The 72,089-nt window shown below is 37.1% G+C and overlaps 1 long non-coding RNA gene across 8 annotated transcripts; it reads right to left on the bottom strand.

The window, feature by feature from the left end:
• Positions 1 to 23,101: 23,101 nt before the first annotated feature.
• Positions 23,102 to 64,845, bottom strand: LOC309797510. 8 transcript variants are annotated; one of them, XR_014292680.1, is made up of 5 exons: positions 41,099 to 41,113; positions 31,347 to 31,391; positions 27,370 to 27,443; positions 24,710 to 24,918; positions 23,102 to 23,192 (listed from the first exon to the last, which is right to left on the bottom strand). It is a non-coding gene; the product is annotated as an uncharacterized lncRNA (long non-coding RNA). The 8 variants fall into 8 exon arrangements; XR_014292681.1 differs by lacking the exon at positions 27,370 to 27,443 and having other exon boundaries at positions 24,710 to 24,931; XR_014292682.1 differs by lacking the exon at positions 31,347 to 31,391.
• Between the last annotated feature and the right edge of the window lie 7,244 nt (positions 64,846 to 72,089).

The following is a 72,089-nucleotide window of genomic DNA, read 5'->3' as shown; positions in this document are numbered from 1 at the left end:
TGTTTTGTCTTTTATCTTAGTTTCTCAATCTTGTGTTTCTTTTATTTTGCCTTCTTGTGGGTTACTTAAACATTTTTTAATAAGCCCATTTTAATTTAATTTATTTATAATCATTTGTGTATACTGTTTGTATAGTTTTCTTAGTGGTTGCTTTTGGCATTACAGTATACATATGTAACTTATCATAGTCTACTGGAATCAGTGTTTTATTACTTCAAGTGAAGTTTCAAAATTTTACTTCCATTTAGGTCTCTTGATATTCCCCAGTTTTAAAGTATGACTTTCTGTAGTATTTCCTTTCTCTACATTGAGAACCACATCACATGATGTCATAATTTTTGCTTTGACCATCATATAGTATTTAAGAAACTCACGAGGCTAATGATAGTCTCTTATATTTACCCCATTTGTTTTCACCCATTCCATTGTTCCCCTTTTCTTTCTGAAGTTCCCAGTGTTCTGTTTTTGTTTTCTTATGTTTTCATAACTGTAGGTGATATCTGGGCTTTCCAGTGCCATTGGATATGAGTTTCGGGAAACCCTGAGCCTGGCTCACTTAATACTGCTGAGTTGGACGGTTTGTATATGTGGGGCCTGTTGGCTCAGCAGATGCTAGCAGACTAGACTAATGTTGATGGGACTAGTGCCACAGGAGGATGGGTTCCCATTCAGGCTATGCTGCTGCTACAGTAGATCAAGTCCCCCTCTACTCCAAGTGTGGGGCAGTGACCTGCTGCTGTCACTGCTTTGCATTAGGCTGCTTTTCCTCAGGTGTGTGGTGGGATCCCATGGAAGCTGCTGCTGTTGCTCTCAATCACAATGTTAAATTCATTTCAGAAATACTGAAGTATAAATATATAGCCTGGCTCTTGTAGAACCTCTGTATTTGTTTTTTATTGCTTTCACACAAATTACCCAAAATTTAGTGACTCAAAACAAGGTAAATATATTACCTTACAAGTCTGACATTGGTCTCAATTGAGTAAAGTAAAAGTGTTGGCAGGATCGACAGACGAATGGATAAAGATGTGGCACAGGGATTCCCTGGTGGCGCAGTGGTTGGGAGTCTGCCTGCTAATGCAGGGGACACGGGTCCTGCCCCGCTCCAGGAAGATCCCACATGCTGCGGAGTGGCTGGACCCATAATCCATGGCTGCTGAGCCGGCACGTCCAGAGCCTGTGCTTCACAACGGGAGAGGCCGAAACAGTGAGAAGCCCATGTACTGAAGAAAAAAAAAAGTGTGGCCCACATATACAATGGAATATTACTCAGCCATAAAAAGAAATGAAATTGAGTTATTTGTAGTGAGGTGGGTTGACCTAGAGAGTGTCACACAGAGTGAAGTAAGTCAGAAAGGGAAAAACAAATACCATATGCTAACACATATATATGGAATATAAAAAAAATGGTTATGAAGAACCTAGGGGCAGGGCAGGAATAAAGATGCAGCCATAGAGAGTGGACTTGAGGACACAGGGAAGGGGAAGGGGAATCTGTGATGAAGTGAGAGAGTGGCATGGACATATATACACTACCAAATGTAAAATAGATAGCTAGTGGGAAGTAGCCACAAAGCACAGGGAGATTAGCTCTGTGCTTTGTGTCCACCTAGAGGGGTGGGATAGGGAAGGGAGGGTCATAGGGAGACGCAAGAGGGAGAGGATGTGGGGATATATGTATATGTATAGCTGATTCATTTTGTTATGAAGCAGAAACTAACACACCATTGTAAACCTATTATACTCCAATATAGATGGTTAAAAAAGAAAAAAAAAAGTGTTGGCAGAGCTACATTCTTTTCTGGAGGCTCTTAGGGGTGTTTCTGTTCCCTGGACTTTATCTGCTTCCAGTGGTCACTTGTAGTCCTTGACTCAGAGTCCCCTTTCTCCACCTACAAAACCCAAAATGTTGCATCACTCTGATTCTGGTTCTATTAGGACATCTCTCTCTTTCGCTTTCTAAAGTTGGGAATGGTTTTCTGCTTTTAAGGACTCATGGAATTAGATTTGTTCCATGAGTTAATTCAGGATAATCTTTCTATCTCAAGGTCTATAACTTCAGTCATATCTGCAAAGTCCTCTTCACCATGTAAGGTAACATATTAATAGGTTCCAGGGATTAGGGTGAGGGTATTTTTAGGAGCCATTATGCTGCCTACCACACACTTAACAAGTGACCTTGAGAAAATGACTGAGATTTTTAAAGCCTTACTTTCCTCAAACATAAAATGGAAAGAAAGATAACTAGTTAATATCATGAAAGTGAAACAGTATATATGAAATCAACTAACTCAGAAAATAAGATTTCTTCTTTTTCTTTATGATTTACATGATTCTCAGAGTTCAGTTACTTGAAGAGTTACATTTTTTTAAACAGAACTAAGGAATTTCAGGGTTCAGGTGCTGTAAGATTGTCTGAATTACCTGAGTAACAATTAGCTAAGCACAGGTGTAAAGCATTTGATTTACTCCCTAGTGCTTTTTATCTTCTCATCCCACTAAATGCATATCCCTTGTCTAGCTCCAGCCAGTAGAGTCAGAGCTTGTTTTACTGTTTAACTAAAGTTCAATTTAAATTCTCTCTACATCTCCAGATTCTCAGCCCTGGTTGCATATTATAATCACCTGGGGAGATTTCAAGAACTACTGATGTCAAATTTCTACCTATCATGGATATTTGAGGAGGGACCTGGAATGAAATGCTCTAGCTTATGGTTTTTGGAGCCAAATCATGTTTCTACAGATACTGTAGAAAGTATCTTCTAGGTATGAAAATAGTTCAGATAAGTCAAATTTCTCAGTAAAAGATGACAAAACTATGGCTTAGGTGGTAAATTTTCCATGTCAATTTGTCTGGACCACCATGCCCAGTTATTTGGTCAAATATTATTCTGGATATTTCTGTGATGACGTTTTTGTCTTTTTTAAATTTTTTTATTATTTATTTATTTATTTATTTATTTATATTTTTGGCTGTGTTGGGTCTTCATTGCTGCACGTGGGCTTTCTGTATTTGTAGCAAGCAAGGGCCACTCTTCGTTGTGGTGCACGGGCTTCTCATTGCAATGCCTTCTCTTGTTGCAGAGCATAGTCTCTAGGTGCATGGGCTCAGTAGTTGTGGTGCATGGGCTTATTTGCTCCACGGCATGTGGGATCTTCCCAGACCAGGGCTCAAACCCGTGTCCCCTGCTTTGGCAGGTGGATCCTTAACCACTGTTCCACCAGGGTAGTCCCTGTGATGGTGTTTTTGGATGAAATTCATATTTAAATTGGTGGTGGACTTTGAGTAAAGCAGATTATCCTCCATAATATGGGTGGGCCTCATCCAATCAGTTAAAGCTCTTAATAAAACAGAGACTGACTTCCCTGTTGCAAAAAGGAATTCTGCCAGAAGGCTTACAGAATTTGAACTGCAACTCTTCCTAGAGTCTCTAGACAGCCTAACCTGCAGATTTTGAATTTACCAAGGCTCTATTATTGTGTGAACCAGTTGTTTAAAATCTCTCTCTCTTTCTCTATCTATATATAGATATGGATATAGATATAGGTATCAATATCGATATCTCGATCTATATCTATCAATATATATGGGCACATTGTATACACCTGCTGTTGGTTCTGTTTTTCTGGAGAAGCTTGACGAATATAATGTCCCATATAAATAAAAGGATGAACCCAAGTTCACCCAGGTAGAAAGTAGTACAATGAGAACTGGAACTTAAGGCCTCATGACTCATTCAGCTGTGAACACTGACCCAGAACTGGGGTCCACAAACTCTGGCCCACTGATCAGATCTCGCTTGACTCCTGGTTTTGTACATAATGTTTTGCTTGAACACAGCCGCACCCATTCATTAACGTATTGTGCATGGCTGTTTCTGTGCTACAGCAGCAGATGGGCAGTTGCAACGGAGATGTATGGTACACAAAATCCAAAATATTTCCTATCTGACCCTTTACAGAAAAGATCTGCTGACCCTTGCTCTAGGATGCCATCTGTTTTCTGATAGCACTGAGGAGAATAATTCATGCACATTGTGATAGATTGTTAATCTCATGTCCTCCTTAGGTCAAAGATCTCTCAAGTGCTCACCCTTGCAATAGCCAGCTTGGGGAGCACTGTCTGAGGATGCAGAAATATTTCTTGCCAGGTCTTTCCAATCCACACTGCTCCCTGACTATGGTTCTTAAAACCTATTTTTTAGAAAATTTTTATTGGAGTATAGTTGATTTACAGTGTTGTTAGTTTCAGGTGTACAGCAAAGTGAATCAGTTATACATGTACATATACCCACTTTTTTTTTTTTTTGGCATCACGTGGGCCTCTCACTGTTGTGGCCTCTCCCGTTGTGGAGCACACTCTTCGGACGCGCAGGCTCAGCGGCCTTGGCTCACGGGCCCATCCGCCTCGAGGCATGTGGAATCTTCCCGGACTGTGGCACAAACCCGTGTCCCCTGCCTCGGCAGGTGGACTCTCAACCACTGCGTCACCAGGGAAGCCCCACTTTTATTTTTTTTAGAGTCGTTTCCAAATAGCCCATTACAGAGTATTGAGTGGAGTTTCCTGTGCTAATAAGAAGAGCAGGTTCTTATTAGTTATCCATTTTATGTAGAGTAGTGTGTATATTTCAGTCCCAATCTTCCAGTTTAGCCTCCCCTCCACAATCCCCTGGTAACCCTAAGTTTGTTTTCTACATCCATGCCTCTACTTCTAAAACCTGCCTATTTTAACCAACTACCACTCATTGCTTACTGTCTCTGTCTTCATGTACTTGATAATAAATCTACTTCTTATTCTATCCTGGATGACATGTTCCAAGGACTGAGATAATACCTTATTCTACATAACTTGTCCTTGATATTGTCTATCTTGGGGTCTTCATCTATGTCCCAAATAAGACAGTCACACTCTGTCTTCTAGTACTATTAATACTACCACATTTTAGGGCATGAATTTGACCCAATGCACTGAACTATCCTTTTAGAAGCTGTATGCAACCTGTCACTGGGTTTTAGCACAGGGGTAGAACTCAGATTAGTGTTCATATTTAAACAAATCTACTTGACCAGAAACTTTTTGTCTCACCATTTATTTTATTACACAAATAACTTCTGTCTTTGCATCTATGATGTAAATATTTTTAATTTCCTAAATTATCTGAAAAATTATTTAGAGCTTCTGTTTCAATAGGCATTGGAATTGCTGTGTTATGACTATTTCATTATTTTATTTCCAAATGTTAAGGTAGGCTTCAAGCTTTGGCCAAGAGAAGACAGGAAAGGGTTTAAAAAGAAATGAAGAGTGGGAAAGATTTCTGATGCAAGGGAGACTTAATAAAGGTTTGATTTTGAATCAATAATTTATAATAAAAGTTTGATTTTGAATCAATGATTTATGTCATTGCAAAATAGCTCCCTGTAAAATTCCACGCTTTGGTAATCATTAAGTACAGAAATTAACAATCAAAATATGCAGTGCTCCTCTTCATTTTCTAAAAACAAACCTGTGTCTAGATGAGAGGAGAATTCATTTCATCACTCAGGCTCTGGACTTACGACTCCAAGTCCTGTCTTCTTTCAACCATACCTGCTAAGTTTCTGTCTAACTACTTGAGCATGAGGTGATGGCTTCAGCATTCATCCCCTTCCTCAGTATACAGCTTGGTGACTATGAGTAAGCAATCTAAAACTTGAGAACTTGGGTTCAAATCTTGACTCTAAAATTTACTTGTTGAGTTCTCTTGAACATGTTATCTGTTTTTGCCTCAGTTTTCTCATCTATAAAATAGAGATAACATTACTTCTCTCAGCGAGTTGCTATGAGGGTTAAAAGAGAAAATTCATACAATGCAAGAATTTATCAGTTCTTGGAACACAATAAATACCAAAAAGAAATGTTAGCCACTATCAAGGGCCCCTCATTTTATGGATAATATAGATTAGTTTATATAGGTCTAATATTTACATATACATAAACATTTTGTACCTATGCGTGTGTGTACGTTCTTCTTAGAAATTGAGCAGTCAACATTCACATCTAAAAGTATGTGCTCTGTGAAATGTAGATCTCCTGTGTACACAGTGCTCTAATTGTCTATTGCTACATAATAAAGAAGTCCAAACTTAGTGGTGAAACAAACAAAAATTTTAACATGTGCTCAGATTCTGTGGGTCAGCAGTTCAAAGAGTACACAGAGGAGATGGCTTGTCTCTACTCCATGACTGATATCTGAAACGTCAGCTCATGAGGATTCAAATGGCTGGGGCTGGAATCATCTAGAAAATTTTATTTCCCATGTCTGGCTCTTGAGATGGGATGACTTGAAGACTGGGCCCAACAAGGACTGTTGCCTGGAGTGCCTATAGATGGCTGCCCATGTGGCTTGGACTTCTCATAACGTGGTAGTTAGGATTCACGATAGAGTATCCCAAGAATGAGTGTCCAGAGTCAAAGCATTCCACGAGAATCATGCAAAAGCTGCATGACCTTTTATGATCTAGTTCTAGATGTTACAAAGCATCACTTTCATTATATACTATTGCAGGCATTGGGGACATTTTTCCATAAAGTGCCAGACACTCAGTATTTTAGGCTTTACAAGCCATACCGTCTCTTTTGCAACTACTTAGCTCTGCTGCTGTGATGTGAAAACAGACAGAAACAATACATAAACTAAGGAACATGGCTGTGTTCCAATAAAGCTTCATTTATAAAAGCTGGTAGATGGCTAGATTTGGCCCCCCAGCCATAATTTACTGACCCCTGCTCTATTGTTTGAAGCCATGGAAAGCCTGCCTAAATTCAAGGGAAAATGGCCACATCTGGATGCGAAGAATGGCAACGAATCTGAGACCCTGTATTAAAACCACTACATAAGAGGATCTGTCTGCATACCTTGTTTCTCCCATGTATGGTGGATATGAGGTATTGGGACATGTTACATCTCTGTAAGCCTGGGTCAAGGTCAAACTTGGAATCTGAACTCAATGACCTTGATTTCTGGAATAATTGGTAACTCTAATTATGATTTCGTTACACTCCTTACCCCAATAAATTATACCACAAAAGATAGATTTCAAGTAAACAGTTGCTTTATGGCAGATTTTTATTAAGTCTCCATTGACTGAATTATTCCATTTTGGTTGGAAAGTGTGAGTTTTGTTTCTTTCCTAAAGAGATCTGCAACTTTTCAGATGTGGCATTTCACTCTACTGAGAGGGTGATGTAGGCTTTTATAAAAGGAAAAAGCAGGGCAGGCTGAGTTCACTCAGATCCTACTAATGCTTACAGGAGTAACGGAAACTGGAATACAGGCTTCCAGGTTTTCCTGTCCTGTGCTCTTTCCGGTAGGTGCCATGGTCTGCTGGGCCTGGCAGTAATAGGTTTTGACCTTTACCTCTCTACGCTATTGTGAAGTGGTTTTGGGTTTTGTTAGCTCTCTTATGAGTTTGTACGAAATTGTGTCCATAAAGTCGGCTGAATTCCTCAGGGAAGGATGATAGCTGTTAGTGTATTATTACTGCAGATGTTGTGTTGGTTACCCTTTTTTTCTTTTCTTTTGTCCAGTTGTATCCTGAGCTTAAAAGTTATATTATCCGAAATGAAAGATGTGCATCTGGTGGAAAACACTAATTTAAGGGATGAAAATTCCTGATGATTGCTTCAGTCAACCCTTAATACACACTGAGCTTCATCAGTAAATAGACAACTCTCAGACCTTTCCCTTGGAAGAGGTCGCATAATCAGGCTTTGCGTTGATTTTGCATTCTGTTCGTTAGAGATAGAAGAAATTAGAGTAATTGGCTGGTACAGGGAAAGCACAAAGAACTTTCTTCTATTTTTGTGATGCATCCCGTAATAAGGGTTGAAAATGAGACTGGAGGTAAGAACGTGAAACTCAGAAGAGTAAAGCAGAGAGGATATTGTTTCTTTGAAAATATTCTTTCAGTGTTGGCCCAGAAGATATATGAAGCTGAGGAAATTTTTTTTTAATGATTTTAAAACGATGTGAGTGTGGAATTGGTAAGAATCAGGAAGAAAGCATCCTTTCCCACCAAGGACTTGGGAGCAAATGAAACCATAAATACTCCCCGCTCTTGGAAACCCTTTTGGAGCAGTAATCAGAGGAGGGTAAAGGCAAAGCCTCAGGGCAGAGGTGTTCAGAGCAAAGGGATAGGAGGAGAAGAAAAGGAGAGTGGATATTTTTAGAGCTGTCATTTTGAAATTTATCTGCTTCTGATTCAGTGCTGCTTTGCTACTGTGTTGGTCCAGTGGAAATCCTCAAAGCAGGAGCAGCCCTATTTTAAAATAATAAGGTTAGAGCAAGTGACTTGAATCCGGGTCTCTTTAGCTCAAGAGCACAGAGGGGAGTGTGAGGAAAGAGTGAGGCCGCAAGGAATTGTTCACTGGGTACATTTTCCCCAAACCTCACTAACTGGGAGAAACTGACCACTGGATTCTGTGCCTTGAAGGAAAGCAAAAATGTTGAAAGCAAAGAGTGTGGAGCTGGTTTAGAAAGCAAGCTCTATCATCTGGTCACCTGCTGATGATAATAGCATTGGCTGAGACCTGACCATTTACAATGAAGGCACTTCTGTAGGTCATAAGTTCCAGGAGGGCCAGAACTGAGTATGTCCGTTTCAGCATTTAGCACGGTTTAGCATCTTCGAGCCCGGTACATTATTGGCATATAGTAGACTTAAAAATGAATATTTGTGGATTGTCTGAATGAGTGGATGGATGTGTGTGATTCATATCCTCTTTGCAGGTCCTATGCCCTACAGTGGATTTTCAGTGTCAGATTGTGAAAGTATTTATGACGGGGATTGGCATTGTTCCCTATCTAACGGATAAAGATTACACATCAAAGGACTTTACACTGACATCCCAAAAGCCTCATAGGAACTACTTAACAAAAAAATAAAATTGGATTCTGTATAATTTCTAATTTATAAGCCGGCCAGAACACTGGTATTTCAGCCAGTCCTCTGGTAGTTCCAGTGATGTCCCCATGATCATCCAGGCATAATCAGAATGGCTTTAGGATTTGGGAGCCAAAATGTTCCTCAGTATTTACTGCTTTGTTAGTTCATTTAAGAAAATGGACTGTTGAAAAAATAGCTTCAGACACAATATGGCACATTTTATGGTTTAGCATGAAATCTGAGAAATATAGAGGTTACCTGAAGCCTGCAATGGTAAAGTTCCCTCTGCTATTGAAGTTATTGTCTTTAAACAAAGATTCTACATCAGTAATGATATATATAGATAGATAGATAGATAGATAGATACATATCCGGTATTTTATCTTGATGTAACTTAAGTATTTCTATATATTATTCCCACATTTGGGAACAGAAATGTTGAAGTTATATCAAGATAAGAAGTTATTTATTAACAGCAATGCTTTTTCAAGAATCTATCAGGCAGCATTTGGAGGAAGAATAACTTTACACTGTTACAGTCTCCACAAATATTGCACACAATGATTTAAATGTTAAAGCTCTCATATAAGAAGAGTGGTATTCATATTTCTATTTACAGCTTGCAAAGAATCTAAAAGTTGCTTTTTCTGAAAAAATGTGTGGGCCATCAAAATTCTATTTTCCCAGAAGTACTCAGGGATGATCATAGTGAAAATAAAAGCACATGGAAAGAATATTAATAAACAGTGGTTAGCAAGATTTCAATGAGAGGTAGAAAAAGGTTAAGTTAATAAAAGAACCTAGGGGGCTTCCCTGGTGGCGCAGTGGTTGAGAGTCCGCCTGCCGGTGCAGGGGACGCGGGTTCGTGTCCGGGTACAAGAAGATCCCACATGCGGCGGAGCGGCTGCGCCCGTGAGCCATGGCCGCTGAGCCTGGGCGTCCGGAGCCTGTGCTCCGCAACGGGAGAGGCCACAGCAGTGAGAGGCCCGCATACCGCAAAAAACAAACAAACAAAAACTAGGTCAATGGGGAGATATTAGTAGACACTGTGAAGTTATTGAAGAAAATACCAACACTCTAGAAATCAGTTTATGGGAACTCTCATTTATGATGTTAACTTTTTTTTAACATATAAAGTAGACACATTTCTCTTTTCCATTGAAACAAACAATAAACCTAACAAAGGATCTGGGAAGGGAATAAAGAAGAGAAAATTCAAGAGTTGACTATTAGAGGGCTTCCCTGGTGGCGCAGTGGTTGAGAGTCCACCTGCCGATGCAGGGGACACGGGTTCGTGCCCCGGTCCTGGAAGATCCCACATGCCGCGGAGCGGCTGGGCCCGTGAGCCATGGCCGCTGAGCCTGTGCGACCGGAGCCTGTGCTCCGCAACGGGAGAGGCCACAGCAGTGAGAGGCCCGTGTACCGCAAAAAAAATAGTTGACGATTAGAGAGATGATGAATATGGCAAGGATGCAGCTCTAGTTCTTCTACATGAATTATTAGTAATTATTATCAAATGCTACATATATTGTATATACCTGTCACACAGAAAAAGCTGTTATGATAATATAGAATATAGTGTTACTTTTTATATTAAGTTATTCTTCATGGATATTTTTATATTTTCCATCAAGTCCTGTGTTTTAAAAATTCCTGTCAAATATGAGGATTTCCAACTGACAATTCTAGTCAAGATTCCGGTTTTCATAATGAGCAAGACTGAGTAAGAAGCATATACAAAATATTTTCCTTCTTTACAGTTACTATTCAAATGCAACTATACGAAGGTGTATAAGCCGCTCTACTGGAAGAATCATTGTAATTATTGATTCCTAAAAATTATTAATAAAATTTTTTACATTTTTACATTTCTTTTTTATACCAAATCTTTGAAATAAAGAGAAAACAAAGTCTAACCACAGTAAACTGAGATTCACTTACTTATGGGATAATATCAAGAGGTAAATCATGCAGGTATTTGAAAAAACAAGTCAAACTTTTAAAATAATAAACTTTATTTTTTTAGAGAAGTTTTATATTCATGGCAAAATTGAGTGAAAAGAATGAGAGTTCCCATATACTCCCAGTTTCCACAACCTCCTCCACTATTAATATCCCAAACTAGATGGTACATTTGTTACAATCCATGAACCTACACTCATACATCATCATCCCCCAAAGTTCATAGTTTCCATTCATGCTTGCTGTTGTACATTCTATGGATTTTGACACATGTATAATGATATGTGTCCTCCATTGTAGTGTCTTACAGAGCAGTTTTACGGTCCTCAAATCCTCTGTGCTCTGCCTGCTCCTCCATTTCTTTCTCCTCCTTGGCAACCACTAATCTTTTTACTATCTCCACAGTTCTGCTTTTTCCAGAATGTCATTTAGTTGGAATCATACAGTTGGTAGCCTTTTAGATTGCTTTCTTTCTCTTAGTAAGATGCACTTAAAGTTCGTCCATGTGTCTTCATGGCTTGATAGTTCATTTCTTATTAGCATTGAATAATATTCCACAGTCTGGATGTACCACAGTTTATTTACTCACTCACCTACCAAAGGGCACCTTGATTGTTTCCAAGTTTTGCTAATTATCAAAAAAGCTGTTGTAAACAGTGTGCAGGTTTTTGTGTGGACATATGTTCTCAATTCATTTGGGTAAACACCAAAGACATGATCGCTGGATCATTTGGAAATAGCATGTTTAGTTTTGTAAGAAAATGTCAAACTGTCTTCCAAAGTGACCGTACCTTTCGGTATTGCCACTAGCAAGGAATAAGAATTCCCTTATATGTGGAATCTAAAAAATACAACACATTAGAGAATATAACAAAAAGAAGCAGACTCACAGATATAGAGAATAAACTAGTGATTGTCAGTGGGGAGAGGGAAAAGTGGAGGCAGTATAATAGGGGATTAAGAGATACAAAGTATTATGTATAAAATAAGCTACAGTGATATATTGTACTGCACAGGGAATAGAGACAATATTTTATAACTATAAATGGAGTATAACCTTTAAAAATTGTGAATCACTATATTGTACATCAATTATACTTCAGTAAAAAAAAAGAGTTCCTGTTGCTTCACATTCTCATCAGCATCTGGTGTTGTAAGTGTTCTAGATTCTGGTCATTCTGATAGATGTGTAGTGGTATCTCATTGTTATTTTAAGTTGCAGTTCCTTAATGACATATAATGTTGAATATCTTTTCATATGCTAACTTGTCACCTGTAGATCTTCTATGGTGAGAAAAAAGGTCAAATTTGATGAAAACTATTTAACAATAGATAAATGCCAATGAATCTCATGAAACCACTACTATCATAATTAAATTGTTGAAAACAGCCATAAAGAGTATATCTTAGGAGCAACCAGAGAAAAAATGACACGTTATGTATGTGAAAATACAGGTATGAGTCATGCAGACTTGTCAGAAGATTTGTAAGCCAAAATAATATAAAATGGCATTTTTAAAGTACCAGAAAGAAACTCCCAACCTTGGATGCCACAATCCGATCCTGTCCATTAAGGATAAGAGACTTCTGCCCTTCTTTAGCAACTAGAAAACTGCAAAATACATTAATCATATGTTTGTAGAAATTTACAACAGGCATCTAAGGACTGTGATCCCTAAGAGAAGGGAAGCAGAATTTGCACACATCTTTGCAACGTATCAAGCCCGACAGCAAAGACATCATTCTAGGTGCTGTGTAATCCTGTGTTGCCACCTCCCTTGTTCTGGTCGATATGCTCTTATTCATAAAGTTTATCACTGTATTTTATACTATTTTCTTTTTCTTTTTCTAAAATCATTGTTATCCTCCAGTGGTTTAGATCCCACATCTCATACGTAACTTTGCCTTTTTGCTTCTCTCTTAGTTGCTCACTCTCAGATTTAACAGACAATTTACACTTTTACTTTGTGGTATACCTTTTATAGCCACTGTAGTTTGTATTTCATTGAACTTTATTCTTCATTTCACTAATATTTTTATATTGATTATGTATTGAAATAATACTATTTTGTATATATGAGGTAATATAAATTATATGGTAAAATTATTTTTATGTCTTTATTCTTACAGTTTCAATGTGGCTACTATGAGATAAAAAAATTATATGTGCTTCATATTATATTTCTGTTGGATAGTACTGCTTTTGAGGAATAACAGAACAATTGGATATCTATACAGACAAAAGTAACCATGACCTTTATATGAAATAATCATAAAAATAACTCTAATTAACTCATAGATCTAAGCATAATACCCCAATTGTAACACGTCTAGAAGAAAACAAAGGGAAACACATGGTCTAAAGACAAGAAAACAATTTTTAGATAATACAAAAATTATGAAATATAAAATAAAATATTGACAATTTAGTATGTATCAAAATTTTAAAAAATTTCTATTGTATAAAAATCAAAATTAAGAAAATCAACAGGAAAGATCAAACTTGGAAAATGTTTGCAATATCGATATCTGGCAAAGAACTTATATACAGATTAAAGAACTTTTACACTTCAAAAATAAAAAGACAATCCAATGGGAGAAAATGGAAAAAATATATTTATGGATATGTTATATATATAAATGTAAAGTATATGTATCTATGAATATATGCCTATTGGCTATTTGCATATCTTCATTTTATTTTTAAGTGCCTAATTATATTTTTTATATAAATACACACTGTTACATATAAAATAGATAACTAATAAGAACCTACTGTATAGCACAGGGAACTCTATTCAGTACACTGTAATGACCTATATGGGAATAGAATGTAAAAAGAGTGGATGTATGTATATGTATAACAGACTCACTTTGCTGTACAGCAGAAATTAACACATTGTAAATCAACTATACTCCAATAAAAAATTAATTAAAATATTGACATATATTGTATATAACATATATATTAAGTATATATAATTTGTATAGATTTAGAGATTGCTCCATCAAAGACGTACAGATTACAATTATAATGAGATACCACTACATAACACTATAATGTCTAAAATTTAGAAAACTGTAAATATCAACTTTTGGTGTGGACCTAGTGAAACATGAATACATTGTTAATGGGCTTGTAGCAAGAAAGCTTTAAAGTTAAATATATATTTACATATGACCAAGCAATTACCTAATAGTTCATACTTATCCAAGAGATATGAAGTCTCATGTCACACAAATTTGTTCAAAAACTGTGTAACACCATTATTCATAATAGGTAAAACTGGATATGACCAAAATATCCAACAAGATTTTTTTTAACGTCTTTTTTGGAGTATAGTTGCTTTACAGTGGTGTGTTAGTTTCTGCTTTTTTTTTTTTTTTTTTTTTTTTTTGCGGTATGCGGGCCTCTCACTGTTGTCGCCTCCCCCGTTGCGGAGCACAGGCTCCGGACGCGCAGGCCCAGCGGCCATGGCTCACGGGCCCAGCCGCTCCGCGGCATATGGGATCCTCCCAGACCGGGGCACGAACCCGTATCCCCTGCATCGGCAGGCGGACTCTCAACCACTGCGCCACCAGGGAGGCCCTAGTTTCTGCTTTATAACAAAGTGAATCAGTTATACATATACATATGTTCCTGTATCTCTTCCTTCTTGCATCTCCCTCCCTCCCACCCTCCCTATCCCACCCCTCTAGGTGGTCACAAAGCACGGAGCTGATTTCCCTGTGCTATGCGGCTGCTTCCCACTAGCTATCTATTTTACGTTTGCTAGTGTATATATGTCCATGCCACTCTCTCACTTTGTCACAGCTTACCCTTCCCCCTCCCCATATCCTCTAGTCCATTCTCTAGTAGGTCTGTGTCTTTATTCCCATCTTACCCCTAGGTTCCTCATGACCTTTTTTTTTCTTAGATTCCATATATATGTATTAGCATACGGTATTTGTCTTTCTCTTTCAGACTTACTTCATTCTGTATGACAGACTCTTAGTCGATCCACCTCACTACAAATATCTCAGTTTCGTTTCTTTTTATGGCTGAGTAATATTCCATTGTATATATGTGCCACATCTTTATCCATTCATCCGATGATGGACACTTAGGTTGCTTCCATGTCCTGGCTATTGTAAATAGAGCTGCAATGAACATTTTGGTACATGACTCTTTTTGAATTATGGTTTTCTCAGGCTATAGGCCCAGTAGTGGGATTGCTGGGTCACATGGTAGTTCTAATTTTAGTTTTTCAGGGAACCTCCATACTGTTCTCCACAGTGGCTGTATCAATTTACATTCCCACCAACAGTGCAATAGGGTTCCCTTTTCTCCACACCCTCTCCAGCATTTATTGTATGGTACTGGCACAGAAACAGAAATATAGATCAATGGAACAGGAGACAAAGCCCAGAGATAAACCCACGCACATATGGTCAACTTATCTTTGATAAAGGAGGGAAGAATATACAGTGGAGAAAAGACAGCCTCTTCAATAAGTGGTGCAGGGAAAACTGGACAGGTACATGTAAAAGTATGAAATTAGAACACTCCCTAACACCATACACAAAAATAAACTCCCCTAACACCATACACAAAAATAAACTCAAAATGGATTAAAGTCCTAAATGTAAAGCCAGACACTATCAAACTCCTAGAGGAAAACATAGGCAGAACACTCTATGACATAAATCACAGCAAGATCCTTTTTGACCCACTTCCTAGAGAAATGGAAATAAAACCAAAAATAAACAAATGGGACCTAATGAAACTTCAAAGGAAACCATAAACAAGACCAAAAGACAACCCTCAGAATGGGAGAAAATCTTTGCAAATGAAGCAACTGACAAAGGATTCATCTCCCAAATTTAGAAGCAGCTCATGCAGTTCAATATCAAAGAAACAAACAACCCAATCCAAAAATGGGCAGAAGACCTAAATAGACATTTCTCCAAAGAAGATATACAGACTGCCAACAAACACATGAAAGGATGCTCAACATCACCAATCATTAGAGAAATGCAAATCAAAACTACACTGAGGTATCACCTCACACCCGTCAGAATGGCCATCATCAGAAAATCTCCAAAAAGATTTATACGGGTGAACCAGTTGTGGTGTATCCATACAATGTCATATCATACAGCAGAAGGATAGAATTATGAGGAATGCAACAAGGATGAATGTCAGAAACATTATGGTGAGAAAAAAGCGAGACACACAAGAGTATGTACTTTATGTTTCTGTTTATATGACTTTCTAGAAAAGGAAAAATGAACCTCTGGCGACAGAAAACATATCAGCAGTTGCCTGTATCATATATGGAGTAGAGAGTGACTGCAAAGAGGAAAGGGAAAACTGCAAAGGGGGTAATAGGAAAATTGTCTACCTTGATGGAAACAGAAGTTACAAAATATTTACATTTGTCAAAATTCATTAAAGTGTACATTCAAGTTAGTATATTTTTAGATTATACCACAATATATTTCTTTTAATAAAAAAAATTATGAAGAGTAGGTAAGGGGGCAAAGGACCTGAAAGCCAGCTTTAGCTATGTTAGAGCTGTAAAATCAAAAAAAGATCAAGTTGCCCCTAATTTAAAAACCAAGAAAATGCATACAAGTTGAGGAATAGAGATTTTAACTTATTTTAAGAGTGAGTTTTATAACAATTAGAGCTTCCTAAAAATGAAATAAACTTATTTTGAGTTGGCAATTTCTTTCTCAGTGAGGACATTCAAGTACAAGATGACAATCATTTTTCAGGTGTGTTGTAGAAGTGCCTTAGAGATTGAAATTTGCATTAACCAATATTTAAGATGATTCAATAACATCAGAAAATATGCTATATTTATATATGCTCTTTTATGGTAGAGTTCTGTCTATAATGTTTTCTAAAATATCCTTTGAATTAATATTTCAATAGTAGTCTCCAGTGCTGCAAATGTAGGCCAGAAAGTTAGATCTGTGCACAGTCTATTTTTTAAGAAGCTTGTAATCTGGAAGAGAAGATAGACAAAAATGTTGTAGCAAAATGCAGTAAGTTTCATAATACAGATATCCTCATGCTCTTATATGACATGGAAGCAGTGTCACATTCTTAATATGTCATCTTTTTCTGAAATACTTCAGTATTAATTCCTCACAATTATAATAATTAATTGAGGCATGAATTATTTACAGAGAGATTCTAGTTATTCCTAAAATATTTGGAAATTGTTTTAACATGAAGGTATTTCTTAGAATACCTCCAGTAAAGTTCCAAATCATGTCTTTCAAAGCCTAAATGTGTTTGTACAATCCTGGCAAACCTCAAGGAAAAATGTGAATGTTGCTGATTATCCACCATTTAAAGTTTTCTAGGCTTTGGCATTTTTCTGTAAGTAGAAATAATTGACTATGAACTATGCAAAGAGTTGTTTTACCTGAATTTCTTTGAGATCCATCAGATGTGGCCATTAAAATGAGCCAATCTCCTCCATTACAACTACTCACTGTGCAGGCTTCTAGTCAAGCATTGGTGGAGATAGCGCAGCTCAATTTAAATTAAAATTCAAGGTAATGTAACTAAACAAGTGAGTCCTATCCTTTTCCCCTTACTTTCCCTTAGAGAGTTTTTGAAGTTAGGGATTTGTAAAATGAAAATATTAAACCAAATTTAATAGCAAAATGTCATTTTTGTCATTAGTGAAACCAAGCCCAGTTTCCACTTACCCCAAAGTATAAATTGCCTATCTGAGAAGCAGTTCAAATTTAAGTCATGTCAGATTGGTGGTCTTTCTGAGTTTCAGTTTGGAACTCTTATTTGAAGTCATTGTTTCACTCAAGAGCATCTCAATATCAATAGCAGGTTTTCTACTTCAGCAAAAGCCTTGATGTACAGCAGTGCCATTGGGTCCAGAGGATAACCTCTTTGTACGTGTTTTCTCCCAGTCTCACAGCAATGTTAAAGTCACTGATATCACAGAGCACATTTCTAATCCTAACTGTATGCCCTAATTTTGGCAGAAATCCACTCCTCCACTTTTATGCAATGTATTAACAGCCAGCAATTTAATTGTATTTGTTGAGACAGTAATATCAACGTGAAGCATTCCTTTTTTGAGGCTCAAATTCTTAATATTTGCTTTCCCCTTTGCAAGAAATACTTACTCCTTTACTCCCTTGTCCCCTTAGGCTACCTACCTCATATATCAATTAAGAAGACGTTTCACAAGGGATGCCTTTCCTCATCCTTCCAGGTGAGAAAGGCTGCCTGTTCCATGGCTCATAGTATCTTGTCTATATTTACTACAATTAGTAATTCTTCTTTAGACTGCAGGCTCTAAGATGTATGGACAATGCTTGCTTTCCCCCACCTTGTATTACCAGCACCTAATGCAGTGCCTGGGACATAGTAGAAATTCTATAAATATGTAATGATTGATGAATGAATGAATGAATGAATGTGTTAATAACAAGATAAATGCATAAATCGTACTTGTAAAGCACAATACAAAGTAATTTCATTAATATCCACCCACTTACTTGTACCTTTATACCCTTCTCTTCATTTATATATCTTAGAATTACTTTTAATTTTATCAGCAGGGATACAGGATTTAATGACTAAATTTTGATGAAATGTATTAGAAATATTCGTGAGTGAGTAAGCACTATGCCATGGTGAGAGAGAGAAAAAACTAAAAGCTATTGTTATATTCTTGACTCAAGTCATACTCAATATTATTTGTTACATATTATATTACTCACGCAAATGCATTCTCACTGGCATGGTATCACCTGCATTATTATAATTTCCATTTCCTTCCCAATCCCTTTAAAGCCCATATCTGACCCTTAGACTTATTAAATTGCATTGTTTTAAACCACTTCTCCAATTTGTCAAGGTCATATTATGGCCATGTTGAATTTTGATCTTGACAAAGTATTAATCAGTCTTATCAACTAAAGAGAACTGTAAATTACTAAATCCACATGCTTTTCTATCATCCTAATCTTGATGAAAATATTAAATAGCCTCTGGCCCAGGATTGACCTCTACATATAAAACTTCTGTCCACTTTGTTGAGGAGGAACTATAAATGAGTTTGATTGTTCTACCTACTTTGTTTCCAATAAATAGGTCTCTGGTGTGATCTATTTTTATAAATTTGTGAATGAATTCAATTTGTAATATTTTTATAATATTAATATTTAATGTCTGATTTCAAGTCATGGATGAAAAAATGCTAACATCAATGAAAACTACTACTTGCTCAAATAGATTAATAATAGTAAGAACAATTAAAGTAGATTTTAAATCTACTGTCATGTTTATTTACTTTCCTGAATTGTTCCCACTGTGCCACTTCCTTACTTTCTGAATGTGACAGGTTCGTGCATGACGTCCTCCTCTAGATGCTGTGCCAGTAAGAAATCTCTCTGATTATAATAGGTGATCATCTATGATGGATAATAAGAGAAATATGCTTGTGCATTTTCAATCACAAATCCATGTCTTGCACAATGAAATGATTTTACTTGTTGCTTGATCACGGGGACTTCTTCCTCTGAATAAATAAGACTTGACTTTGCCTCTTTATGCAGTCATCTGTTCACAGTTCTGCCTCTCTCCGGTAGACTGTGTCTCCTTAAAGACAAATGAATATTCATTCATCTTTGATCCCCATTGCTTAGCATGCATAGTAATTGTTCAACAAATATTTGTTTAATAAGCTAAACACCAATATGCCATGAAGTAGGAAAATCTGGAGATGTGAGTGGTCAAGATGGGGGGTGTGACTAAAGGACCCCTCTGAATTCTAAGAACAACATACTTAGGATGGAATGCATGAGTAATCAAACGGGCTGACTACTTGACAACTAGTATGTATTCAATTTTCAAATTGTATATTATAAGCATCCCTGAGTGTAATTTGAAATGGATAGACAGGAATTTTTATTTTATTTTTTCTAATGAGGAAGCAGTGTAGTTTTCTATTCTCATGGCCTCTGTTGCTTCCTATGAATATTTCTCCAATATCTTGACATAATCGTTTTCAGGAAGCCAAGAGAGTCCAAAAGAAAATGACAAACAACAGAAATTGCTTTCATTTTCTAGTGTTTGGAAAAACATAAAAATAGGTTTAAGTTTTTCAAACATACTTAGATTTCATGAGATTTTACTTGGTTTATAATCAATATGATAAGATGCATATATATGTATATAGAATCATCATTCATTTTAAATTGGAAATAATGTGTATTCCCATGGCTGATTTGCAAACTGTCAATAATAAGAACCAAGCTTATGTCCTCCTAAGTCTTTTGTAGCCCCATTTTAACACATTTTCTGGAAGTTATTTCACTTCAACCACTCTACTTTCTAAAAAAACAATAGATGACTTTTTAAAATTTTTCATTTCAAAATGAAAATATTAAAATATGCTAAAAATTGGTGCAATAATGGAAGCTACAACTTACCATGTAAGTTTGTTTGTAATTGAGCAAAATATGTTCCAATAATTTTTGCATTGCATTTGCCTTTCTCTATATAATTACTAACCCTTTTTCTTTCACTATGGAATGTGAATTTTGATTTCTCATCTTCAAATTTGCCTTTAAATACATTTCTACCCTTATTTTTCTTCCGTCTGGAAGCTAAGTTTTCAAGAGAAAATTTGTTTCCACAAATATTGAATGTCTTCATATTAGGAATAATTCTAATGCAACTACTTTGTATTTGGAAATGTGCCACTGTGTTTAGGAAGGCTAAACACATACTTTTGGGTAAGTTCAAAAAAGATTACTCCAATGATTCAACCAAATATATTTCAAGCATATTGATAAGAATTTTCAAACTAATTGTGTGTGATAGCCATCAATTAAAGACGTAAAATGAATGCCTGCTATTTTAAAACATAATTAAGCCAAGGAAAGGCTGTGAATAACTAGCATGTTCTGTAAAGATAATTGGCTCATTAACTAAATTCTAACAGCCCATTCACATTTCTAGATTTTAATTGAAGAATGGATGGAAATAGTAAGGTGAGCTCATTGCCCAATACATATAAGCAGGTGACAATTTTAATTTCTGCGGAGATGCCCATATTGTATGAAATCTTATTAATATTGTGATGGAATACAGTGAATCATGCTGTGAAAGAAGCACATATTTGACTGTTGTACATGTGTTCACACACACACACACACAAACACACAGATACACACACATTTCTTTTTTCTCCTCTATTCTCATTTCAGTCCCATTTTTCCTTTTCTTAGATAACTGGTATCATGAATTGAATATAAATACTTTGAATCCATGCTTGAATTTTTTACTATATGCAAATGAATCCATGAAAAATACATGATTGCTTTGAGTTTTAACAATTTGTATACATGTCATCATGCCAAATGTGTAATCTTGAAAATCATTTATCATGTATATAATTAATTATTTTGAGTGAAGTATGGCACTGCATCTTAAAAATAGTTTATATATGTCTTTTGTAAGCAGCATAAACTGGAATTTTTAAATTTATTTTTATTGTCTCTGTGATCAAATGTATTGTGATTATTGATCTATTTCTCCTTTATTTTTCCATGTTTTATCCCTCCTGGTACTAACTTCATTTAAACACATTTTTCATTCTCTTTTTATGGTCTACCTTTTTATGAATCATATATGAAGTATTCATTTTTAGTGTTTTCTGAAAAATTCGACATATATTTCTAACTTTAAAAAGTCGAAAACTAATTATCTCATCTTCCTCCTAAGCAGTTCATGGACCCCTCAAATTTTAAATCTGATCTCCAGTATTTCAGTATATTATCTAGTGTTTTAGTTTTACTTTGTACATACCCCCATTGGCTATTATTTTTTACACTCAACCGTTATTCAGATTCATTCCAACATTACAAATTTCTTTGCTGGTCACTGTTCGGTGCACCCTCCTACTTCTTTTTATGCTTATTTTCTTTCTTACTGAAGAACATTCTTTGTACAATGGTCTCCAATCTTGCCTAAAACACACGAGAATTATGTGAGAAGTTTTTAAAGCTCCCATTATTGAAACACCACCTAGATCACTTTGGTTAAAAAAAAAAATCTCCAAGCATTGGCTTCAGGCATCAGAATATTTTTTAATGCCTTCAGACAATTCCAATAGCTGCTGCTGCTGCTTTAGTCATTTTTTGTTGTTGTTACAGTTTGTGGGTGGTAATTCCTCTTTGTCTATGAATGAAAATTTCTTTACTTCTTGTTCTTGAGTAGTTTTTTAAAATGAGGTATAGAATTTTAATTTGGATAGCTATACGTCCTCAGTACTTTGAAGATATTATTCTATTGTTTTCCAGCATCTACCTGTTTTCTGATAAGACAACAGCATCTACCTGTTTTCTGATAAGACAACGGATATTTAAAGCCAGCCCTCGAAAACAAGGCTTATTATTTCCAGGCCCTCCTTGAATTTCTTGGTTTCAACTCCTCCTCACTACTCTAATGTCGAATTTGATTTTTCCCCTTAAATCCTGAGACTGGGGATCCCCCCCTTTTTTGTAAGCTTGTTCATTTGCTTTTTATGTGTTGCTACATGTAAAAGCAACATATAAAAGAAAACACAAGTATAACAAACTGTGTGTTCAGATTGGAAGAAAGGATTCTCAGTATCAGTTCAGCCTATCCTATTGACTGAAAGCATTTACCTTGTTTCTTTTACAACTAACTTGAATATTATGAGTCTTACATCTAATATACAGTACTCTTCACCCTTCTTGGAATGTCTATGCTCAATAAGGACATTAGTTGACTTGTCATTAATATTGCTTTTCTACATGTGAGTGCATTCAGAGTTCTATCCTGTCCCATATACATAGCATAATCTTATATTTTGTTTCTAACTGGCATCAGTTTTCTGGTTTTTTTTTTTCGATTTACTTTTAAGCTTTACTTTTAGCAGGACTGTACTGAAATACTCTTACACCTTAATAGATCTAATTGTCTGGACTTAAAATAATAGATTTTTGTATCACAGGGGCATTTGTCTTTACAGATACTGATTTCTATTCTCTGCACATGTTTTCATGTTATATGCCCAGTATAATATGAAGCGAGTTAATTTATTGTGTTACATATAGTAAAGAATCCAGCAGAATAATGTGATTTAGGGTCTTTTTTTCATTATTTCTATGAATAACAACAACATCAACAATAATAGTAATAGAAAAGATAATTTCTACCTGTAGCAAGTCTCAGTTTTTTCTTAAATGCAGTAGAAGGCCCTTCACACTCTATTTGTCAGCTTGGCTTCAGGTTTTCATTTTGTTGGCTAGAAGACAGATAAAGGGGATTATGGACAGAACTGAGCCTGGTTTCTGCTAATCTCAAACTTGAATTCTTTCAAGGGTTGCAAAATATGATTCAAGTATTTCACAGGCCTGTATAACCTTTGTCATCTCTCTGGTATATGTGCCATCATGGGTGGATTTGGAACTGACATTGTATATCTCTGATCTCAACTGTATAAATATTTGTTTAGACTGACTATCAACATAGAACACAGACATTCTCTTCTGATGTATGGATGATAGAATAGTTCTTAACGGGGCCCCTATGGATGGGGCAGGCACAAACTAACAGAGGGCAATGAGGCAAATTTTCAATGAACTCAGATTTTATATTTTTCTTTAGGTAAAAGAGTGGTTGTTTGTATACAAAAAAATATTTCTTATAATTTGGGTTACATTAAAAATATCTCATATTTACAGCCATTTATCTGAATCTATAAGAGTGACTTGGTTTTCTCAAATACATTATATATGGAGTCCTTTAGACTGGAATTAAATTAATCATGGTTGTATTTTTTTTTTCTATTGACTTCCCAGCTATTTCCCCCTAGGAAAACTCTCTTAAATAATCAAGAGAAATATTTTAGGCAACATTATGTAAATCATCACCCTTATTAGATGAATTAATATTCTTGAAGTTATAGCTCATTTCATGGAAATCAGATTAACCTGATGTTATGGGCATAGTCATTTATCAGTAAGTTATTTGTTAATATGCTCAGTATGTGACATAAAATATGTAACTTTAATAAGAGAGTGGATCACCTCAAATAATTTAGCAAATCTTGAAAATGATAAGGATTAAAATTGTGGATGTATAAAGGACACAGAAGCTTGGAGAACTTTAAAACCATCTATTTCTCTCCTGTTTCCCTCAGACAAGGAAATGAAGGCTGACACTTTAGCATGGTTTGGAAATCCTTCTAAAAATTATCTGACTTTCTCTTAGAATTAACAAGTAATTTAAAGTTTTAAGAACTGCAGAACTGATCACATGAATTACCATAATTTAGTCAAGAATTTTTTTGAATATCCACCTTTTGACAAACATTGTACATATATGTACCAGGCTGTAGAGATGAATAAAATCATCCTTAGTCTCAAATAACTGAAAGAAAAATCCCCCAATATTAGTGATTACTCAGGAATTAAGGATGATGCTATGATAACATTTTTATAATGTGAAATTTATTAAGTTAAATAAAATATTTTGCTTTTGAGATTAGAATGCCTTGTTTTTGTTCTAAGGATACTGATGATAGATAGTGCTTGTATTTTGCAGAAGATTTTTGGGAGCAAAATGAAAACTTGGTAATGTGATATAAATTTGGTCCCCCAAGGCGATTTTTATTGTTATTTCTATTGGTGTTGTTAATGAGAGAAATTTCTGTGAGCTATTAGAAAAGAAAATGTGGATATCAATATCTAATCAAAAAGAAGGACAAAATAATGGATAATTAGAGAATATATATAACCAATAAATTAAAAATATACTCACATGCTAAGGAAGCACAGTGGTGGAAGTTTTGCTCATCATAAAGCTTTAACAGTGAGTAGAAGTTATCTTGGTGTCTTGGGTGTGGGAAGATATGCTAACAACCAGTGATAGATCCGTTGTAAAATTTGCAACTGTTTCTTTGGTATTAAATTTCACTTAAGACCTGTGCTTCTGGACAGGATGGAGTAATAGGAACTGGATTTACTCTCCTGGCTTAAACTGCTAAAAGTAAAAAAATATATATATTAAACAATAATTTTAGACATTGAAAAACAAACAGCATAAGACAACGGTTGTATAAAGCTGTTAATTATAATGATAACACATAAAAACCAGTGACATATGTTTTGTGTAATACAGTTAAATGTTGGTGTTTGAACAAGTCCCTGGTCACCTGTAAAAAATAAAGGTGGATTCTCTTTTCATATTTATTAACAAAATGAATTTCATAGGGATGCAGTATTTAAACATGTTAAAATACTACAATTACTAGAAGAAAACATTTTTGTTTTATTTAATAAAAGTTAATTTTTTTATATTTTTATGTGTTGCATTTATTGCTTTAAGATTATACAAATATGTTTTGATATAATTTAATATATGCAGCATCAACTAGAGTATTCAATACACAGACTATTCAATGGGTATAGCCTTAGTAGTGGGACAAAATTAGCCCTAGACTAACTTGTTTCAGTTGCGGCCTAATAAGGCTTACAAGGAATCCTCAAAATGATCAAACTATTTCTTAACTACCTCTTTGAGCAAAGTTACAAATATTTTTAAAAAATAATACAAAAACGCCCTGCAACCAGTAAAGTAAAATTCACAATATCTGACATGCAATCTAGAATTACCAGGGATGAAAAAACAAAGGAAAATATAACCCATAACAAGGAGAAAAATTAATTAATGAAAACAGACTGAAAATGGTACAATCAGTAGACAAAGACATTCAAACAGTTATTATAACTAATTTTCATAGGTTCAAAAAGGTTAAAGGAAAGCATCAACATCTTAAATAGACATATAGAGGATATAAAAATAACCCAAATTGAGTTCCTAGAGATGAAAAATATAGTTTCTGAGATGAAAAATAAACTGGATGGGATTAAAAGAGATGAGGCAATGCAGAAGCAAAGATTGACCCCCTTGCAAAAGCAAAATTTTGTTATTATAATATAATCTGTCCCACTGAGTAGTCCAAATATAAAGTCTGAAATGAAAAATGCCAGCTTGGTCACCTTTTTTCATTTCAAATTTGCTTTAACCTTTCTGGTGTGTGCTTCCAAAAATAATTAAAGTATAAAATTATGAAAATTGTATTCAATGGTATTAAAATTAAGCATCTATCCATCTTATGGATTGCCCTGCATAATGCAAATATCTAAAATCTAAATATTATGTGTATATATACATATATGTATATATACATATATGTAAATATATCTCACTAGCAGAATGAAAAGAAGATATGAAAGTACAACACAAGTTGTGGAGGAATATAGTAAAGGAAACTAAAATTATAGTATTTTTGTTTTTAGATATAGTTGCTCTACGCAGTGGAAAAATGATATGCGGATTAGCATATTTTATTTTCTGAGAAGCATGAATCAATTTAAAAGGTGAAAGGGCAGATGAATTTGAAGAATGATTAATTTAAATACATTATCAGTCTTCAATTTTTTTGTTACTGACAACATCCCCTTTAGGATTTTCAAAACGCTGAAAGGTGGGATTCCAAGATTTTTAGTTGCTATTGAAGCAATTATTAGCAAATCCTTTCTTCTAATCTCATTACAGAAAATAAAGCCCTTTGTGCCCAGAGAACTCCCATTAGAACAGATAGTTAGTGGGAAGCAGCCACATAGCACAGGGAGATCAGCTGGGTGCTTTGTGACCACCTAGAGGGGTGGGATAGGGAGGGTGGGAGGGAGGGAGACGCAAGAGGGAAGTGATATGGGAACATGTGTATATGTATAACCGATTCACTTTGTTATAAAGAAGAAACTAACACACCATTGTAAAGCAATTATACTCCAATAAAGATGTTAAGAAAAAAAGAAAAAGGAACTGCATTTCGAAGCAGCTCAGAACATAGGTTGTACCACTCTGGAGCTATCCCACATTTCCTGTGTCTTATTAAATATTGTGTATATATGCTATATATTTATATCTCCATTTAAATATACATCTATATCTCCTAAAATACTGTCTCACATATAATGAAGTAACAGTTTCCAGATAGTTGTTCTGGAAGTCATTAGACAAAATATAGTCTCATTTATTTAAAAAATGTGAAATGAGAGAAATGTACGAAAAACTTGATCCATCTTCTGACTGAATTTGTAGTATTAGTACCTTCAGAAGAGGAAATAATTAATTTATCGTGAATTATTTTATTCCCATTTATTAGAGAGGAAATTTGTAAACTGAACCTGTTAGGGCTTAAAGGGTTTTTTTCCAGAAGATAGTATCTGTGGTTCTCACCTTACACTGAGCAGTATATCACTAGTGAACAATCTGACAAATATGTACATTATTAAGTTATTTTATTTTCACCTGGCTTTTTAATACTATCATCTGATATACATCATATTAACTGACACTGCAATTTCTTCCTTGATTTGTATTTTTTTTCTACAAACACTTTGCATTCCAACTTCCACGTATCTGATTTACTCACCCATGTGATGGTCTTCATCTTCAGACATCTTGCTGTCTGGGCTGTTCAACCCTGTGACAGTAAAAGCACACTCACTAGGGACTAGGAGTTTGAGAAGGACTTAGAAAATTGTTTGACACTTGAAAAAAACGGCTCCAGAATATGAAGAAAAAATCTGCAAAATTGAGAGAAAAACTTGTGTAATTAATATTTTCAACTAATATCACTACAACAGAAATGTTACTCAGCTTTCATATAGTTACCTAGAAATTATATTGGATATGTGACTTGGGCACATTTTAATGCATCTGATAACATTTAGGGTAGAGCTTCTAAAAGGGCAATTGCCTAGGACTGACGAAGGTTTAAAAATGGCACAGAATGAACTAGAAGTGACTTCAGTGGGAGGCTGAGGCAGAGATGCTGGACCCGGAGAGCGACAGAGCGGGCGTACACTGGAGAGAGCTTTCCTCTACAGGAGAGCCAAGAACTTGTTACTTATTGAGGGGGCAGCATGAAGGTAGGGGATCCTACAATGAGAACCCTAGGATTGCTCCTAGATTTCTAACTTGGATAAATGACAGGACGGTACTCTTTGTGAATACTGAAGGAACAGCAACAGCAGCAGAAGTCTAAGAATGGAACTTTAACGTATCACAATGCCACCTTTAAACTAAATTTGGCGTTCTTCTCCTTTTTGAATGAATGAAAATGCATTAATTAAAGACACACACATTCACACACCTGCTAATACCTGCTCTTCTGCAATCGTGTTTTCTGTATAGTGTCTAACCTATTCCAGTCGAAGTAGTGCTTAAACACTTCAATATGCCTCTTTTCAGCCAAGAAGAAAAACTGTCTATGACTGTTCCAACATATTTTAAATATATGTATAATCATTGCCAACTTATCTGCTTTGCAGATACTAGTTTCCTATACAATATTTAATATCTCCCTTTAGTGAAAATGTCATTGCTCAGTATTATGATTGTTTTTCATTTTTAATATATGTCTGAATGTTAGAATTATTGATTAATCTCTTTATTAATGGAATGATCTCAGCACAATGTTAAATACTCTTCTTCTCTACCATTATTATACGTTATTTTAAAGACTTTCCATACAGTTACTTTAAATGCGATTTTCAGATTTCTCAGGCTTTTTAGTCAGTAGGATAGGCTCCCGTGAGTAACAGAAATGCTGAAGAACAACAATATGAATTAAAAAAATTTAAGTGGTTAAGAAAGCACTAATCTAGTCATTGAGAAATATATACTAATATTTACATAGTATGTATATATAAATCAATAGTTTCAAAATGAGATAATCTACTGAACAAAATATCTTAAAATGTGAATGAAAAGATGTTGTAAAATCTCTATATGATTAAAGTACAAAAATTTTTATAAGCTTGGAATATAAATAATAAGTGCATTTTTGTCTGGGAGACAAGTTGTTATCTGGGAAACCTCAAGACATTTTGTAAATTATCGAAATCACTTTACTATCACTCTTGAGCATTTCTCCTATCAACTCTAAAATTAGTATTGGAAATTAGCATTATGACTATTTCACTATCAGGAACATTGAAGAAACTATTTCAAGTGCTAAACATTGGTTTTAACAAATAAAAAACAATTCATCTGAAGAAGATGTTACAGTGAACTGAGGAATTAAAAGATCTCAAAGTAGAGAAATTTCACTGACTGCAGTATAAACAACTTGAGGGTAGAGAGTGTCTGTTTTTCCTGTTTGCCCTCCAAATTTGGGAACAGTGTTATATGCACGGTGCAGGGTAATAAGCAAATATTTAACAAATGAAAAGTACTGAATTCATTACCTTGTGGTACAAATTAGGATTTCTTTTGTACTGCGACTAGAAGATTTTAATTTCAGCATTATGAATTATTAATGTCTTTATCTGATTCCCAGTTCTGTGTCAACCTAACTTATTTGAGTGATAATTAGAGGACTTCGTGTTTATCCTATCTTCTAGGATTTCACTTTTGCATATCTGTTAATTCATAATTTTGATTTTTATAACACAACCAAAGACTATAAAAACACATAGAGCAAGCACTTGCCAAAGAACTCTAAATAAAACAGGTCTCAGATATGAAATTAGAGCCATACATGGTTATATTTCTAAGTGCTTCATCTAAAGAGAGACGTGCAACACTGCTGCATGAATTAATCACCTACGGTGACTTTTAAACCTACCAACAGCTGGCCCCTCTAACATATCTGATTTTATTCAATAGTCTAAGTGATAATAATTTTTTGATCAAGAACTTTATTTTACTGGTTGTAAAGGTGCGCGCATGCACGCACACACAATTCCCAGTGCTTTTAAAAATTGTGGGACAGAATTAATCATAACTATTCAGTTTAAATGTCATTTATCAACTTACTAAAGTGCAAGCATGCAGGGAAAATAAGCTAAAGACAAGACTTTCGTTTTTCAATTTAGTTTTAAAAAGTCTTGTAGAAATCTTTATGAAATTAACACAAAATGGTGTTACCAAAAATCTTTTTAGTTTGTTTATTCCCTAGTCTGTGGCAATGTAAACAGTGGAAGTTAACCCGGAATTTAAGTTAAGGAAAGCTATATTGTATTAAGTTTAGCCAAAATTCTCTAACTTGCCATATTTTTTCAAATAAATACAATTTCTATTCTCTTCCCTCTCTCCTCATCTCCCTTAAGGTATGTCAACTCTAACCCCGCCCCCCCATACACACACCTTGTTGCCTCTGACATTATCTCCTCTACTAGACGTGCTTTTGTCCTTATTGCTGCACAACAGTTCAACAGTAAAATGTGATAAACGCAGGCAAAGGTGTTTCAAGAAAGAAGGTAAATGTCCTTACACATTTTCAACATAGAAACAGAATTTTTCAAAAATGAGTTACAAAATAGCAAAATTTAAAAATAGTTATAGATGAAGTTTGCAGATAATGTTGTCATCCCTCTTAAAAGAAGAGGGATGAGGCACAGAAGAAATGTAGTGTTGAGGACAGTGAAAATCAGCAGTTATTGCAAGTCTATTTATGCTGCGTTCAATGGATTCAGAAGACAGAGGCTCGGGTGCTGTCGTTATTACTTGTTTGCCATGTGATGGTGGGCAAAATATCTAATTTCATTGGGTTTCTCTTTCTATGCCTCTAAAATGTGGATTCCCAGGCTAAGAAAATATTTCAAATCTTTTCTAGGTCTAAAAGTCACAGACCTTAGTGTACCCTTTATAAAGGCCACATTTTCACAAAAGATAGCATTCTTGTAAAGCACCTTTATAGAAAGAAAAAGCTATATTTAGAAAGTCCACTGAGTGTCCAGGGTTTTCTGAAGTCGTACTGCTGTTTATAACCAGGTGTAGGCCAGTAGGACAACACATTTGCTTTAATAACTGTCCAGATTTCTTGGAGTTAAAGATAAGTTTTTCATTATTCTAAGTGTTGACCTAAGAAATTATTGAAAATAAGAATTGCTCTAATTTACTTCTTGAATTGCCCAGTTCTTACATGGCCTGACATGAAAGGTGATTTAAAAGATTGCATTTAAGTTTGGACATATAACCTTCATCCTGCTGTTTCATCACAGACCTCTTACAGGAGAAACACGTGCAACCATTTTGAGTTTCTGAATGGGAGTGCTCCTTATAGTATTTTCCCCTTATAAATTTCTTGCCAACTTACTCCAATTTGAATGCAGGTAGAAATTTATAAATTTCTCCAAGAACTTATTTTTATTTTTATGAATCTTACTGATTTTGTTTTAATACCGAGGACTTTATCAAATTCATAGACATTTGATAGAATAAAAAGCAAAAGCATAATTAGGAAAAAGCCAAAAACCTCAAATAGAAAATAAGATGCTATGTTGTTAGTAACAGAAATTAGCACAAATAGACTGAAAAACTGACCACCATTGTAAACTGAGCTTTTAACTATGGCAGTCGCCAGGAAAAGGAGGGTTACCTGACTCAGGGGTCTTCTCCTCTTTCTTTGCCTTCTTTTAACAATCTCAAAAATTAAAAAAAGATTGAAAGGACAATACAAATAATTTATTTCCCAAACCGTTTGAGAGTAGTTGCCAACACAATGCAATGTCTCCCCCAAATCCTCTAGTATTTCCTACAAACATATATCCAAATATAATCATGAAAATCAGGAAATTAACACTGACACATGACCACAGAGCTCCTAATCCTCAGACCCCTTTCAAGTTTTGTCAATTATCCCCATCATGTCCTTCATAATAAAAGGATCAGCCCAGTGTCACATGTTGCATTTAGCTGTCCTGTCTCTTTAGTTTTTTAATCTGGAAAATTTTCTCAGGCTTCCCTTGAATTTCATGAACTAGAAAATTTTAAAGAATATGGATCAGTTATTTTGTAGGATTTAGCCGTTTGTATTTGTCTCATGATTATTCAGGATATGTGTAGTTGGCAGGAATAACTCAGTGGTGAAGCTCTGTTCTTCTCACTGCTTCCTATCAAACAATTTCGGCAAACTTTTAACTTGTAACCTTACTGGAATATCACGTTACTCATTTGATTAAGGTGTATCACCCAGTCTTCTCCATTGTAACGTTATTTTTTTCTCCTTCATTATTAATAATTTTTGTGGTAAGGCACTTTGTAATTATGTAAATATCCTGTTCCTCATCAAACATAATTTACTCAATTTAATTCTTAAAATCAGTATGAACTCATAGACTCCTATTTTATTCAATTGACTATAATACGTTTCTACCATTATTTATTTTGAGGCTTAGGTTGTTCAAGATTTGTCCAGTGGAAACCCCTTCAGTTTGGCTTCTATATCCTTTGATGTTTCCCAATTATTCTTTGATATCTCCCTTCTTCTTCTTTTTTTAACATCTTTATTGGAGTATAATTGCTTTACAATGGTGTGTTAGTTTCTGCTTTATAACAAAGTGAATCAGTTATACGTGTATCCTCATATCTCTTCCCTCTTGCATCGCTCTCCTTCCCACCCTCCCAATCCGACCTCTCTAGGTCACAAAGCACCGGACTGATCTCCGTGTGCTATGCGGCTGCTTCCCACTAGCTATCTATTTTACGTTTGCTAGTGTATATATGTCCATGCCACTCTCTCACTTTGTCACAGCTTATCCTTCCCCCTCCCCATATCGTCAAGTCCATTCTCTAGTAGGTCTGTGTCTTTATTCCTGTCTTACCCCTAGTTTCTTCATGACATTTTTTTTTAGATTCCATATATATGTGTTAGCATACGGTATTTGTCTTTCTCTTTCTGACTTACTTCACTCTGTATGACAGACTCTAGGTCCATCCACCTCACTACAAATAACTCAATTTCATTTCTTTTTATGGCTGATCCCTTACTTCTTGAAACAATAATATGTTCTAGGGTCATCTTATATTTTCCCTGTAGTGGTTCTAGAATCAGCCATTTCTCCAAAGAGCTTTAGTTTCTTCAGTTGGAGAGCTGTATTTAGAAACCAAGATCTGGACACTAGGTGTATTCATTGCTCTTGGGAAGTAGTGGTCCCAGGTACTCTCAATGGGCAGAGCTAGGGGATTTAGGTACATATATACATACACACATATGAAAACACACATTCATAACCATTTACACATATTCATAAACACATTCATATACATATGCATACATATTGTCTATGTTTATTTCTATAATGTCTCTATATTGAAAATCATCTGTTCACATTAACATCCTCCATTCCCTTTCAACACCCTTTCCTTCTAGTTTTTGCCCTTTTCATATTTTAACTCCCTCCACAGATATTAAAATAACACTGATTACCATATCCTTAATATCCTTACTTATTTGATCAGTCTTCCTGTATTTAAGTAATTTCATGTAGCTGCCACTTTCCCATCCCACCCATTTTCTCCACCTGGCATGGGTTATGACTATCTGTACAGAGTGGTTGCCAAGGCCACTTCCTCATGTGGATGCCCTTTCACACGAATCAGACTTCAGCAGTCAACACCAGGCTCCCTTATGCAGACATCCTCTCCCCTTTCTCAGACTCTGAGACCCAATGCCAAGTCATGTGGTTCCTTGAATGCCCACCTCCCCCATGCTGACAAAGGGTTATTTTACCTCACTTAATGGACTAATTTGTTCAAGAAGGGAAGGGATCACAGCACTATAAAGCAGTTATACTCCAGTAAAGATATAAAAAAAAAGAAGCGAAGGGACAAGGAAGGGGATGAAGACAGGGAGGTGGACAGAGGTAAACAGATTCTTTTCTTTCTAAACAATGTTTGAAGAGGTCCTTCATTTAGAAGTTACAAAGACATTATGAAGTATCAGCTGAAGAACTGAAACAATGACATATATTTACACATCTATATCCCCACATCTATGACACACAATGTAAAACTAATTTTATAGCAACCAAAATAGAATTTAACAAAACTTATGATGCTTAGCCATACACTTTAATACTCAGCAACTTACAAAAATATGCAGTGCCATTTGGCTGTTAACTATCAGTCCATGTATATGAATGGATTTGTAAAACTCCTAGCCAAGAGTGCTTGGGATAGTGTCTCTACTGGTCCTTACTGGATCCTCTTCTTCTTTTGTCACTCTTTTCAGTCATTTGTTGATTCTCGACTGTATCTCATTGGTGACTTGCATGACCACTGGCAATCATATCTGGGCAAATACCCCAGCTTGGTGTCTCTCAAAGGGCTGACTGAAAACCATTTGCAACAGAATCAACTGAGGTACTGGATAAAATTCAGGTCCACAGGCCCTGTCCTGATTTCCTGCTCAGAAGCTCTTTAGAGAGTAATGAGTATTTGGAAAATACCTTAGCTAACTCTCACACATTAACACTGAAACCATGGTGTAGTTTGCATGTCTACAGTTCCTCATAGTTCACGGTTTAAAACACATAGGTCTCAACAACTACAGTTCTTTTATTTTAGCTTCATCAATTCACATTTGTTATTTAACCAACTTGGAAATTGCCAGATGTGTGAATAGCCGCCAAAGTAAAATGTATCTATCTTTTGCAAAAATGTCTTCTACCAAATGTCTCTACAAAATGAAATGTAAGTACCTCCTAAGATCTTCTTGGAGAAATCTTACAGATTTTTAAAATCTTCCAGGTTTTAGGGAATAGCAAGTGCACAGGCCCTGATGTTGGGAAAGCCACTGCAGAAAGAAAATCTGGATGTGTGTGAGAGAATAGTAGTAGTAAATGAGCTTGGAGAGTAGGGCAGAAGAAATACTGAATAAAGCATGTAGGACAGGTAAAAAGTTTAATTTTTATTCTAAAGTGATGGGAACAGGTTTTGGGAAATTATGTGATATGATTCATGTTTTTTTTGTGATTATTCTGGTTATTGTATTGGTTATAGACTATAAGGATTGGGGCAAGAGGGGAGGAAGCAAGGAGGTTGTGGAAGAGGCTGCCTATTGCATTAGATGAGGCAAGCAATGATGGCTTGGAGTAAGTAAAGACGGCAAGAGTAAGGTGAGAGGTAGGTGGATTCAGGATGTATTTTCAAGTTAGAGCTGGCAAGAATTTCTGATGGACTGGACATAGGAATTGTGGGAAAGTGAGAGTTTAAGGATGAATCTAACATTTTTGGCCTGAGCAACTGGATGAGTTATGGAGCCAGGAAAAACTGGAGTGCAGTGGATGGATCAAAGCAAAATATTTAGTTTTATTTGCTAAGCTTGAAATGTCTATTATGCATAGATTGGAGATATTTAGTGGGAAATTGGAATTAGGAGTCTGGAGGTTAGGTGAGTGCTTAGGGCTAGAAGTATGAATTGGGGAGTCATAAGTCATCTTCCCATTAAAGTAATGGGACTAGATTAAAACTCATGAGTAGTTAAGGTAGATGGAGAGAGAAGGGGGCCAGGAATGAGACTTAGGGCATTCTAACAGACATTGAGGGATGGGAGGCATCACCAAGGGATACTTCCAAGGAATGGTGAGTGAGGAGGGGAGAAATCTAGGAAAAGATGGTGTCCTGGTAGCCAGTGAAACAAAATATTCATTCTGGAAATTATGAAGTTCATTTCCCAAAGTTTCTTGAATTGATGATAATTTGAAACTTGGTATTTTAAAAAGAGCTTTAGCAAACAGAAAAGAGAATAATTTTCTATCATGAGTGATTGATTGCAGTAGCATGGGGAATGGAGAAGTTGTGAAAAGGGAATCAAGAATCTATGTAAAAGACAATTTTAAACAAAAGTATTCATTTAAAAAACAAGCACACAATATTTAGACATTATATTTTGTTTTTGTGTCAACAGCAGCTACAGCATGCTGTAAGTGAAAGATGAAGGATTACAGTTTAATATCAAATCAGGGAAAAAGGTGAAATAGGTGAATTCTTTGTAGATTTTTAATAGATTTCAAACCTCTATTGGTTTTGAATAATGTCATATTTCAAACATAATTTTCTAAATAATCATAACAATTTTAGAATCAGAATAAACCTTATTTAAATGCACATATAGTTCATTTTTATGGGTAAAACTAGGACTCTGGTCTTCTGATTACCAGTACTATTTCTTATTGCAACACACTGTTTAAATGTATAGATGATCGAAAAAAAGAGCATACCAGTCATTTCTTAAATGGTTTACAAAATATCAAGTAATTAAAATTAGGGGAAATAAAGCTCATGAGGATTAAATTACAGGAAGAGTTTATAAGAGGGCAAAGAAGTAGGAGATGTATTTCCACACAGATAAATATGAGATTTTAGGAGAAAATGACCAAAACTGCATTTATAAGGTCATGATACTAGCTAAATGAAATAAAGACAACCATCATGTGAATAACATATAATTTTGAAGGTAATTTTGAATATGGAGACTGATACAGATTAACATCTGATTATAATAAAAATCAGATAGGCAGGGTAATAAGGTCTTCTTCATCCAATCACAGCTTATCAGGAATAAGGGAAACTCTTGATACTTTGGTATGTGCCATTTTAGGACAGTGAACTTGTTACAAAGTGAACACTTGACACAAGAAATAGTTAAGAAACATAAATATGATTCAAGAAATTCATGGATGGTGAAAGCTATGTTGGATTATTTTAAAAAGTTAGGGATGACTAGGTTAAGTAACTTCTCTTTTTAATAACAGAATAACTGTCACATGAAAGATCTCACTATGCCATTGACAAAGATAAAATCCTGGGACGCCATGGCTTCACAGTCTAATAGTCTAGACATACAATGTACAGTATAGTGTCCATTAGTCACAAGTGGCTATTAAACACTTGAAATGTGGGCAAGTTTGACTTAGGAACTTAAATTTTAATTTTATTGAACTTACATTTAAAAATTTAAAAACACATGTGACTAATGGCTATAGTTTTGGACAGCACTAAGAACAATTCCATTATCATGGAAAGTTCTATTGACCAGAGCTGACCGATAACATTTTTATTTAATTTTACATTTATTCCTCTTTGCTAAGAAAATCCTCTCTCTTACTAAAAAACAATATTAGCAAGATGGCTAGATATAAGATCAAGATGCAAAAATGTATTGGATTTCTATAGAAATCCAGGAACAAAGAGAGAGCTTAAAAATTATTTAAAATGGAAAAAAAACTACCTAGGAATAAATCTAAATAAAATTGTGCAAGACATTTATGAAGAAAATAAAACCTTATTGAAAGATATTAAAGAAGTCTTAAATAAATGGAGAGATACATCTTGTTTATGGATAGAAAAGACTCATCATAATGGTGTAAGTTTTCCCCAACTTAATTTATATAGTCAATACAATTACAATAAAAATACTTAATAGAGGTTTTACAGGATTGCCAATTCTGAAATTTATGTGAATGTGCAAGAACAGCTGAGACACACCTAAAAAATCCATTCATTCCAAAATGGTCCTGGAAAACTTAATTATTCATAAGAAAACAAAGAAATTGGATAATACAGACAAGTCGATTGTAAGTGCATTAATGGCTTGAATATAAAACAAAGATACACTAGAACTTTCAGAAGAAAATATACTATATCTGGGTAGCATTAAACTAGGGAAGGACATTTTAAGTAGAACAAAAAGACACTAAGCTAAAAGATACATTTGATTTCATTAAAATTGAGAGCCGCTATTTATCAAAAGACAACATTAAGAAAGTGAGAAGGAATGAAATAACTTATTTGTGTCATATATAGCTGACCAAGGATTATTTGCTTGTATTTAAAGAACCATAGAAATAAGTAAGAAAAAGATAAACAGTAGAAAAATGGACAAAAGATATTCTCTGGACTTCACAGAATAGGAAACAGAGGCAACTATTAAACAAATGAAAGGATTCGCAGCCTGTCAGTAATTAGGGAAATACAAATTAAAACTGTTATGGACTGAATTGTGTTCCCTAAAATTCGTATGTTGATGCCCCATCTCCCAATGTGGCTGTTTGGAGACAGGGACTTTAAAAACATAATTATGGTTAAATGAGGTCATAATGGTGGGGCCCTTACTGATATGACTGGTGTCCTTGTAAGAAGAGGAAGAGATAAGAGGGATGTATACACACAGAGAAAAGGCCATGTGAGGACATAGCTAGAAAGCAGTGGTCATCTGCAAGTCAAGGAAAGAGGCTTCAGGAGGACCCAAAACTGCCAACATCTTGATCCTGGACTTCCAGCCCCCAGAAGTGTGAGAAGATAAATCTCTTGTTTTTTAAGCCACTGAATCTGAGGTATTTTGCTAGGACAACCTGAGCAGACTAATACAAGGAACAAAAGACTAGAATGGCCATTCTAACTGGTGAAGCTATAGAGCAAAAGGGCTGAAAATTGATTCCATAACTTGGAAAACATTTTGGCATTATTTTTTAAAGTTGAATATTTGAATTCCCTACAACTCAGCAATTCTACTCTTAGTATGTCTACTCTTTTACTTATGTTAAATCTTGAACATGTGTACCAGGAAACATTAAAATAAATGTTCATGGAAGTACTGTCCGTAATAGGCCCAAAACAACCCAAATATCATTAATAGAACAATAAACACATTTTCTTGTATTTATACAATAAAATATTATACAGTAGTACAAATGAATGAACACTAGTTAAAGCAAAGTGGATGAACCTTAGAAACATAATGTTGAGTAAAAAAAGCAAGCACAGAAGACTAAAGTATGATATCAATTTTATAAATCTCAATAATAAGCAAAATTATGTGGATGTTGAACATAAAGCCAAGATCAGAGTGATTTCTTTGGTGAAAGCAGGAAGGTGGGATCAGGGTAGAGAACAGAGAGAAGACTCAGCAGTTTTGATTCTAGTTCTTAGTTTCGGTGGTGTGTTTGCAGGAGTTTTTATTATCTCTCATAACTTACATATAATTAAACATATTATTTTGTATATTATCTAATAATATAAAAAAAATCAAAATCCATTATATACCAAAGATAACCCCTAGACATTAATTATAGAGAGTCCACTTTGAAACAACATACATAGTTACTCATAAATCTTCTGTAGTTGAAAGCTTTTAGCTATGAAATTCTTCCCCCTTCATATGAGGACTTTATGTTCCATAATGAAGGAAAATTGTTCCTACTTTGGGACAATTTGCCTTCTTTATTTAAGTGATGCTAGTCCTTTGGCTGCCTAGAAATTTTAAAAACAACTGATAACTACATCTACTGCCTGCAAGAGAATAAAGGAAAAGGAGCATAGGAGGCAATCTCATACATTATTGATAAACACATACAAAGACAATATTCGTACAAAGCTATTTCTCCATATAGCACCTCTGAATTTTATAAATAAATACATATCTATATATCAAACATTAATAAAAGAATAAAATTATCCAATATGAGTACATTTGCTCTTTTTTTTCCAGTTAGTTCCAGGATTCTATTTTAGATTATTACTTCATATCTGTGAGAGTTCGGTGTGTGTTTGGTTTTGTGGAAGTTGCATTGTGCTAAAGTTTACATTTCTTTCTTGAATTAAATGGCTTTTGTTATCCCTTGGGAATACTGAAGATAGCAACAGCAGGTTACTACCTACCGGTGGAAAAGTATAAATAGCAATTTTAGCTGCTAGTGATTCTGAAATTGCCCTTAACTTTGTCCTTCTAAAAATGCTCCAAGAATTACGTTTTGCAAATCCACAGATTTACTATCCATACTCAAGTCATTTACGTGGACAAAGAATGTAGCCTGCGGTTTCAGTAACAAAGGATGTTACAGCCATCAAGCCATCAGCCACTGAAGCCACCCCCAATGCTGCACCCTGAGGGGATTCAGGATGGAGAAAACAGGATACTGGCCCTAGATAATTAAAGTGCATATCAAGGGAATGATTTCCATGAGACCAGATTCTTGCATCTCACCATATATAGAAAAGTGCTAAATTTATTAACTTAAGATGTCTAGTTTCTTTAATTAACAGTAATCTTTTGATGTTCCAACTACCTGGGTTTTTTTTTGCAAGAACCCCTAAATATCCTGTGCCCTCCCTTACCTCTTCGGAACAGTCCCTCAGAGCTATCTGAGAGGCTGTCTCCTGACTTAAGTCCTCAGTATGTCCTCCAAATAAAACATAATTCTCAACTTTTAGGTTGTGCATTTTTTTTCAGTCAACATTTAATTGTATGGCTCACGTAGGTACTATGCCTAGATGTAATGGGATGAGCTGTAAATTATGAAAACTAGATAAATTCTGTCAGCTCTAGCACTAGCTGAGATCCAGGCTTTCATCTCTGGATACTTCTGTCATAGACCTTGGCAGATATGGGGTCTGTGTTGGTCTTAAAATTATTCTTAGAATTGTGGGGACTCATTCATTCTTTCAACAAAATTTTATTGCTTATATTCTATGTGTCAGTTACAGTGCTGGGTCTTGGAATATAGAAGTCAACGCACAAAAATACAAGGATAAAACACATTTTCTACCATATTAACTTTTTTCATTCATTAATTCATCCCTAAGTCATTCAACACGCATCTTCTTATTGAATACTGATGGGGGGTCAAATGCTATGCTAAACACTGAGTATATAACTGCAAATGAGATGGATAGGCCCTGATTTTGATGTCACTACTATCTTTTGTCCTGCCATATAATGGGACAGCTTCATTATTCCCTTTACCCTAAGTTTTTATCACAAATTGCTAATGAAAATAAAACTGTTAGTGGAGTTTCAACATGCATAGGTAAATGAGAACAGAGAACTCCCCTTTCGCATGCCCCATTCTTCTCCTTCTAACTCCCTATGTGAACTCACTTTGTGCCAAGACCAAGAAGATGTACCCCAATAAGAACCAAGCTGATTTCCTCACACTGACTGGGGCTATTGCTCACTTCGGAGACTTGATGCTTAATTTTGATAAGCAACTAGAAGACCATGGAGACAACCTATAAAAATGATTTGTCTTGGGAGAAAATACTAAAAAGGGTTAATGTGCTGTTCCACATGTCTAACCTCCTGGGATTAAACCACAGGCACCAAGGTCACCAAGTGTACTTGGCAACAATGAGCTAAAAATGAAAAAAAAAAAAAAGCATCATACTGTTATTGTATTCATTTTCTCCCAAGGCACTCTCTGATAAACACCACAACCTCTAAGGGAATTGAGAACAGCTTCCTTGTGGGGTAGGTTATATATGCATCTTTTTCCAAGCAGTTAAATCATATCCAGCTATCAGCACACCTTACTTAAGGTGATTGTAATGTATGAGATTAAATGTTCCTACCTGATTGGAAACCTTCTTGTCCTCAACTCATTGGCTATACTGGATTTTTTTTCTTGGGTCAGACCTCCAGAATTCTATCAGAAATCATTCCGTTGGGGAAACCAGGCCTTCCCAGAAACTCAGGAAACTGAAATGGAGACAGCAAGAGAGAAGGAAATTATTTGGACATATAGACCTCAATTGTTTGGTTTTAAGTAAACGTCCAAGCAAACATCTTCTAAATGGTATAATAATTTTAGGGAAATTCACGGTTTATAAGTTTGTGTACTCATAAACTGAACATATTATAAGAGTACAGGTTGCATTTTGTGTCTTCAACTCAAGCAAAGAGTTCAAAAAAGGCCCAGTTATCCTTTGTTCATTAAGACACAAAGAGAGGGCAAAAAGAGCAAGTTTCTAAGTCTTTTTCTTTAAAATTTACATCTTTTCTTCAGTCTTCATCAAGATCTTCAGGAAATTAACTTTACTAAAGTTAATTATTCATAAAGTAAACATAGGAACCTGCAGAAGACTATTTCACAGAGACCTGTAATGTACAATATCCATTGCATACATGCACCATGAGCTTGTCTTTTCTAGCACTGGCATACACAAAACTCTGTGTGTGTGTGTGTGCACATGTGTGTCTTTTTTGTGATGGAGCTATAGGGAGAAAATAAATCCATTGGTTGCAGTTCAGTGATGTAGAAAGATTTAAGGGTAAAGGAAAAGGCTACATCAAGTGAAGCAATAAAGTCATGAGGTTGTGCTTCCATAATAATAACAATAGCAGTCTTCTGTAACCAAGGGAGCAGGCTCCTCAAATTATAGTCACACCTGTTAGACCATCTGCCCATAAATTTCACACTATCATTAATGGAAAACAAATGGCACTGTCTCTCCTTCCCTTTATCCATTGGCTATTCTCATATAAACGATTTTTCTCTTCAAGGTCATGCTCTTTCCTATCTGTTTAAAAATATTAGGATTTAGGAGGGGTGATACATAATGTGCCATGCCTTGGTACTTGTACCAGTGATGGCTCTGTAAGGAGCACTGGATTGTTAGGAGGCTGTAAATTGAATTCCCCTAGAAGCAGAACCTGGGGGAATAATTTGAATGCAAACTGTTCATCTGGGAGGTGCTTCCAGAAAACTCAGAAGTGGAGTGGGAATTGAGAATGGAGGCATGGAAGGAAGCCAACAGAGGTGCATTACTGAATAAATTACTCCTGCAGGGAACTGCTGCCAGTACGTCAGGGGAGTTCTGTGAAACTCTACAGAACATGTCTCAGAGTTATCCCAAGAATCGGTGAGAAACTTGAAGTACTTATCTTCCAGTCCCCTCTTTCCTTGGTTGAAAGCTACACCCAGATACATTAACTCCTGTACATTTCTGGCCTGCCCTAAGGTGGAAAATTGCAGGTGGTAGCATGATTCTATCAGCATATACTGGAATGATGAGTGCTGGGGAGATATGAGTGGAACATTGAAACCATCTAATACAGTCGGGGCAGGAGATATTAATTATTGGCTTGCAAGTCCAAATGGGTAACCTTAAATTCCTGGGTTAATGGTTTTACTTTGAGGTATTTAAGCATGATGTATGAGTAAAAATTTCCTCTATTAAATCAAGTTGAAGATCCTAAGTCCCTAATCTTCTGGAAAACTGTGGATATCTTTTTAACAGGTTTTTGAAAAGTAACATGATTAAGATTTCAAACTGACCATTCATTCATTCAACAAACATTTATTGAACACCTAAAGTATGCCATGGGTTAAACTAGGCACCAGTGTTACTGTTACTAAAATCATTATCGTGCCACCTAGAAGTCAATGTATTGTGACACTCAAATAAAAAAATCCATAGTTACCATAAAAATTATTACAGAGTGATATAGGAAGACACGGTAAGACCTTAATTCATGCTGTGGACAGTAGTATATGGGGGATATCAGTAGGGCTTCCTGTAGAAGGCAATTGAAATGGATATGTAACATGAAGGAAGGGTGAATTTTTGAGGAAAAGAGAAGATAAATTCATGTTTGCCAGAAAATGAATGGTTAAGCATCAGTCCAGAAAGGAGTTCCATTCATAATCAGTATAAGAAATGTCACTGGGGCTTCCCTGGTGGCTCAGTGGTTGAGAGTCCGCCTGCCGATGCTGGGGACATGGGTTCGTGCCCCGGTCCAGGAAGATCCCACATGCTGCAGAGTGGCTGGGCCCGTGAGCCATGGCCGCTGAGCTTGCATGTCCGGAGCGTGTGCTCCGCAACGGGAGAGGCCACAACATGGAGAGGCCCGCGTACTGCAAAAAAAAAAAAAAAAAGAAAGAAAAAAAGAAAGAAATGCTCACTGGAGTGTAAGAAAAGAAGACGATGGAGACGGTAGTAGAAGCCAGACCATGAATGGTCCATGTATGTATAGTAAGTGCTATGGTCTAGTCTTTGTGTTCCCCTCCAAATTCATACGTTGAAATCTTAATTTCCGGAGGTGATAATATTAGTATGTGGGGCCTTTGGGAAATGATTATGGTATTAGTGCTCTTATAAAAGAGACCCCACAGAGCTCCTGAAGCTCTTCTGCCATGTGAGGTTACAATGAGAAGTCTGTGACTCAGAAGAGGGCCCTCATCTGACCATACTGGCACCCTATTCTTGCACTTGCAGCCTCCAGAACTGTGAGAAAAAAATGCGTGTTTTTTATGAGCCACCCAACCTGCAGTATAATCTTACAGCAGCCCAAAAGGACAAAGAGAGTTTGGATGTGAGATTTTACTCCAAGAAAGATGGGAATCCATTGAAGGATTTTAACTGGTAACTTAGAAGAGAGAAAAGTTTCATAACACAATCAGATATTTTTATAAGAAAAATTTGTTTCATTTTCAGAAAGATCACTCTGGAAATGCTGTGACTAGATTTTTGGAGAAGGCTGACGGCAGTCCCGGATATAGAAAGATGAGTGAGTAGTCCATTAATACAAGTCAAACAAGAAAGTGGATATAGAAAGTGTGAACTTGTGGCTGAGCGTTCTTTTCTGTTAGCACTTGAAAAATGTTACGTCAATGCTTCTGACTCCAGAGTTTTAGGCAAGAAATATGCTGTCATTGGAATTGGTGTTTCTCAATAAGTGATGCATTGTTTCTGCCTGTCCACTTTCGAGATTTTTTTTGTCTCTACTTTTCAGAAGTTTAATTATGACGCATCTTGGCAAGGATATCTTTGCGTTTTTCCTCTTTGGGTTTGCTCAGATTCTTGAATTTGTGTTTGTCTTCTAAAAAATTGGGACCTTTTTAGCCATGATTTCTTGAATACTTTGTCAGTCGTACTTGTTCTCTGTTTTCATTCTGGAACTTTGATGATATGAATGTTAGTGCTTTTCTTACTGTTTACAGCTTCTTGAGATCCTGTTCTTTCTCCCATCTCTACCCCTCAGTCTATTTTTCTCTGTACATATGGTACATTGTACTGATCTCTTCTAAGATCATGATTCTATGCTTTGTAATCTCCACTCTACTCTTCAGCAAAGTTTTTTGATTGTTGTATTTTTCAGTTCTACTGTTCTCATTTGTTTTTATTGTTATAACTTCTAGTTCTTTGTTTACATTTTCTATTTTTCCCATTTCTGTCAAGGAACACATAATTGCTAATTGAAGCATTTATGTGACAGCTTATTTAAAATCCTTGTCTGATCATTTCAATAGATGTTTCATCTCAGTGTTGGTGTATGTTTATTGTCTTTTCTCATTTATTCTGTGATCTCCTTGTTCTTGGTGTCATGAGTATTTTTCCATTGTATTCTAAACATTGTGAGTTATTATATGACTCTGTAACCCATTTAATTTTATTATTACTTTTTAGAAGGAAGTCATCCTATTTGAGGCATAGTATGAGGACTGGGGGGTTATGTACAGATTTCCACTGGGCCCTACTGACAATACCCCAGCAAAAGTGGGCACTTACATTGTCTCACTGCAGACAGATCAAGTAGAAGTTCAGCTAACCTATTGGCCCTTCTGACACCTTCCCCCTAAAAGTGGGAACGTTAATATCATTGTGTTGCCTTTTAGTAGGAGTGGAAGTTCATCTCCCCAGTAGATTTCTTGACACCAGGGGAGGGGAGAAGTGAAGTGCTTTCTGTCCTTCCTCCCACTTCATTCCTTCTTGTTGATGCCGGGTGTGGGTACAAGGTCAGCTACCTGCTGGCCCCACTGACACCAGGGTAAGAGGAAGAGAACTGCCAACTAGCCCTGCTTGGGCATCTCATTCTGTCTTACTGCCTCAGGATGGTTATGGGGATTCAGCACCCCAGTGGGTCTCACTGACACCATGTGTTGGGGGTTAGTGGGGTGTCTACTCCCTCCAACCTGTAACACCCTATTCTTATTGATGTCAGGGAGAGATGGAGGCTAAGTCCCACCATTGGACCCTACGACTGTGTGAGGGCAGCCCAGTGTTAACTAGCCTGTCAGGCACCACCTTTTAAAGTCTCTTTGCTAATGGAAAGGGGTGGAGGCTCAGCTCACCACTGGGCCACACTGAAACAACCCTGGTGGGGAATCAGAGCGCTGGCTCTTCTGGACGGCAGGAGTGGGGTGGTATGGAAGATCAAATCCTACCTTGGCCCAACTGAAACCACAGGACATAGGGGATGGGTGCAATATTCCACTGGCACTTGGCTCGAGTTGTGTGTATATTCCACTGGCACTTGGCTCGAGTAGTGTGTATATTATTGCCCAAATGTCTTCTGTCTTTAGCAACACCTTTCCTCATACTTTGGCTAGGGGGAACAGGGTTTTTTTGGGTTTTTTTGAAGCTTTTTTGTCTGTTGTTCTGTTGGTGGTTATTGATTGGGGGTTCCTGTAATACCCTCTCCAGGATGTATGGGAACCAACAGGAAACACAGGGGACTCATCACCATGTTATTCCTCAAGTCCCAAAGTCCCTAGTTAAGTCTGCCTTCTCATTTCCACCTTTCAGCGTCTTCCTATGTTTGTTTGTTGTTATGTTCAGGGTTTTAGTTTTAAGTGGGAGAACCTGGGAGAAATGGGCTACTTCATCTTCTTGGAAGCAGAGGTCTGGAGGCCTTTTGATGTTAAAAAGTACTGCTGACTGTAAATTCAAATTTGATGATATACACCTTGCCCTTTAAAAAATTTTTCTGCTAAATGATGTGGCTTCCCAAAGTTGCTACAATTTGATTTTCATACTTCTAAAAGCCAAGTGTTTTGCTGGAGTTGAAATTTAAAGATAAGCAAGAGATGAGGCTAAGATGATCTATGTGGTAACAGATTAAAGTTGGAACCATCAATATACATTTATGTTTAGCTTAATATTGCTTCATATTACCTTAATACACATGGTTATGTAGAGAGATACTTATAGATATGTGCATATACATGGGTAATGTACACACATATTATCTCTTTGCTCTGTCAGCTGAGAAGATCTAGAAGCAATGACATCCGAGCAGCAATTAGCACACCCCACACCCAGATCCTGCTGTCTAATACCGCTCTCCACTAAAAAGACCTAGTTATCCTTGAAGAAATAGCTGATTCTAGGACTGGGGCAGAAAATATACAAGATTTGTATACAAGACCATCTTATAGTGTCAGAAAGTAAGGAAGTTCCAAAAAAATATATAGGATGGGGATACCTCAGAGTGGCACAAGAGCCAACTGAAAAGAGTTCACAAGGGTCAGGACTAGAGCAATTTGAGGAACAAAGTAACTAAAGTAGAATTAGATTATAACCCAAAGTATAACATAAAAATCCATGAGTTCTTCTGATATAAATAAATAATTGGATACATAAATGCAGGAGAATAGATAAATCTCCAGTGCAAAGGAATTCCAAATACTTTATGTAGTACTCCATCTTAAGCATAACTCCCTATTCCTTTGTTGTGGGCTGAGCATATTGACTTCCTTCCAAAAAAGTACAGTATGAAAAAGGGAAAACAGTAATCTTACGATGGAGAAACCTGAAAAACACTACCTCAGCCTGGTGATCAAAGTTGACCTCAGCATTCATAATGCATATTGATACTTTGTACACTTGATGTGATCTGACAAAATAACCCTTCTACTCTGTGGTCTTCCTCCCCCAAACACATAATCCCAATATTATCACGAAAAATGCATCAAACAAATTCTAGTAGTGGGCATTCTACAAAAACCTAACTACTCAAAATTGTCAGGGTCATCCAAGGAAAATCTGAGAAGCTATCAAACCCAAGAGGAGCCTAAGGAAACATGGCAACTAAATGTAATGTGGTGTTTTGGATGAAATCCTGGAATAGAAAAAGGACATTAGGTAAAAACTAAGGAACTGGACTAATGTATGGAGTATAGTAAATGATGATGTATCAATATTTGTTAATTGATTGTAACAATGTAACATACTAACATAAGTTGATCATCATAGAGGGAAATGGGTATAGTGTACATGGAAACACTTTATACTATCTTCTCAATTTTTCTGTAAAATTAAAACACTTCTAAAAAATAAAGTCTGTAAAAACACTGTGTTTTCTTGTTTTATGATTAGGTACCTGTATTTCCTAATAAATATGTAAATTTGCTTTACCTTCCTTGATACTGATATTACAGAAAATACTAAGAAACTCTGAAAGAATTTGTAACTCCAATTCAACAAGCAATAATTCTTGGTATTAACTTTTTGGAAGAACCCACTGAATAAATCAAAGCAAATTGTCTTTAAAGGCTGAATTTCTTTTCAGTGTTTAATCTTTTATATGATTAATGCATACCACAAGCATGATTCTGTTTCAAAGGGCAGAAAATGTTGATTGTAGGCAATGTCTAAAGTACAGTGAAATATTAATGCCTGATGCTATAACAACTTTAATGTATTTTATGTTTTCAAAATGATGAATTGCTATTTCAGTGAATAAAGTATTCACTTTTATACATTTCCTACCCACCTTTTCCCAAAACACCCACAAGGAAATGCTACTATCATCTGATATTAGGTTCATCAATTTAAATTGCAGTTTTTGGTAGCTGTGGTTGCCAACGGTACTGGAATGTGTGATACTTTTACAAATCCTCTCCATGGCAAAATCTGATCTTCACAAGGTAAATCACAGTAGGTGCCTAAAGCCAAATGAAATATAGCTTTGTAGCTAGATTACCCAGCATTTTACTTAGAGGCACAATAGGATGTAGAAAAGGCCATTTCTCTTTCTGTCTTTTTCTGCTCAAAGGTCACTCACCATCTTACTTTTTATCAGCCATCTCAGAAGTTTTCCACAAATTTAGACTAAATAATGTCACTTAATGTGAATGTAGCTCAACATTCTGTTTTAGTACAGCTAATCTCACATTATTTTATTGGTGCTAAATATGTAAATCATCAGCAAATTTTTGTACTTAACTTTTTTTTTTGATGTGGACCACTTTTTAAAGTCTTTATTGAATTTGTTACAATACTGCTTCTGTTTTATGTTTTGGTTTTTTGGCTGCGAGGCATGTGGGACCATAGCTCCCCGACGAGGGATTGAACCCACACCCCCTACATTGGAAGGCGATGTCTTAACCACTGGACCGCCAGGGAGGTACCTGTACTTAACTTTTAAAAATAATTAAAATAAGCTATTCAACACATTTTCCCTTAAAAAAAAAAAAAAGCAACTCTTCTTAGGCTGGCCCTGGGCACATACGTGACTTTGCCATTTTTTCCATGGACTATTTTCTTATCTGTTCTACTGTGTCACATGTGTTCTACCTTCTCAAAAAGAAGCATTTAAAAATTCATCTACGCACTCATGCATTCATACATTTATTAAATAAATCTATTGAACACCTACATACGGCACAGAAAAAAAGGCAGAAAACTAATCTGGGTTGCACAGAAAGTAATGAACTCAGTTAAAATTTTTGGTGAAAACAGGTGTTAATCTACTGGAAATTACATTTCATTACGGGGACTCACAGACTCAAGGAAAACCAAGACCTAAATAATAATAAAGTAATAAAAGCACTAGCCATTTACTGAGTGCCTGCTTGTACCTGACTCTGAAACTCTAAAATCATTACAGATGTTTTGAGGATTGTCTGATATAATTGTAATCTCCATTTTACAGATGAAAATAACAAGCTTCAGAGACATTAGGTTACTTGCCTCAAGTGAAGTGGCCCAGAAACTACAGAACTGGAAATTGAACCTTAGACTTCATAATGCCAAAGTCTGCTTTTAATCACAATGTGTGTGTGTGTGTGTGTGTGTGTGTGTGTGAGAGAGAGAGAGAGAGAGAGAGAGAGAGAGAGAGAGAGAGAGAGAGAAACAGAGAAACAGAGAGAGAGAGAGAGAATGTGTTTAATAGAGAACTTCTGAGAAATGGCAAGAAAACTGCCAGGTATCCATAAAACAATAATTTAGGAGCTTCCTACTATACAAGTAATTGTTAATCATATGGCTGGACTAAGCATCTCTCACTTCTGAACTAAGAAATCAAAAGCTTCCAGAAGTTGTGTCTAAATTTTACACTTACATAAGATACTTCATACAGAATGCTCAAGTATAATAACTAAAGAGCCCTGAGAATACTGGAAGCATTCATATCAGTATGATTTCATATTGTGGATAATAGAGGATTTAAGAAATTGGCAGATGCAACTGCAGACTCATTTGTTATCATTTCTGTGAAGGGCAAGATAATTGAATAAAATGAGAAAAATGAAAAAAGAATGGCTAGCAATTTTAGGTCGTTTGCTTAATCTCCATACTAGGAAAGACTAAGCAAAAAAAAAAAAAAAATTCTCGAAATTTTATTTTGAAAGCACCTACAAGTGTATATGGTCTTTTTCTACCAAATAACTTGGAATTATGAACTGTGAAATAAGTCTAATCTTCTCTGATGATAAAATTGCTGACTTTATTTGAAACTATGAAATGAAAAATGAGGTAATAATAAGAAATTCTTAAGAAAAGGAGTAGAAAAAACAAAATTATAAGAGTTATGTTAAAAAATATTTTGAAACAAACATAAAATCCCCATTACTGGTACAGAGCTTTTAAAACCTTATTTTGATTTTAAGTTTTAATAAATATTTATATGTTTACATAATTACTGTCATAAGGAAGACACAATTTTAGGTCAGCTTTCTTCATTCTTTCTTTATTAAGCATTATAATATAGTAACAGTGTAATTTTCTACTAAGTGGATATAATTTCCTAAACTGTTTTCCTATTGTTAACAATTAAAGGTGTTTCTAATTTTTTGTTATTGCAAATGACATGACAATGAGCATCTTTATATAATAATTTTCTGGATTATAAATTATTTATTGGCATAAGCTTCCAGAATTAGAATTAATGTGTAAAAAGCTATTAACATTTTATCTTGCTAGACATTGCCAAATTACTTGTCAAAAGATGGAACCAAATTATATTGCAAAAATCTTTGCCAACAGAAGACATTATATATAATTTTTGATTTTGCTAAATTAATACGTTGGAAACCTATGTTCCATTTCTTTGAATTCTTTGATAACAGAGTGCTGCTGGAGTCTGGGAGGGCAGCCATGTCCATGAAGGCTCCCCAGAGTTGGAGCGGGGAAGTAGAAAAAGGTAAAAAAAATACTAATTGTATTTTCCCTCGATTGTTATCTCTCACTCTTTTCTGGCTCTGTGTAACTTATATCCAGGTAGCTGGAGAAAAATCATGTGGCAGGGCAAATTGGTGTTCCAATAAATTAATAATCACCAGCTTCAAATGGATTTTCAAGACTGGAAATAGTGCTCTGACCTACAGTACGTTCTTTCTAATTCTCCTTAAGGACTATTTTCTGAGAAGCTTTACCTGCCCTCCTCAAATGTTCCTCCATCCTCTCTACTTCCTTCTCTCTGAGCTGGTGAGGTGCTTCATGACTCATTAAGAACACAGAAGTCAGTAAATAGTCCACTGCCAAATCCATTAATTCATTAGCGTTTGCGTTGGTCTTTGTGTTCCCTTTTACTACAGGAGTTAAAGGTAAAAGGCCATGTGCACTGCAGAAAGCATTTCATTCTCTCTCATCTCCTCAAGTACGTCACAGCCCTGCGTTTTCTACAGCCCATCTACTCCTTAGGAACGATTCTTGCCAAAATTCAACCTCATCCTAGACTAGTGACTCCAACTTAAAATGTTAAAAACTCTACGTGCAACATGAAAGCCTCCCTCCTCCCCTCCTCCCTGCATATCTTCTTTAGCCAATTCATGTCTGAACTTTTCAAAATTGTTATCTTCATATATTGTTTCCATGTCCTCACGTCCCATGTACTCTATAATTTACATCCATCTGACTTCTCTCACCGTAATCTCACTGCCCACTGTCCTGAAATTTTACTTATGGAGGTCACCAGCGATCTCCATGTCAGTATAGCCAACGAATAGTTTTTGTCCTATTTCTAGGCTCTTTCCTTCTTTAAAAAAGGAAAAGAAAAACAAAAACCGTTTTTTTTCTTCTATGCTTTTACACACTCATCATCTTCTGTCTTGGTATATTTTACTGGCTTTCTGTGTTTAATCTGATTTCTAGTATTCTATTGGTTTCCTTTATCTTCAGTGGAACAAAGCAGTATATGAAGGATTATTCTCAACAGTTAGTTCTCATAATATCAGTATTAGTAGCACCAGTCAATACTCTATAAGGCTTATCATGTGCCAGACACTATTCTAAGACAGTGTTTAAATACATATATATAGACACACACAAATATATATGAGGTTTTCCTCCTCATAGGCCTATGAAATAAGCCTATTGTTATACCCATGTTACAAATGAGAAAACTGAGTCAATGAGAGGCCAAGGTCCCATGATCAGTACATGGTGAAGCCCCGCCTGAGTTGATGCTGGAACTTTAGAGTAGACATGATAAATAATGTCTCACAGATTGACCTTAAAAGTGAGCAACATTTAATTAATAACTTGTTAAGTATCAGAAAAAAAGGAACATTTTAAATTGAATGTATCAGTAACTAAGAATGACTCTTATTGAATGAAATTATTTTTCATTATTCTTTTGAAAGAAGAATATTCTTGTGTAAGTGTTTCACAGTTTTTTTTTTCATTCACAAATTTATTCATTTATTGGACACACATTTCCTACACACCTTCTATGTGCCAGTGTCTGCTGCCAGCTGTTTTGCAAAATCAGAAGAAAAGGAAAGGTAATTCCTTTTCACCATTGCCTCAGCCAGAAAGCTTTCCCCAACAGGTTCTCAGAGGCTCTCCCAGAGAAACAGATTTCTCTTTTCCTGTATAATTAATCACAAATTGTAAGGTGCAGGGCTCGGCCATAGAGGGATGGATGGTCAGAGGTGTTCCATGCAAGGCTGGGGGAGGCTTTTGTGTTTGGTTAGCTGTTAGGAAATGCTAATTTCCTTTTCTCTTGCCATTAGGCACTAATTCCCTGCTGTGCCAGAAATTTTTTGCCGGCTGGGGCCAGAAAGGTGAAGGGAGCTGCACAGCACAAATGCCACAGAATCACCTGCACCAGGAAACTGCTGCTGGGCCAGGAAGGTGACTGTTCACCCAGCGTTTGTGCCAACAATGGACCTCACAACTCCTTTGCTTCTTGTCCTTGGGAGCAGGCCTAAGAGTAGGGACTAAATTCGGTCTCTGACTGTCTCAGGTCGCTAAGCGTGTACCCTACAGACGAGGTTCCACTAGCAATTAAGCATCTAATCCAAATCTCCTAGCTCAGGAACAAAAGCCAAGGCTTAACTCTTTCCTGGCTGCTGACTGCAAGGAGATCCGTGTTGCCTGCCCGTCAGAGCCACGTGTCTGCGTCCCCACATCTACTGCTCTGAAGGGGAGACAGCCCACAGCAAGCTCCCAAGCCCTACAGCACAGATACCCTGAAAGCTCGGGGAGGGCAATGTGTGTTCCTTCTGCTTCTCACAAACACAAGGCAAAACGGGCTGCACCCACCTCACCCTAACACCTCTGCCTCTGCAGGTCTCATCCCAGAAACGCCCTTTACTTTTAAAGAACCAGGTGGCCAGAACTGTGACCACAGATGACAATTTTTCTGCCATTTTATTTTAGCCCTATGCAAAGAGCCTCTAGCGTGGCCCTATGACTCTGTTCGCCTGGTGTTGACACCTTGTATGATCACCACCTCCCTCTGAGCATAGACAGGACCTGTGACTTTTTTCTAAACAATTGAATATGGCAAAGGTGAAGGGGTTTGGCAGATGTTATAAAGGTCCCAAGTCAAAAGGGTAAATCAAAAAGGAGATTATCCTGTGTGGCCTTAATCAGGTGAAAGCTCATAAAAGAGGCACCAGGCCTTCTACAGGCCAGAGACCCTCCTTGCTGGCTGAAGCAAGCAGCCACACTGAAGAAGCCCACAGGGAGGAACTGCATTGCCTCTAGGATCTGGGGTGGCCTCCAGTGACAATCAGCAAAAAGCTGGGGACCCCAGTCTTGGAGCAACCAGGATATGAATTCTGCCAACGTCCTGAATGAGCATGGAAGTCATTCCCCCCCAGACTGATGTCCACATGAAAATGTGGTCCACTCAACACGTTTATCAGAGCCTGGTGAGACCCCAAGCAGAGGACCCAGTGCCTGGACTCCTGACCCATAAAACCTGGGTTGTTTTAAGCCACTAATTTGTTACTCAGCAAACAGATAACTAATACAATTCCTAAGCATTCAGATCCTACATTTTTAAATGACTGGTGACTCAGCTGTATTGCAGCCATGGTCTTCATCATTAATAACTTTAAATCACCGGCCAATTAATATATTCCTTCTATTCATTGCCCCTTGGGTCCATGGTGCATATTTTTTGAGACCACTGAGCTCTTGAGATATTCTGTCAATCATTTCTCATTTCTTCTCAACCTTGCCTTTTTAGTCACTGAGAGCCCATATTGCAAAGAAAGATCTTAAAGTGAGTAGAAAACTACATTAAACAAAAAGATATGGATCCTATGCTCGACACACAAATATTACAAAAATATATTCTTTTTCTTTTAATCAAGCTTTCACATGCACAAAGAGAAAATTATATTTTATTCCTGCTTGTCTTAAGCCTCATGAAGCCTTCAGTTCATAAACTTCTAGAAAACTTTCAAAGTTCTCAACAAATATGTTTTGTAGTTCAGATCATTTTAGAAATCAACTGCCATATACCAATAGGATTTTTTCCCCATGGAGTTTGACAAGCTGAACCTATTTATATGGAAGAGCGGGCCAAGAAAGGCTAGGATACTTCTAAAGACTCCAAATGCCAGATATGAAGAATTATTATAAAGTGATACTTTATAGTATATTATAAAGTATGATGTTGGCACAATGATTTAAAAAATAATAAACCAACAGAAGAAAAAGAGGTGCCCAACACAGGCCCATGCATGTATTTAAATCTGATATATGGAAGATGGGACATTACAAATCAGAGTGGAACAATGTTCTATATACTGATTGGTACCCCATGATAGGTTCCCAATATAGGGGTGGGGGATAAATAAAACGGAAGAAATCTTCATTTAGGAATTTAGTTAACTACCAAACAATGAAAAGAAAAAGAGGTAAAAAAAAGGTATAAGCCAGTATTTTTAAACTATAACACAGTAAACAGTTATATAAATCATGTTATTCGTTGTGTTTTGCAATCATTTATCATTTTAAAACAATCTAGGGTTAAGAGAGGCTGACTGACCTTTTAAAATATATTAATTACTGCCTATGATTCAGCTCTTAAAAATATATGCTTAATTTGTGATTGAGAAAGGGGATTCATTTTAAAAAATAGCTTTAACATGCCTTTGGCCTAACAAAAGCCAAACATGGGATGTATTTCAAAATCATAGGATTATGAAGATTGGATGTGAGCATGATGAAACAAGATTGGTCATGAATTGATAAGTACTAAAGCAAAATAATGGGCATCTAGGGATTTATTATGTATGTGTGTGTTTGACATTTTCCATAACTAAGAAAGTATTTTTAAAAAGGACAAAAAAGAGTGTTTGGTAAAGCATCTCAAGTAAGAAAGTTAAACAATAAGTCCCCTACATACAAATGAGTTCCATTCCGAGAACGCGTTCCTTAAGTCCAAATTGTTTGTAAATCCAACAAAGTTAGCCTAGGTACCCAACTAACAAATCGGCTATATAGTACTGTACTGAAATAGGTTTATAATACTTTTCACACAAATAATACATACAAAACAAACAGAAAAAATAAAGAAAACATTTTTAATCTTACAGTACAGTACTCTGAAAAGTACAGTGGTACCAGCTACCTTACCTCTGCTTTTACGCTTGCTTCTGGACATCCTGGGCTTGAAATAAAGATACTCCACTACTGTCCTCTATACAGTTCTGTAAACTACACAAAAGCACAACCACCTGTAGAAGATGCATGCACGTGACAATTTACCCCAGACACTTGAACTTACGTGATTGGACATGAGAATGCATGTTTGCATCTTTGAATGTTCACAACTTGAAGGTTTGTATGTAGGGGACTTACTGGACAGAACTTGTGTGCTATTATTTTAAAAAAACACACATGTATATGTGTGCATATATATGTAGGCATAATAAAATGTGCATAAAAATTTATGTTATATATATACACACACACACACATATATACGCATATATACATAATTAACATAACTTTTGGGGGCAGGCAAGTCTACATTCTTACACGGTCATGTTACAGGTGAGGATCCTGATCACTCCTGGGTGGTTATCTTCTGTTTGCCCTCCCAGGTCCCCTCTCCACCCTTCTCTGGTGAACTGGAAGGGTGAGGTTGACAGAATCCCAGCCCCTGAGACTTCTAACTGGGTCTGGGCCATGGAGAGCATCAGAGAGATGGGAGGGAGGGAGGAGGAAAGTGAAGGCAGGGGATTTGTTTCCCTGGCTTTCTCCCTGCTAGATAGCCTCCAAGTGGGCTAACTATGACCTTTTACTGAAGGTTACCGTACCTCTCAAGGAGACCAATTCTCCAGGGGTCCTTTTTCTGCTGGGGTCCTAAAACTGATCCCTCTCTTCTTCCCTTTGGACATAGAGATTGTCTCAGCTCCTAGCCCCAGGTTCCTGCACAATCCCTCCTATGGGGCTGTACTCACACCCTCGTAACAGTTTTGTGAGCCATCTGTTATCTATTAGGACCCTAATTACCACCCTCCTCATTAAACAATAGATGGTACACAGTTATTATAAATAGAGATGGGGAGATTATTATTCTCTACATTTGCAAATACTTCCAGTATTGCAGTTATGTCCTAGGTGATTCCCAAACTGGACACAGCGGATATAGGAATAAAGGAAAAGAGAGATGTGCAATTGGGGGTTATCAACTAGATACTCACTGGTCCACAAACCAGTTCCTTTTGCTAATAGACATGGAGGGAACTGAGAAGACAGTCCTTTCTCTGAGAAGCCCCAATTGTGAGAGCAATTCAGCTCTTTTAACTTTCCCCATATCTGAACCTAGACTCAGTGTTATAGGACTATTAGAGCACATCAAATATTTGCACTATAGTTACCTGGATACATGTATTTATCTCCTCCAGTAGGCTGTGAGCAATTCAAGGAAAAGAGTCCATCTCATTCAACTTTATATCCATGCCATCTAGCACAGTGTCTGCCATATAACAGACACAGTAAATGTTAATTGAATGAATAAATGCCTGCTTGAATAAATGAATGTCAGTGGGGCCAGTGTGTTCCATAGCAGGGCTCTAAACAGAGGCTCTTCTCACCTTCCAGTCACCATCTGGCTTCCAAAAGCAGCACCAAATCCAAATGTGACCTTGGTACCATGGAATAAAGAATCTTTCTCATCTGAATCACTCGCATCTGCCTCGCTACAGTCAACATAAGGTCTTGAGGCTGAGACACACCTTCATTTGTTAAAAGGGGGAGGGGAGCAGATGGCAAATGAAGGTACTAAAGCTCATTAATTCCTAATGGAGTTGTCCTCCTGGATGTAATTAGAACAAAAAGAAGAGCCAAAGGAGGAGGGTTTGGGAAATAAAGTAGGCAGCTGGAAGAGGTTCATGAACGGTATAAACCCTCAGGGAGCTTTCCATTAGAGAGAATAATAATGTCCACACTTCACAATGGCATAGTTCTCCTCAACCAGCAAAACACATCTGCATACATTATTTCAATAGCGTCTCAGGAAATGATTGTAAGACACAGAGGAGAGTTTTATTTTTCCAATTGTGTAAATTAAAAAAGTTAAACTTCTCCTCAGAGAAGTTAAGCCACCTGCCCTGAGTAACATGGCTAGAAAGTTGTAGAATAAGGATGGATTTCAAACATTCTGACACTGAATTTGGTCTCCATCCATTCCATGGCTATAAATGGAGAGAGTGACCTTCAGACCAATTCTAAAAAGCATGTGACACTCCACCCAGCTCAGCTATTCCACAGCATGCTCTTTTCTTCCATGCTCACTACCAATCACTTAAAGACAACCAGTTGCCTTCTATTTTTGATTGGCAAGTGGGACACAGAAGTTCTTATGAGCCTAGAGTTTTTATTTCTTTATGTCCCCATGGAAGACCTCAAGCCAAGAGAGAAGGGAACTCTTCCTATTAGACTTAGTTAACTGACTCCATTTCTTCCCACTGTTCCCAACACAAAATAAATTTATTCAAATATGTAGTTGCATTGAAATTGAGAATTACATATTGTACTTTGATCTTATAGGAAGTGTGCAGCATAAATCTGAGATATCAGCATTAAATGCAGAGACTTTATAACTAAGGGCTTGCTAGTAAGCCTGGGTTTTCATACTCAGGTCAGTCTACCCAAAAAGAAGTACGTTATTTGAAAATTGACTCTTTGCATTAAAGTAAACTTGCCCCTTAAAGTCTTCTTCCTCTCTCAAAGACACACAGCTGACTTAGTTCAGAAGCAAGCTGAAAAGAGTAAGGAAGATGTTCTATTTAACCAGCATCAATTGCTTATAACTATCCTGTTCTCAGCATCTTTTCCCCCCAAGGAAGCATTCAGCCAAAATTTTTATTGGACTGATGCCCAGATGGCTCCATTAATTCATGCAACTACCTTTGTTGGAGTGCTCCAGGCATTATTACTCATGAATCCTACAGAGCACAAATATATCTCTAGAAATACTGTCATTTGTATTACATATGACCTTAAAGCATCTTCATAAATTATACCTTCAAAGCAAACTAGAGAGCACTGAAGTCTTTTGCTATGTTAGTCATCTTAGTTTCACTAGACCCATTGTCTTTTCTTTACATATGCAATGTAACTAAATTGGTTTTAGTGATCTGGGTCCTTCAGATTCATCAACTTTATCTTAAAGTGTATAAGATATATGATCTTTAGATCTGTAATGGTATCTTTCTGCTCTGTGGGTTTCATTGGTTCAAACTTATCTTCCAATTATGTCTTCCTGAGATGTATTCTAGCTATGATGAGGGCTTCTAGGCTGTGGTTTATTTCTGGTACTGTATCTATTAAGTAATCAAACAAGAAAAACAACAAAAATTGTGCTTTGGCTTCATATACATTAGACCATTTAACATGAAACCTGTCCATTTTCAGAGATTTTGGCAACAAATATAGTCACTTAATTATTAAATTAGTTACCTTATCCTAAACAATTATCAGTAGCCCACCACAGTAATAAGAAAGTTCTTTCTCAAAATAATTACCATTTGATTTCCAATTGCTTATAAAATGAGCACTGCTTTCTACCCAAAATTTCCATGAAATCTTAAAGTCCCCTACTATGATTGTGTTACTGTCGATTTCTCCTTTTATGGCTGTTAGTATTTGCCTTATGTATTGAGGTGCTCCTATGTTGGGTGCATAAATATTTACAATTGTTATATCTTCTTCTTGGATCGATCCCTTGATCATTATGTAGTGTCCTTCTTTGTCTCTTCTAGTAGTCTTTATTTTAAAGTCTATTTTGTCTGATATGAGAATTGCTACTCCAGCTTTCCTTTGGTTTCCATTTGCATGGAATATCTTTTTCCATCCCCTTACTTTCAGTCTGTATGTGTCTCTAGGTCTGAAGTGGGTCTCTTGTAGACAGCATATATATGGGTCTTGTTTTTGTATCCATTCAGCCAATCTGTGTCTTTTGGTGGGAGCATTTAGTCCAGTTACATTTAAGGTAATTATTGATATGTATGTTCCTATTCCCATTTTCTTAATTGTTTTGGGTTTGTTATTGTAGGTCTTTTCCTTCTGTTGTGTTTCTTGCCTAGAGAAGTTCCTTTAGCATTTGTTGTAAAGCTGGTTTGGTGGTGCTGAACTCTCTCAGCTTTTGCTTGTCTGTAAACGTTTTAATTTCTCCATCAAATCTGAATGAGATCCTTGCTGGGTAGAGTAATCTTGGTTGTAGGTTTTTCTCCTTCATCACTTTAAATATGTCCTGCCACTCCCTTCTGGCTTGTAGAGTATCTGCTGAGAGATCAGCTGTTATCCTGATGGGGATTCCCTTGTGTGTTATTTGTTGTTTTTCCCTTGCTGCTTTTCTATGATTTCTTTAATATGATTTAATTTTTGACAGTTTGACTAATATGTGTCTTGGCGTATTTCTCCTTGGATTTATTCTGTATGGGACTCTCTGTGCCTCCTGGACTTGATTAACTATTTCCTTTCCCATATTAGGGAAGTTTTCAACTATAATCTCTTCAAATATTTTCTCAGTCCCTTTCTTTTTCTCTTCTTCTTCTGGAACCCCTATAATTCGAATGTTGGTGCGTTTAATGTTGTCCCAGAGGTCCCTGAGACTGTCCTCTGTTCTTTTCATTCTTTTTTCTTTATTTTGCTCTGCATCAGTTATTTCCACTATTTTATCTTCTACCTCACTTATCCGTTCTTCTGCCTCAGTTATTCTGCTATTGATCCCATCTAGAGTATTTTTCATTTCATTTATTGTGTTTTTAATCAATGCTTGATTCATCTTTAGTTCTTCTAGGTCCTTGTTAACTGTTTCTTGCATTTTGTCTATTCTATTTCCAAGATTTTGGATCTTGGAAATAGAATCTTGGATCATCTTTACTATCATTATTCTGAATTCTTTTTCAGGTAGACTACCTATTACCTCTTCATTTGTTAGGTCTGGTGGGTTTTTATCTTGCTCCTTCTCCTGCTGTGTGTTTTTCTGTCTTCTCATTTTGCTTATGTTACTGTGTTTGGGGTCTCCTTTTTGCAGGCTGCAGGTTCGTAGTTCCCGTTGTTTTTGGTGTCTGACCCCAGTGGCTAAGGTTGGTTTAGTGGGTTGTGTAGGCTTCCTGGTGGAGGGGACTAGTGCCTGTATTCTGGTGGATGAGGCTGGATCTTGTCTTTCTGCTGGGCAGGTCCATGTCTGGTGGTGTGTTTTGGGGTGTCTGCTGACTTTTTATGATTTTAGGCAGCCTCTCTGCTAATGGGTGGCGTTGTGTTCCTGTCTTGCTAGTTGTTTGGCTTAGGGTGTCCAGCACTGTAGCTTGCTGGTCGTTGAGTGAAGCTGGGTGCTGGTGTTGAGATGGAGATCTCTGGAAGATTTTCGCCGTTTCATATTATGTGGAGCTGGGAGGTCTCTTGTGGACCAGTGTCCTGAAGTTGGCTCTCCCACCTCAGAGGCACAGCACTGACTCCTGGCTCCTCAATTTGGGATGATGTGTTGTCTATTCATGTATTCCACAGATGCAGGGTACATCAAGTTGATTGTGGAGTTTAATCCGCTGCTTCTGAGGCTGATGGGAGAGATTTCCCTTTCTCTTCTTTGTTCTCACAGCTCCTGGGTCTCAGCTTTGGATTTGGCCCCGCCTCTGTGTGTAGGTCGCCGGAGGGCGTCTGTTCTTCACTCAGACAGGACAGGGTTAAAGGAGCAGCCGCTTCGGGGACTCTGGCTCACTCAGGCCGGGGGGGAGGGAGGGTCATGGAGTGCGGGGCGAGCCTGCAGCGGCAGAGGCTGGCGTGACGTTGCACCAGCCTGAGGCACGTCATGCGTTCTCCCAGGGAAGCCGTCCCTGGATCCTGGGACCCCGGCAGTGATGGGCTGCACAGGCTCCCGGAAGGGCGGCGTGGACAGTGACCTGTGCTCGCACACAGGTCTCTTGGCAGCGGCAGCAGCAGCCCCAGCGTCCCACGCCCATCTCTGGGCTCCAGGCTTTCAGCCTCGGCTCGCGCCCGTCTGTGGAGCTCCTTTAAGCAGCGCTCTTAATCCCCTCTCCTCGCGCACCAGGAAACAAAGAGGGAAGGAAAAGTCTCTTGCCTCTTCGGCAGCTTCAGAGTTTTCCCGGACTCCCTCCCGGCTAGCTGTGGCACATTAGCCCCCTTCAGGCTGAGTTCTCACCGCCAGCCCCAGTCCTCTCCCTGCGCTCTGACCGAAGCCTGAGCCTCAGCTTCCAACACCGCCCAGCCCGGCAGGCGAGCAGACAAGCCTCTCGGGCTGGTGAGCGCCGGTCGGCACCGATCCTCTGTGCGGGAATCTCTCTGCTTTACCCTACCCAGGTACGTGGGGAGTTTCTTGCCTTTTGGGAGGTCTGAGGTCTTCTGCCAGTGTTCAGTAGGTGTTCTGTAGGAGTTGTTCCATGTGTAGCTGTATTTCTGGTGTATCTGTGGGGAGGAAGGTGATCTCCACGTCTTACTCTTCCACCATCTTCCCCGGAAGTCTATCCTTCTTCTTCCTCCATGAAATCTTTTAATAAATATTCTTGTTTCATATTAGGAGTTTAAATGAATAAAGCATTATTCACATAAGAGAAATAAGTACTTTGATCTACTACATTATTTTCAAAAGGAAAGTAGAACCACAATGTATGATGATATCCTGAACATGATCTGGGACACAAAAAAATCAGTATTATCTGTGAAACCCTGAGCAAAATTTCTCTCCTTTGTGGACAGAAAACAACAATGTCATTCAGCTATTTACATATGGCCCAGATACTAATGAGGAACTGTTTCCTGCTTTCTGTGAAGGAAAAGTGAACTATGAATAAATATCACTGGGGTCATTATCACCTGCACACACAGGTAACTGGTGGCTTGCAACAAAATAGTGTCAGAAGCAAAATGGATCTGTAGCAGGAAAGTCTGTCTTAAGGCATGATTGGGGGTAAAAGACTAACTGTGGATAAATATTTGTGGTGTCTGGCAAAGCTCTCCAAGTTTCAAGATGAGGAAAGACCTTTCACGCATATATGGAACTTTCCATGAGAGTTCTAGAGCCTTTCAACCTCAGAATATATCTGGCCTATCCTCTTTTCAAAAGGTAAACTGACAGGATCTTGGAGAAATGGGAGTTGAACCTACTCTTAGAGATCTTCAGAGAAGAGGAATTTCAGCTTCCTGGCTTAGCTACGTTGCTTCTATCTAGTTTATTTTACATGGCCACACTTATCATGATTAAAAATCAGCCCAAGTCCACCTGTTATTTTTTTTTAGCAGCATTCACTCATTTATTCAATAATTATATATTGAGCACCTCTTATAGTCCAGGCACAACTTTAGTAGCTGGGATTCAAGAGAGAACAAAAGAGACCATAATTCTTCCTCTTGTTGTCTTTATTATTCTAGCAATAAACAGTTCAATTCCCCGTAACATCCTTATTTCTTGTATGAAATTGGGTCAACTTCTTTGACCAAAGCTAGTTTTGTTAGAATTTAATTTCTTTAACAAAAAATTCAGCGACATGAAAACCAACACTAGTTTTGTACTCACAATTTGACAGCATTTGGGGCTGGTTCTTTTTTATTATTTGTCATTCCCATGTTTCCTAGAGGTGTACCCTGAACTGAAGAACAGTTTCCCTCCATCCTGGAAGGATACCAGTTCAACCGCATACGCATCCCTGAGGGACACAGGCGGAATGTGAAGAAAGAGGGGGCCTAGCCAGCCATATGGCCCATTCAACATTGGGGAAAAATGGAACTGCCTTTACATCAAGTTTCCTAGGGAGGATATAGGGAAAGCTTGTACAGAATTACCACTCCAGCTAATCTGTAACTATTGCTACTACTACCATTGTCCTTTGACCTCACATACATTAGAATACTCGGTCCTCACAGCAACTCCATGAGGAACAGATGAGAAAACAGGCTGGAAAAGGTAAGTGACTTGTCTACAATTAACAGCTCTGACAAATGGTGGTGCTGAAATTCAAACTTATTTCAGGGGTCCGTCTCATGAAAAACCTATGATGTTAGTTATCTAATAAAACCATAGAAAGGGAGGAAAACCTAGGCAGAACACTCTATGACATAAATCACAGCAAGATCCTTTTTGACCTACCTCCTAGACAAATGGAAATAAAAACAAAAATAAACAAATGAGACCTAATGAATTAAAAGCTTTTGCACAGCAAAGGAAACCATAAACAAGATGAAAAGACAACCCTCAGAATGGGAGAAAATATTTGCAAATATTTGAAGCAACTGACAAAGGATTAATCTCCAAAGTTTACAAGCAGCTCATGCAGCTCAATATCAAAAAAACCACCCCATCCAAAAATGAGAAGACCTAAATAGACATTTCTCCAAAGAAGATATACAGATTGCCAACAAACACATGAAAGGATGCTCAACATCACTAATCATTAGAGAAATGCAAATCAAAACTACAATGACGTATCACCTCACACCAGTCAGAGTGGCCATCATCAAAAAATCTAGAAACAATAAATGCTGGAGAGGGTGTGGAGAAAAGGGAATCTTCTTGCACTGTTGATGGGAATGTAAATTGATACAGCCACTATGGAGAACAGTATGGAGATTCCTTAAAAAACTAAAAATAGAACTACCATATGGCCCAGCAATCCCACTACTGGGCATATACCCTGAGAAAACCATAATTCAAAAAGAGTCACGTAGCACAACGTTCATTGCAGCTCTATTTACAATAGCCAGGACATGGAAGCGACCTAAGTGTCCATCGACAGATGAATGGATAAAGAAGATGTGGCACATATATACAATGGAATATTACTCAGCCATAAAAAGAAACGAAATTGAGTTATTTGTAGTGAGGTGGATGGACCTAGAGTCTGTCATACAGAGTCAAGTAAGTCAGAAAGAGAAAAACAAATACCATATGCTAACACATATATATGGAATCTAAAAAAAAAGGTTCTGAAGAACCTAGGAGCAGGACAGGAATAAAGACACAGATGTAGAGAATAGACTTGAGGACACGGGGAGGGGGAAGGGTAAGCTGGGTGAAGTGAGAGTGTGGCATGGACATATATACACTACCAAATGTAAAATAGATAGCTAGTGGGAAGCAGCCACATAGCACAGGGAGATCAGCTCAGTGCTTTGTGACCACCTAGAGGGGTGGGGAAGGGAGGGTGGGAGGGAGACGCAAGAGGGAGGAGATATGGGGATATATGTGTATGTATAGCTGATTCACTTTGTTATAGAGCAGAAACTAGCACACCATTGTGAAGCAATTATACTCCAATAAAGTTGTTTAAAAAATAGAAACGAATTAAACTTTAACCATCATTATTTCATCCTATAGAATGACATAACCCAAGAGAAAAAGATAGAGGTGTTGAATATCACTCATGCATTTTCAGTTCCTTCTGTGAATCTTAGCTACTGTAATAAAAGCATTGTTTTGAGCATTGTTTTATATGCATCCTCATATAAGACCACACATGCCTGTATCGATTAAAATTTAAAAGAAACAAATATTAACTGCAGATATCTAGTTCTCTTACCTTGAACAAAGTAGCTTCAGGTGCTTCCACTTTTGAAGCTGGATAAATATCAGACAGGAACGAAGTTCACTTTAGTTTGGTCCAGGAAGAAAAAAGATTCACAGCTCTGAGAATAAAGAAAGAATCAGACCTTGCCAGGGCATTTGGTTCTAATTAACTAGTGACAAAATGGTTCTACACTGCAACTATGTAAAAGTGGCTGAGTTATTTGAGCTAGGAAAGGTCAAAAACAATGATTATGATCAAGATATTATTATTACTGCATATACTTTTGATTATTGGGAGTGAATTTTCCTCTCTCTTTTCCTCATTAAAATTTTATGGTTTATCAATTTAAAGTTGATAAGTGAACAAGATAATTTAACATTATTTTGATAATGGAGCATATTCCTTGTAAAACATAAATCCCTGGAGGCTTTCTCAATTCGCCTTCTTCTATCCCCACAAAGCTGCCTCTGTCTAGTATTGAGCCATGGCTTTGCTCAAGAAAGCAAAACAAAACACAAATTATCTAGTGGTAGCAATCTGAATGAAGACCTGGCCCAGAGGACAAAAAATGTGATTTAACATAAAATAGGATGTCATGATCTAAACTACTCATTTGGCATTTACCATAAATCCCTGAGTACCATTAGTTGTCTTTTCAGATAAATTCAATAAAAATTTATTGACTATTTTCCATGTACAAGCACTTTGCTAGATATTAAGAAAATGGAGGTGAATAGAAGACCAGGCTCTCTTCTCTGCAATCTATCTTTGAAGAAAGGAATATATGCAAACAATCCTGACATAATTTCAGGGTTAGAGTGAAAAAATAGCATACTTTTGAAGAGTAATGCTAACTTGAAATGATTATATTTTATTCTTTCTGATCTATTGTAAACCCTTGGAAACCAGAAATTTGTATTTTTCAGAATCTTTGCACGTGAGTATTTTAATCAGTAGTCCTTTTTAGTGAAGGACAGAAATTGTGTATGTTCTAAGGTACACGTGTAGCCTGATATCAGCTTCAGACACAGTTGGATCAGGCTTTTTTGTTTTTTGGTTTTTTGGTACGCGGGCCTCTCACTGTTGTGGCCTCTCCCGTTGCGGAGCACAGGCTCTGGACGCACAGGCTCAGCGGCCATGACTCACGGGCCCAGCTGCTCCACGGCATGTGGAATCCTCCCAGACCGGGACACGAACCCATGTCCCCTGCATCGGCAGGCAGACTCTCAACCACTGCACCACCAGGGAAGCCCGGATCAGGCTTTTTAAAGAGGACATAAGAATTTCTTTCTCCATTCCTTGGGTCTGGTTTTCTCTATATTGGCTTCATTCTTCAAAGATCCTCTAATAGTGGGATTAAAGATAGCCCCAGAAATACTGCACCTGGTTAGTAACCCTGGGAGAAAGACAGCTTCTCTTCCCAACAGTTTTAGTCCAAGGTCATGGAATTCATTCCTAATGGACTGTTTTATGTCGTGTGCCCATCACCACACAATTCACTGGGGCCAGAGAAATGGACTACACTGATTGGCCAGTCTGAGTCATGTGCCCACTGCCGGAGCTCTGCTGCTTCCAAAGCACATGACTGAGAGATGTAGGGAGAGACGCCCCAAAGGGGAACCTAAATGTAGTTACCATAGGAAAGGCAATGTCTCCTGGGCAAGATAAATATCATGTGTCACCACAAAAAGAACTCAGCAAATATTTGTTAATTGATGTATTGATTAGTAAGTCTGGGATAAGTGAAATGATGATAAATACAATGTGTGAAGGGAAACACAGCCAAGATAAATTGTGAAATGGAGCTACACAGGTGGGCAGTATCCTACGAGGCCTCTTGGAAACAAATCAACAAAAAGGAGCTGACCTTGACTGTTTGCACTGTTTGAGAAGAATTAACTGAGTCTACAATCAGTAAACAATCCTGAGGGCTTGGTAAGGTGAGTTCTGCCTTCTGTGATATGAAAATTGTGTCATAGGTATCAGAGGGTGAACATGGCTAACTGTCTGTGATTGCCACAAAACAAGAAAAATAAAATAAAACAGAAATCTTAAATCAGTCCTTGAATCACAACAGATACAATTATGAAAACTAGACTATATATTAATCGGATTTTCATGTATTACTTTAAAAGACTTCCCTAAAAAGCCATGAGGAAAAGGGACCTCTTATTTGAACTATGGAATGATCTGAATTGGCAACAATATACCAGTGCTTCAAAAGAAAGTCAATTAGTCCTATAAAAACTGTGTCTATAAAATATGTGTAACCTTTGCTAATTCATTATATTTGCAAGGCAGAGGAACCTTTAAAAATGCATCACTTTTTCCCCTAAATGACTTAATATTCATTATTATACTACTTTAAACAAATTTTAATTAATGCATTAAAAGCTTTGAGAATTTCTTACTTTAACCAACCAGCAACTAGAACAGGTTTCAAGGAGACTTCAAGTCCAGCCACATGCCTCCAAGAAAAGCTACACCTGCAGAGTATCACAGACGAATGGCCCCACGTGTCCGTCTTGGCGCGTCAGGATCCACGTCACTTGCCCAACTCCTTGCAAAAGTCCGTTTTTACATGGAAATGATTCATTTAGGATAATTAGACAGCCGTCAGTTTTCACTTATTCATTCAGAAGCAATTTTTAGTTCCTACAAGCACTGTGCTAGGAAATAGGATACAAAAATGAATATGTCTCTTGCTCCTAAGGAACTCACAGACTGAAGACACCCAGGTGAGGCAAAATTTTCCATACAATCTGATGAGCATGGGGACAGGGGGACATGCAAGGCAAGAGGGGCTACAAACCTTATCTGTACCTGATCACACTATTTTAAAAGTTGGCCATTCCGAACTAATTCGGAGTACGTTATCTCCAAAAGTTTTTATGTTCCTAATTTCTCCATCATTTCCACTCTTAGGCATTCCCTAATTGTACCAAAGGTAGAGTGTGTTTTATATGAAAAAAACTGCTACAGCGCAATCATTGACAGCGATGTACTAATATAATACCCGATCAGAGAAAGCACGCTTTGCCATGATAAATTGTTCAAACTATGAGGAGCAGTAGGGCGGAAATGAATCTAGTCGTGAACAAAAAAAAAGATTGAATGGAAACAGTTTGTATAAAAGGATACACTTGATATTTTCGCTCTAGACATACAGATTAAGAGGCTGTCTATCAAGGTAAATCAATTTGAAATTTGAGACTGATTTTCTCCACCCTCAAGAAATGATTTGCAGGTATTTGTGGCTTTTCGTTTTGGTTTGACCATTATTTCATATTTTACTTGTAATTCTTCTTATGGAACACTAAGAACATTTATTTGTTCTTCGGTCAGGTTTATTGAGGTATAATTTACAGCCAGTAAAATTCACCCTTTCTAGCGTACAGTTCTAAGAGTTTTGACAAATGGATATAGTCTTACAACCTCCACCATAATGAAGATAGAGAATAGTTCCAGCATCCTGAAAATTTTTCCCTGCCCCTTGGAAGTCAACCTGTAGCCCCCTGACAATCACTGATAAGTTTTCTGTCCCCATAGTTTTACTTTGTCCAGAAAGTCATATAAATGTAATCAACAAGTATGTAACATTTTGATTTTGGCTTCTTTCACTTAGCACAAGGTAAGTGAGATTATCCGTGTTGTGCGTGTCAGGAAATGTGGACTGGCATATTGTCCTTTAGAGTTTCCCTTATTTTTCCAAAGCCAAAGTCAATATGCAAAGCCTGGATCTCTTGCCATTTAGTTTGTCCATGGTTAGGAAGAAACAGAGTTTTTATTATGGCTGTTTGTTTTCAGCATAGCAGGGAAAGAATAAACACTCTCAGGGAATAATCATAATCTGTGATTATTATAGGCACTAAGTCATATGTTTGTAAGACCCAAACTTTTGTTAGTCAAATGACTGGGCACTAAAATTAATTCGGAGACTCAAGGCAGAGTTTGAGTGTGGTTTTCCTTATTTTTTCATTATTGCAATAGCAACGGAATACATATTTGTGACTTAATGGTACAACACATTAGTTTTGTTATCTGACCCACCTTTAACAAAATGGAATTACTGTAGAGGCGAAGGAATCAAGCAGGTAAATCTCTTACCAGGAGTAGGAGAGAATGGATAGAGGCCCCTGTGACCTAAACCTTAGTCGTTCGAGTGCCACCTTCATAATTGTGCCTCTCCCCACACATTACCCATAGCATTATTCATTTAACAAGTATATGGGTCACAGTTTTACTTAGATAAATGTATTTTCAAAAGGAAACTTTTATTCCTTACTCTTTTAAATGGAAATCCCTTGCCATAAATAAAACTATGAAACATATCCAACAATATAAAACTCTACCTATTTGAGTCAATGTACCTCCCCAAATCATCCTGAGTTCTTGAGCATCACTGGTGGAGCCCATATACACTCCCACACATGCTTTTGGAAACACAGCAACGAAAGTAGCTGTCCCATGCTTTAAATGCTTTCTCCTTGACCATGTATTCTGTGCACACCAAGGCAAAGAGTCTGCTCAGAGATATAGTAAAGCATTAAAACCTATTTAAAATAACAAAGTACGATATGTCTTTCTACCTATGTCAGGCATTGGAAGCCTGCAACTTATTTGCCAAACAGGTTACCAGGGCTGATTTTTATGGAAATACGGACCAGATGTACCTTCTTCCTCATCTCTTCAAAGTGGCCCTTCTGAGCAAGGCCAGGGCCAGTGTGATTCAGCAACACCCACGTTTGTTAGAGTATCTCCTTACCCTAGACTAAAAAATGGAACAGAACCTTGGCCCCAAAAGACTTAAAGAATTTATTCACCAATTCATATCTTTATGCTAGTATAATCATGTATTTGATGGTTGCTATAGAAATCTATGTAGACAATCATCACATTTTTAAAGGAAATACATGACTGAAATTTCTTCTGACCCGTGGTCACTATGCTCTTTGACAAGACAGTTGACCGTCACGATGTTAATCATCTCATCTGTTTGAAAGGGACTAAAATGTTTGCTCTGCTTCCTGTTTAATAAAGCTATCAAGAGGATTAATGAGAGGAAACCTCTAGAATACTCCAAGCTCTTTCCAAAAAGGCGGCAGTAAAACAGCAGGTGCCGCTTGTGAACATACATTTGTCTTCTTCATGTAAACTCATCCTGAAGGACATCGGGCTTCCAGCTTATATGTAATTGGCTGATTATGTTGTCACTCTTGAGCTCCTTGCCAAGTTACAGGGAAGAGTTTTCTTGGAAACCGTAGTTCCCCAACTTTCTCCAGCTATGCAGTTTAATTACATCTAGCAAAATGACAACAGAGCTCATAATTAGCCTGGAGATTAATTACTGCTGAATCAGTCCAAACACCACAGCTACCAAATTCAACACAGGTGCTTAGACGAAGAGAAGTTTTCTCAATACCCAACAGAAGGTGGATATGGAAGATGTGCTTTATGACTCTCTTCCCATGAGCTTAAACATACAACCTGTGCAAAATGCCTTGTGTCTTTACAGCCAGGATGCCCCTAAGTATTTTAAAAAGAACCAGACTCAAAAAATTTCAAATACTGATATCACATATTTTGAAATGTGCAGTGACTGGGGCATACTTTCTTTCTATGCAAATTTCTTCAACCTAGAGCTCCCTTTCCCCTTCTCCTTTTATTGAGGCGTCTAAAAATCCTACATAATTCATCTACTGTTTCTAAACTATGAATGAAAGAGTGATATAGAGAAAATTATAAAGCAAGCAAAAAATCATGCTGTACCTCGTGTTCATCCTGTGACCTCTAAGAGTGACTATAAGCCTGTAGGGTGGGTACCATACTCCCAGAGAGTTATGAATGCATTGTCAGATCAAAGGCTTGAAAGCCAACAACCTCCTAAGGGAACCTCCTATTTTCTCTCTGAGAATCACCAAAAGAGGAAGAAGCTAGATTAGGTAGGTAGAAAAAGGAAGGAGTTGATCCCATTTAACAAATGTCATCCATTTCTTACCCCCTCTATGTACAAGTCACTTAAGGTATGTTTAAATATATGCACACCTAGAATCCAACACAGACAAATTAAATCCCCAAGTGATTCTAACGTGCAGCCAGAGTTGAGAACAGCTGGTCTGGAGTAACCAAAAGGTCGGCCAGAAAGAATGAAGTTACAGATCAGAACTCCAGAAGCTCACGTTCAAAAGAAGCTAAAGGCGTGTGGCAATAGACGAACGCTCAATTCTTAAACCATGTAAGAAACAAGTACACCATCCCCTAACTAGAGGCTGATGAGATTGTGTTGAAGAAGCACTTTTAATGGATTTGTAGGATGCATCTGTTTGCTGGTTTGATTTTCTGTTGGCTTGTTTGTGTGTTTAGAGGAGTTAGGGGTTTTGCTGCAAATTTTTAAAAATAATCCTAATATTGACTAAAAAGAAAAACCGTGTTCATACAACCCAAAGGGAAATCCATGGAAAGGAAGGAGGAACTTGACATCTAGAGAAGGCCTTGTGGACAGATCCAAATAAGGGAAATGTATACAAATGCACAGCCCTGATGCTTGTACCTTGCTTACACCAGGACTGAGGGGAGCCGCTGCAAAGCCATTTGCTTGCACAAGGCTGGAGGAGAGATTACATGGCTGCCAGGAGAGGAATGTTGTCAGAGCGAGTTCGGAACGAGCTCAGCCATGCTCTCCAGTGCTGGGAGGCCCGACCACTGTGCACGCAGCCGCACCACCATCTGTACAGGGCTGCTTCTCAGTGCTGGGCCAAAACCAAGCTACACCCCCGCCCCCACCCCACGAGAGGCGGAGCAGGCAACATTCTAGAACACAGCTCTGTCCACTGGAGGGCAGGTGTATAAGAGCCATGAGGCGACCTCCTGGGACAGCCTCTGTGTGGGGGTACACGTGCCCACGTCCACACATGGTAGGAAATGGCTCTCAGAGAGATGTGTCCCCTTCACTCTCAGTTCTTGAGGTGGCATTGCTCAGGTTGGCTTGGTGCACCTGTGATTTGAAATCTGAAGACACGTGTTCAAGACTCAAGTCTACATCTCACTTCCTGGATGACCACTGGCAAATCATTTCTGTGAGCCTTAGTGTCACCATTTTGTAAGTGGAGGTAACAGAATTTTAGAGTTCATCTAGTCTAAGCATATCATTTTACAGTTGAAACTGAGAACCAGAGAATGTGAAGTGAATGCCCACCTTCAGCCAGCTAATGGATGGCTAAGCAGAATTCACACTCAAATTTCCCAGCTTAAGTTCAGTTTTCTTCCCTAAGCACTGCAATCTTCTGCCTCAATACTTCCCCTGACTCATAGGATGGGTCTAAGAAAACATGTTAGGAGCTTCTGAT

The sequence above is a fragment of the Mesoplodon mirus genome, assembly GCF_964341445.2.
Source record: "Mesoplodon mirus genome assembly, contig: HAP1_SCAFFOLD_664, whole genome shotgun sequence".
Taxonomy (NCBI): domain Eukaryota; kingdom Metazoa; phylum Chordata; class Mammalia; order Artiodactyla; family Ziphiidae; genus Mesoplodon; species Mesoplodon mirus.
This window is presented reverse-complemented; position numbering and strand designations above follow the sequence as displayed.